At 39.4% G+C, this 72,089-nt stretch overlaps 2 protein-coding genes across 4 annotated transcripts in view; both read right to left on the bottom strand.

The window, feature by feature from the left end:
* The window catches only part of LOC134093669 (chromatin remodeling regulator CECR2), an 89,648-nt gene extending 59,502 nt beyond the window's left edge, over nt 1-30,146 (bottom strand). For all 3 annotated transcript variants that reach the window (XM_062546845.1, XM_062546846.1, XM_062546848.1), the window contains exons 1-2: nt 29,872-30,146; nt 18,659-18,753 (exon numbers count right to left, since the gene is read on the bottom strand). In XM_062546845.1, coding sequence (XP_062402829.1) covers nt 18,659-18,753; nt 29,872-29,991 — 215 coding nt within the window. In that variant the 5' untranslated portion in view covers nt 29,992-30,146. The remainder of the gene's footprint in view (nt 1-18,658; nt 18,754-29,871) is intronic.
* Nucleotides 30,147-45,382: 15,236 nt separating this feature from the next.
* Nucleotides 45,383-71,780, bottom strand: dyrk4 (dual-specificity tyrosine-(Y)-phosphorylation regulated kinase 4). The gene is made up of 12 exons (XM_062546768.1): nt 71,751-71,780; nt 71,501-71,645; nt 70,949-71,112; nt 70,716-70,852; nt 64,223-64,363; nt 62,462-62,600; nt 62,044-62,125; nt 61,742-61,914; nt 60,197-60,257; nt 55,100-55,229; nt 54,126-54,259; nt 45,383-46,275 (listed from the first exon to the last, which is right to left on the bottom strand). The coding sequence occupies exons 1-12, from the start codon at nt 71,775-71,777 to the stop codon at nt 46,250-46,252; spliced, it is 1,359 nt and encodes a 452-aa protein (XP_062402752.1). The 5' UTR covers nt 71,778-71,780; the 3' UTR covers nt 45,383-46,249.
* Between the last annotated feature and the right edge of the window lie 309 nt (nt 71,781-72,089).

Raw genomic sequence — 72,089 nt, 5'->3', positions numbered from 1 at the left:
GTCATTATTTTTCTGTTTTTCTTTTATGTGTGTTTTTTTTTTAATATATATATGTTGTCTTGTTGATTTCTTGTTTGTTATAGTGTGTAGACCCCAGGAAAAGTGTTTTCTTTTCCAGTTTTTATTTCTGTTGTGTTGTATGTTGATTTCTTAATTGTATGTTGATTTTCTTGTCTATTATATGTTGTGTGTGGACCCCAGGAAGAGTAGCTGGTGCTTTTGCATCATCTAATGGGGATCCAAATAAAATCAAATCAAATCAAACCTTCATACCCAGTTCGTATTGTCCGTGGGGTTGCACCATTGACTTTGGCAGAGGAAAGTTCAAGGAAAAGAATATCTAAAAGCAGGGCTGTACACTGCGAGCACCTCGTCGCAAATGCGAGGAAATATATATTTGTGCTACTTGAAAATACGAAATGGGAGCACAGGTGCGAGTACTGAATTCAACCCTTTTATTCGCATTTTGCTCCTAAAAATCCACACCAAGTGGATCAAAGTATATGCTAGTACAATTTTCGCGCATCTGTATACAAATTTCATAGTTGACAACTCTAACGCTCCTGGCTAGAAACTCACACTTTCAGCATCAACCTCGCTGTCTCTCACACACGCAAGAAATGTCACTCCAAAACCATTCTTCTTTTTCTTCAATCTGTTCGTTATCAGTTGGTGACTGACTTTGTAGCGATTAGCCTACCGTTGAAACGGCAAACCATGATAAGAATGTTGACTATATAGCCTACAATTACCGTGTTCATTTCAAATATTATTATTATCACAGTTGATGAACACGGTGTGGAAACAGTGTTAGCTTCACCCCAGCCTGCATTTGACATAGGCCTGGTTGACTTCTATGAGGAGCGTCTGTTATGTCGACAAACCATTCATGCTAGGTCAAACTGTAGATCCTATTCTTCAGTGGTTCCGTGTTGGTGGAATGAGTTGCCCAGTGCTCTCCGTTCCAGCAACAGTTTTGGATCTTTCAAGAGGGGTCTTAAGGCATATTTGTTTAATATGCACTTAGTCTTTTGAGCGTTTGTTATGTGTTATGGTTTGTATAATAGTATTGTTTTGTTATAATTTGTCCATTGTTAGAATTTGACATTTATTCTGCTATTGTCCTTAAATTTAGCCATACCATGCTATAGTTAGTGTTATTATATAATTAACTGAATGACTTATTTGATTGCTATTCTCATTTCATTGTTTTATTTCTCATTAGGTTAGTGCTTAATTGATTGTTTTATTGATAATATTGCTATTCTCCCTTTTTGTAATTGTTCACTGTTATTTAATTTGTATTGTGATTTATTTGTATGTCGCTTTGGACAAAGGCATCTGCTAAATAACCATAACCATAACCATAACCATAACCATAACCATAACCAAATCCGACTGATTCTGTTGTCTAAATGATGGATTTAACCACGATTTGGTGTAGGCTACACCTGCTTTAAAAAGGCGGAACATTTTCATTGCAAATGTGCGCATCATATAGCCACTCTGCGTCTTTGTATGGAGGTTACATTCACATTAATTCAATTCCACTAACGTTATCAGGAGAATACCGTAACGTTTTATTTTGAGCTCTGGTTGTCACTCATTGGATATAACAGATATAGCCTACCAAACTCCAAGACGAGTCATGGTAGAGTAAGTTAAGCACCCAGCCAATTAAACATGACCAAGGAAAAAGTGACAACTCATGATGCCATGCCATGGTAGGCTACCTAAATCATAGAAGTTAACGTTACTGGACAGTGGACACTCATCTTTTCTATTACACCAGAAGTATTTGTCTTTACCTTTGTTCGTTTTTTGAACATTTAAGTTATTTAATGAAAACATGATGTATCCAGTGCTTGAAGTGGGCCGGAACGCAGCGGAACGCAGTTCCGGAACTTCTGTATTTTCGTCTTTTGGGTTCCGCCACTTTTTTCAGCGTTCCGGTACTTACTGAAACTGATCCGACGCAGTGACAGTCACAGTGGCCCGAGAATAGACAATATCACAAGACCTATGAAAGACTACATTACCCACGAGCCACAACAGTGCCCTATCACAGTGTTTCTCAATCTACCGGGCCGCGAGAAGATTACCATCGGGCCGCCGGCAGACCCTCTCTGCCCTCTTCGAGAGACGCACTCACGCATTCATCTCGGTCTTATTGCTGCGCGAGAAAATCGCACAGAAATAACATGCATATCATATGACACTGCAGAACCTGACCTTTCCAATGGTACTAGCCGCTAGTTTCTGTGATGAACGGTTCGCGAGATAATTAGCGTTGAAAATTACAGTTACCTAAATGAATGGCACATTCAGTTCTGCGTCATACCCATTCGTCTCTGTGAAATATCTGACGATTTCGTTACTGCCCTATGGCAAACTACATATCACAATAAACAGGAGATCCTATGATTCCAACGGCGTATAGAATGCCTCTGTGTAATTAGCTATAATCACGAGAAATCCTTTTTGGAAATCACATCAAATTTCTGCATTTTTTCATACCTCTCCATATCCCCCACTTCATAATAATTTATTTTTCATATCAGAAGTTGTATTCAGACCCCCTGTTTGTCATATAGCCATGGCAGATGCTTGGAATGCCATTTCAGGACCCAAAATAGCAATAGAAAGAACACTTACACAGTCACACTTACCCACTTGTTCTGACTTTTGACCTAATCTCTGTTCTTGGCCATTGTTAATTAAATCAATGTACTGTAACAAGTAGACCTACAGCCTATTTCACAGTTTTCTTTATCTGGGCCTTTAGCCCAAAGGTTTCTGGTTCTAGGGCCCTTATTAGCCCAGTCTATTGTTAGGCCTACAAGTGGCTATACTGCACTGGTCTGGTTCGTGTTGTTTTAATGGTTTTCCATATTCCATTTGTTAATTAGAAAAAAGTACCCTAGGCCTATAGGTTAGTGCTTGAAAAAAATATTAAATAAAAAAGTTTTTCAACCAACACATCCTAAAGACTTGATTTTTTTCTTCACCGCACTTAATGTCAAATGTCAGAAAATTAGAGTTCCTGCACTTATTTTTTCCCACTTCAAGCACTGGATGTATCCTTGAACTATGCTTGACTCTTTTCCTAAAACCGAATGAAACCTAATTATGTTCACGTACATCTTAAAGTGACAGGCACTCAATTAGACCTACACACCACCCCTGTAATATCATTACAGTGTAATCAATATGAAGTATTCAGTTTACTGAATATTTTAAGCTATAAGTAATTATGCAGATCCTAAAATGCTATAAATTGATAACAAAATGTATACAAATTCTGAATTCAAAATATGAAATAGAAACAAGACAAGCCATTTTCTGTGTGTGTAGGGTTTGAGCAGAGACTATGATTGCCACTGCTGTGAATGATCTGTATCCTGCTTAAGGCAAGAAGGTTTTCAAGGACATTTCATAGTGCTCCTAAATTTCTTTCTGTGCTCCTAAACTTTTTCATTTAGGAGCACCTGTGCTCCTAGTGAAAAAGCTTAGCGTACAGCCCTGTCTAAAAGGGTATTCAACCAATGTTCATATGACAGATTGTGAGGTGGGACCCACACTTGTACAATAATCTTTTTGACTGCTGTTAGACCAGCAAGCCAAATTGTCCTAGACCTTTCAGTCATACAAATTTGAGTCATCATTGAGAAAATGTACTCGTTTTTTACTCATTTTGACACCTGTGACACCCCTGTCTTTCCAGCCATGCAAGGCTTTTTAAGACCTTTTCAATACCACTGTGAATGAAATTCAAAACCAACTTCATACCCATTCGCACCGATCCCCCCAGAATCTCGCTGTAGCCTATAGGCTACATTTGAACACAGTAGCCAACGTCTATTTGCTATAATAATACGTTGCTATGCTAATTTACTCTTTTTTTTTTACTCATTTTGACACCTGTGACACCCCTGTCTTTCCAGCCATTTCAGACACACCGGAGCTTGCACACACTTTCACTTTAGAATGACATGAATGACTGAGGGATGAGAACCGTGAACAAAAGTTTAAAAATATAAAAGCGATAGTTTGTTTATTTTTCTGAAGAGACGCATATTTTCCCCTCGGGATGAGCAATATCATGGTCTCTCCCGAAATTAATTGATGTTATGGTATCCATTAATTCTACCAAAGGAAAAAATAAGAACTTCAAGACTTCATAAACGAAATGTAGTGCTGTCAATCGATTAAAAAAATTTAACGTGATTAATCTCATAAATGTCCTATTTAACTTGCGATTAATCGCATATTAATCGCACATTTTTATCTGTTCAAAATGTCCCTTGATTTATCATTTTAATACTCATATCAAAGTAAAGTGGATAGGCTTGCTTTATGCAAAAAAATGTTTGCAATTGCAAACCACAGTATAGTGTTACAGCCATTCATGTCTGTAGTAATACTGTCAATAGGTAGGCTATTGGGACAGATGACACAATGCTGGCAGCACCACTGAGCAAGAAACAAACATCTCTCCTTCTAGAAGAAGACACACTCTCTCACTCTCGAATGCGAATGCACACACACACTCACACACCGAATGTGCATGAACGCGCACGCACACACACACACGCACTCAGGCACAAGGCAGATAACGTTAGCCTAAAGTTACTGTAGGAAGGGGAGAGAAGCGCTAGAGGGATGTCGCACACAGACACACACATACACTCACATTAACGTAACCCTGAGATAGTTATCATTACCGAGTCCAGTAGGCTAATCTCTTGTTAGCGCAACTGCGTCTGCCCCAACGCCTGCTCTACCTTAGATTTCTCCGTTTGTGGAAATTCAATGCGGCTAATTATAACTAGTCGTGCTACGATGGTAACGAAGTTCACATCGAAAGTACATGCAGATAACTTTGCTCTTATGAACTGATCCTGGCAATGTTTTAAAACTAAACTTTCCATTCATTAGTTTATTAGCAGCGTCCATTTTAACGTCTTCAGCTGGACATCTAAACAACAATGGCATCGTGGGGTGCGCTTACAGTTTTGCTTCTGGTTTACAGTCGGGTCCTGTAGTTTTTCTAACGTGGCCACAGCAGTTTATGAAAAAAAATGTCACAGGTCAGAAAGAGCGTTAATCTCGCGCAAAAAAAAAAATGCTGTTAAAATTGCTTTGAGTTAACGCGTTAATAACGCAATATTTTTCCCCTGTGCCGCTACTCCAGTGTCTATCAGTTAATCTCTCAAGAGAAGTCAAAACCCATCCAATAATTTCCAACATCAAAGGGATGTCGATTAAAGTTGCCAAGTTATTTAAACTGGATCCTTTTCTAAATGTGTCGTCCAGTATCTGGTTGAATCCAAAATTACGCATTAACAAAGCCCCTATATGGTGGAAGGATTGGCAGGAGAAGGGTATTGTAACCCTGGGCGATCTGTATCTCAACAATACTCTGAAATCTTTTGACGAGTTAGGGCGTCAATATGGAATCCCCAGGTCACATTTTTATAGATACCTGCAAATACATCACATGTTAAAGGGGATTTTTGGACAAAATACCCCAGCTCCAAAAACAGCTGAGCTTCTAGATGACATACTTAGGTATCATAGTTTAGGATTTAAGGCCTCTACGTATTATTCTATGCTGACTCAAACAGCAGGGGATGAGGCCCTACTAGTGCTCAAACACACATGGGAGAGGGACCTTAATTTGACATTGGAGGACGAGGTGTGGTTAAAGATTTGCAAAAATGTCAAAACCTTGTCAAGGGATGCAAGAGTGCGTCTAATGCAGTTTAAAATCATGAACCGCTTTTACTGGACCCCCTCTAGGCTGTTCAGATTAGGTTTGATTGAGAACCCAAACTGCTGGCGTTGCAAATCTACAGAGAGCTACCTTTTACATACATTATGGTCTTGTGACCAAGTACAAGAATTTTGGTCATGGATACACAGTTTTCTTAGTGAGATCTCAGAGAGTCCCACAGAGTTTTGCCCCAGACTCTTTGTCTTAGGGGATAACTCAGTCTTAGTTGAAGGGAGTAAACACATTAAAAGTTGGATCCAAACTAGTATTATGATAGGTAGGCAGATACTTCTCAGGGAATGGAAGACAGAAGGGGTGCCCTCAATTAAGGAATGGACTGCAGAAATGGCCAGAGTGGCGGCTTATGAAAGGATGTCATTTAAGTTATTTGGTAAATTAGAGGTTTATTATAAAAAATGGGGAAAATACCTGTCATTTCTGGAAGAGGACAATACACTAAATTAGTATGTAGGGAGACGCATGTGTCATGTTTTATTTTTTTTTATTTTTTTATTCCTGTTTGTGTATTTTATTTTGATTTATCCTAACTACAGTTAATACACATTCATGAACAATGTGTGTCTTATTGTGTATACATTTGCCATTATTATTTAATGGTTATTCTTATTTCTAAATATAGTAGATATTATTATGTCTTAAAGGGATATTCCGCCATTTTTGGAAATACGCTCATTTTCCACCTTCCCTCGAGCAAAACAATTGATATTTACCTTGTTCCCGTTCATCCAGCCATTCTGTGAGTCTGACGATACAACTTTTAGCTTCAGCCTAGCATAGATCATTGAATCGGATTAGACCATTAGCTTCGCGCCTGCTAGCTTCATGTTTAAAAGTGACTAAGATTTCTGGTAATTTTCCCATTTAAAACGTGTCTCCTCTCAAGTTAGAAAGTGCAATAAGACCAACTGAAAATGAAACCTGGCGTTTTTCTAGGCTGATTTGACATGGAACTACACTCTCATCTGGCGTAATAATCAAGGCAACTTGCAAACGTACCATAGGCGCAGTGATATCTTACGCAGCATCTGAAAATAGTCCCCATAGACAGCAAGCAGTAGTAGTGCCAGTAGCTGCAAGTTGCCTTGATTATTACGCCAGATGAGAGTGTAGTTCCATGTCAAATCAGCCTAGAAAAACGCCAGGTTTCATTTTCAGTTGGTCTTATTGCACTTTCTAACTTGAGAGGAGACACGTTTTAAATGGGAAAATTACCAGAAATCTTAGTCACTTTTAAACATGAAGCTAGCAGGCGAGAAGCTAATGGTCTAATCCGATTCAATGACCTATGCTAGGCTGAAGCTAAAAGTTGTATCGTCAGACTCACAGAATGGCTGGATGAACGGGAACAAGGTAAATATCGATTGTTTTGCTCGAGGGAAGGTGGAAAATTAGCTTATTTCCAAAAATGGCGGAATATCCCTTTAAGGATAAGGCATACAGTTATACATTTGATATGGAACACATTGAGGTACAGTCAAGACGAAATTATTTGAGGCGGTGACTTGGGGGTTTGTGTGTGTATGTGAGTTTGTTTTTATTTAAGGTTTTTCTATTTGTACTACTATTATTATTGTTAATAATATATAATTATTATTTTCTGTTATGGGGGGTGGGGGTGGGCATTTTATTTTACTCTTTTCTACTTATGTATATTTTTTGTTCTTGGTCATATAACTGTGTACATGATCTGCTGTGTACAATTTCAAATAAAAATTGTTAATTATAAAAAATAACGCAATATTTTTGTGACGGGGCGAGTATAGCCACCGTCACGGCAGTGAGTCACTGCCATCATTAAGTTTTATCTTTGTCGGGTCGCAAGTATGTGTTGGTTGAATGTGTATGTTTTCCGAAGTTCTGTACCGTTTATAATCATCAGTCATACATTTCATTCATCAGACCCTTTCCGTTTCTCCCGTAGCTGTTTATCTAGGCCTAGAGATAACCTCAAACACTACGGCGAGGCGTACGCCAAGCTACATCAACCATCACAACTCCAAACAGTTTAAAACATTCACCATTCAATCACATTACGTCCGCTAACATAATCACACGTCTTGTCAAATGTTCCGTTTATTGAGCTTCAAAGAAATATCAAGTCATCATCAATTCGTTACGTGTTTGTCTTAATGGTGTCCATTGTCGCGTCTTCATCTGTTTGTATGAGTGAATGCCGTGTCTTGCTTGTCTAATGTTACTTCCTGGGTTAGCCGGGAGTAGCCTAAGAACGTCATTCATAGCCTAATGTAGCCTATTTATATACAGTTTTGCCGGTTTGTTTAGTTTGGCTATGCCAACTTCCAGCAACTGTGTTTTGTATGTTCTAGTTGCGTAGAATTATATTGTGCTGATTTAAGCTATTTGTATTTGTTTGACTGTAGGCGCACCCTTGCTGAATAGTGTTGGATTGATCCAATTATAGGGGTGTGTTCTATTGTAGGCTATTTAAACCTGTGGATTCATTTAGACGAGAGAGTAGCTGATGAGTAGACGTAAGTCTCAGAATTCTCTCCAATGGTGATGCATTGACTAGCGTAATTGGTCTGTAGTCACCTGTTATTTGTGCATTTATAAGAATTATTGTTTGGGCTACTAAGTCTATTTATTTTCTTTGTCTAAAGTCTTTTTGTTATTTCTTATTTTTGTTAAACATTTTCATAATCTTTTATGCCCATTGGGCCTTATTTGGGGGAAATAAAAACCCATCGCTCCTACAATCCTTGCTATCTGAGTGCTGATTCCATCCAACCTCACACCGCTCCGATCCCTACCTTTAACAATTTTTGACAGCACTAACGAAATGCAATGCTTTTAAGGCCTTAATTTGACCATATCAAATGTAAGACTTTTTTGGCTATGTGGGCAACCTGGCATGTGTGACCTGAAAATTTGGAAAGCACAGATCAGGCTACCAATGCAGGCTATAAATGTGGGCAAAGGTATCTCACATAGGCCAGCTTGCACTTAGACAGATGGAGACGCTCTTCCAGGATGCTGCAACATAGCCCTTAAGGCGAGACACGGCAGGTGAAAATATTGTTTTTCCATGCATCAGCCAATTTTGAGCATTTGTGCTAGTTTGCTACCTTAGCATGTATTCTTTCACCCAACTACAACAACAAAGTCCGATTTGCACATTTAGGTGTTTATTTCGTGACATTTTGTCTACTCGCGCCTATATATTTTTCCTAATTTCACCAAAAGTTCCCATCTTCCCAGTTGTCATGTCCTACCGCGACCGTGATCCGAAGCATATCGTGTGTGACACCGTTGGAAAGCCCTGTTCCTGGTGAATGACGCTATGCATCCAAATATGGGCATTTCCTTTGTATTAGCAACCAATCGCTAAAGTTCATAGGCGGGTCTAGGCTTTAGAACGGTATCTCAATGGCTGTGTTTCTATGGTTTCAAGGCTGTTTTCTCCGGTTTCCTCTCCCACTCTAAGCTCAACAAATCCACTTCTGTATCACCTACATACACCAAACTTTCCAGTTTTATTCATAAGTATATTGTGAAGACTTCTTCAGAGGGGTTTGCTGATTTATTATTCTAATCCTGATCCAGCAATAACACACAAGCCCAACCATTTTCCGTGAATGTATATATGTCAACCACAAACCCCCACGTTTTCATTTGTTTCTTTTCTTCACAGGAAAAAGAAAGCGTGAAATTGAGGAGCTGCTGGAATACATGGAGAAGGCTGACGATAAGTTCTTGCAGCTCAACAAGGACATAACGGGAAAGATGGAGGCAGACACAAGCGCTCTGCTTGGGCTCATGGGGCGCATGGTGACTGTGATGAGGCGCAAGCCAAAAAATAGACTATTGTAATTTTTTTTATTTCATATTTTAATGTTATTCATTTATTAAAATATTTAACATGTTCTTTATTTCTGTATTGATTTGTTCTGTTAATAACCATTAAATATATTCTCATAACATGTATAAATAGTCTCACCTATCCCTTATTCCTCTCTACTGAAGTAGCTCATCAAGGCTGCTCTAATGTCTGCCCCTTCTGGCTCAACCTGCTCAGGTAATGCCTGAACTAGAGGCTGAATGTGTAAATGCCTGTCTATGTACTCCTCAATGAAATTGTCACCATGTTCCTCACAAATATTATGCAGCACACAGCAGGCCAGTGTCATTCTCTTGCTCAGCTCCAGCTTGCAGTCATTTCTTTTTAAGAGACACCTCCACCGTCCCTTTAATCTTCCAAAAGCCGTCTCCACAACAGACCGTGCACTGCTCAGTCTGTAATTGAAACTGTGCTGCTCAGGAGACAGTCTGCCCGTGTCCGAAAAGGGCTTCATGAGCCAGCTTTGTATTGGGTAAGCGGGGTCACCAATGAGGTAGTGGCCAATGTTGACCCCAAATATATTTATTTTGTTGTGCCCAAGCAATTGCCCATCACTGAGCAGTTCCCATAGGTGTGACTGTTTCAGCACTCTTGCGTCATGGACACTTCCCACAAAGCCCACACAGACATCCCAAAACATGCCTCTCCCATCTACAACACCTTGTAGCACAATTGAGTGCCACCCTTTCCTGTTAAAAAAATCCTGGGGGTACTCCTCAGGTGCAATAATGGGGATGTGGCTCCCATCTATTGCACCAACACACTGTGGTATTCTCCAGCGCCTGTTGAAGTAATCTGCCATTCCCTTCAGTGTGTGTGCATCAGGTGTAGTGTCTCGGCAGCAGCACACTGATGACCGCATTGCAAAAGTCTTCCACAGAGTTAAAAACAGTACTCAGACCGACCCCAAAAAGGTGGCTGATTGTTCTGTACTCCCTCCCTGTAGCCAGCTTCCACAGAGCGATTGCGACACGTTTTTCCAGGGGAACAGCCAGGCGATAATTCGTATCACTTTTAGCCATGAGATGCCGGAGTTCAACACAAATGTAGTGAAATGATTCTCGTGACACTCTGAAGTTCTGAATAAACTGAGAAGGGGTGAAATCCGGCACTACTATGTCCCACCAATGCTGGGATCGAGGATATGCCCAAACAATATGGCACCTCTTCCTTGCCTTCAGCCATAACACTACCTGTGAAGGTAAAATCAAAATGAAAAAAATAATTATTTTTGGTGTAAAGATAGCCAAGATCAATGTCCTACAATCCTATAATCCTAAAGCTACTGTCTGGGCCATACTGCATGATTCATCTACAGATCTGAGCTGAAAGCCTTTATAAATGTAGGCCTATCACATAACTGCCACCGATATCATTTAATACCCCGAGTTAAGGCTTTGTGTAGCCTCGATATGTCTAGATAGCCTAGATATGTAACTTGCTTCATAGGATACCTTACTGGAGGATGTGCGCAACTAGGCCTATGCTACCCTGTCATTATTGGAGGCTAGCATAGTCTACTTTTAAAATCGCCGGTAGCTGCCATTTGCAAGCGTATAGTGAGCCCAATGTCAACGATACTAGAAGGCAAGCAGAGTGATGAGTGGGTGAGTTTCTATGTAGCTTATAGGCTATTATTATTGCTTGTTGTGGTTAAATCGTCGCTGTGTTAGTGTCTTTATGCCGATGTTGTGCTGTTAGGGGAATATCGTGAAAGAAGAAAAAAAAAAAACATGCAAGATAATTACCTTTCTTCGGGAACGTAACCTTTGTAGATGGCCATCACGAAGCGCTGTATAGCGGCGTTTTTTAATAGAGGTGTACATTTGTAAAGCCAACAGTAGGATGGGTAAGTAGTCCTCCATTGTTGTCACTGTCAAACATCGGTCAAAGCTAAATGACAGCAGCTGTCGAGTTGCTAGGACAACGTAAGCGCATACAGTGACGTAGCGACGCAGCACTACACTGGCACTCACTTGGTGGAAAAACAAGCCGGTTCTTGGATAATCGGCAGGTAGCACCAGCACCGAACTGGCACTAGCACCAGCCCGGAACCAGCACCTGGTTCGTGGCGGTGGAAAAGTGGTAACAGTGGATTAATGAAATCAACCCCAACCTTCGATTCACAGCAGAATCGGACACCTATAGAGTGCATTTCATAGACATGTATAGTAGGTTTTCAAATGCGACACTTCTCTTACCACCAGCCTTTACACGAAGGACACAGACAGGAATACTTTTCTGTCCCTTTTCTGCTTTTCGAACCCACTGAACAATAAAATCAAGAATGTTATATCATGTTCCTCGACCCATCTTGTTTATGCGATCACTTGTCCATGTGGTTTAGTGTACCTGAGTAAAACCAGCCGAGGAATAGGACACAGACAGGAATACTTTTCTGTCCCTTTTCTGCTTTTCAAACCCACTGAACAATAAAATCAAGAATGTTATATCATGTTCCTCCACCCATCTTGTTTATGCGATCACTTGTCTATGTGGTTTAATGTACCTGGGTAAAACCAGCCGAGGAATAGGACAAGTGAAAATAAAAGTACCATTAAGCGCAATGATAAAATGTACTGCGACAGGTAGGGCTGGGCGATATGGCAAAAAAAATTGATCACGATTATTTTTCCCATATTGAACGATCTCGATTTTTAATCACAATTTTTTTTTTACTTATTGCGTTGGTTGCACCGGTGCGCCTAGCTTTTTTTTTAGGTGCACCAGCACAAAATTTAGGTGCACCCACATTTTTCTTTGCATCGCCTTTAACGCCAAAAGGACACCTTTTATCGCACTCCTTTCATATAATGTGAATGATTTTTTAACAATAAGGCGTAGAAAAAGCTTGAAACACAATATATAAGGAATATGCATATTCTTTATAAAGAATTATATATATACACATATATATATATATATATATATATATATATATATATACATATATATATATATATATATATATACGTATACATATATACACACATACACTGTATAATGCTTTCTACATAGGCCTACTGAAATTTCGGATATTCATGACATTCATGACTATTCATATTACAACTCCGCCTCTTTAATTCAGCTGTCGGCTTGAAGCCTCAAAATATTGTAAACAAAGTAGCATAGCATTAGTTGGCTAGCTTATTATAGTCTACATGGATTAAAGTGAAAAAAAATCATCTGACTGAAAATTTTTTGTCAAAAAAAAAAAACACACGCAACTGATGCAAATCAAAGGGCCTTAGCATAGACCTCCGTTTACAAGTAACACATTTTAAAGTAGGCCTAGCTATTCAATACTGCATACTGTTGCTTATTAGGAGTGTTCCCAGGGCCGGCCATAGCCCCCCAAAAAAGTTATAGGGGGTTGGGGGGTGTCACCCCCGAGAAAATGTATTAAATACTGCTATGTAAATGCATAAATTCTGCACACTTTCAGTCAGAGATTAGGGCCAGCATTATGCCTAAAATACATATATGTCTCCAAAACATTCCTCACCTGTTATCAGACATGCATGAAAAAAATTAAAACTCACAGCCATAGGCTATTTATCGTCAGATAGGCCTCTGTTATTGAAGATTTGGAATAATTGATTTGAAATGTAATGTGCAAAAGAATTGACATTTTCTGATGTCAGGATATAATTTGGTGTAACTTACATAGGCCCTAGGTGACATGTTGTTTAATTAGGTGCATGTCACTTTAAGAGGTTTTAGTTTTTGAGTAAGAACGTGATGCACAGCATGAATGTTATTAGAAGTTCCACGGTTTTTCTGACCGTGTTGGTCGTGTCAGTTATATGAGTATGAACTGTGCTGTTTGTTACAATAAACATTCAAGAATATTAACTTAAGACAATACATTTTTATAAGAACACGCGTCAGTCGTAGGACCCCTGTTTCGTTTATTGGAAACGGACCTACGACTTTCTCTTTGAAGAAGACAAATTAGTCACACTGTAGGCCTAGACAAAGCTACTGGATCCTTTTGAATTGTATAAGTTAACCTTGTTGGCTTTTCATAATTATTTTTAGAGAAATTAGCAGTTAAATATAAACAGTAGGATAGCCTAATAGTGGCGTGGCGCAGACACACACTTTCCCGTAGTCTCTGCGTTTCGAGCGCACCCGACTCTATTAATAATAATGACCGAAAGTAGGCTATAGCCATGTTCTTTTTGACTATTCATCTTTAAGCTCCCCAACACTGCCGACCTCTAAGTAGCCTAATTTGATGAGATCGGGGAACTAACCTACACAGCAAGTGCGGACAAGAAGTCATCGCAAACATCGCAGACCTTTGCACAGCTATGCGTGAATGTCTGTCCTGATGCTATTCTATAGCCTACTATTACAACTGGCGAAACAACTGTTTATTTTCATTTTACTTTTATGAAGAATATTTAGCCCAAATCATAGACTAATTAAACTGAAAAACAACAGCTTTCCTGAACTTCTGCAAAGCTTGTTAACAAAAGCCTAGGCTGCGGCTCCAATGCATGGCTATAAATCAGGACTGTTCTTTCGTCTATTATTGTATCATTAAGATGATGATGATGATGATTATTATTATTATTAGTAGTAGTAGTAGTAGCCTAGTAGTAGTAGTAGCAGCCTAATAGTGTTTATAGCCTCGCCGCAGCCTAATGTTCATCAACGCAGGTGCACCAACGCATTTATTTATTTATTTATTTTGCGCACAACGAAGATTTTAACATACCAGTAGGCTACAAAAGCACAGGCCTATCACAAAACAGGGTTCAAACTACCACTGCGGTAACCCACCCCCTCCCACACACACACACACACACACAATTCTTTTCTCCCCGGATCTGCATCAATCTCATGATTGACATCTAGCACCTCCGGTTGACGGAAATCCGTCGTAGCGACGGAGAACTTTAATCCATGAGTCTACTGGTTGGACTGTTCAGCTTCCCCACGTGTGTTTAAGTTTCAAGGTAGGCCAATACTTTTTCTCCTTGGGACAGGCACTTTTGAGTCTTGGAGCTGGAAAACATTGAGATGATCAGTCAACTTGAATGCAAGAGTTTTAATACAAATTGTGCAGTATGCTATGATGCTAACCGGATTTTAATTATGATTTCGCTAGTCGTCTTCTATAGGCCTACGTCATTGATTTCACGATTCTCAAAGTACATGTCGAGGGGGGATGTTCATTAAGCGCGCCGCGCACGAGAGAGAGAGAGAGAGAGGGAGAGCGAGAGAAAGCGGTCCTAGGAGAGAGGGTTTACTTGATACAGTTTGGTAAAGTTGCACGCATAGTCTAGCCACGTTTACATGGCAACTCGTGAAAGAAATATATGCTTTCACCCGAGCCGCGTCAGGCGCACCAGTGCGACCTAGAATTGTTTTCAGGCGCACTGTTGAAAATGTTGGGTGCATGCAGACAGTGCGGTGCCAGGAAAGCGGGTTGTGATGGTTGTCAACTTGTCGTGCACTTTGCTGCAGCATGTTATGCACGTGATCGAGAAAGTATACCCACAGCTGATCACCGTGATCGAACTTAATTTGATCGCTATCACAAATCGAGATTGTATAATCGCCCAGCCCTAGCGACAGGGTAGTCTAACAACCTCAAACATACTGTTCAGGGGTGTGATTGGCAAAGGACAAAAAAAAAGGAAAATATATCCGATATATTGTTCAAGTGCACACACTCAATGGAGAGCTAGGATTAAAATTCAGACTGTGCCTTTAAATAGGCAACTTTTTTCCATGTATCAGCACATTGCTACAATAAGCCATTTCCACTAAAAAAAAAACAGCTCAATATTACGTGCAAGAGTCAAGACTGATGTTTACCAAGAATGCCAAAGTGTCAATCTCTTAGCACTCATAATACGTTTTCTCTAGGGATGCAACGGTAAAGTTTTGCCACGGTTCGGTTTGTATCACGGTTTTTGGGCCACGGTAACGGTTCGGTTTCAATATATCAATATTATCTTGGCTCTAGCATACAGGAGGTTATATTTGCCTTTTCTATTTCAAATCAACAATGTGCTTCTACTTACACTTGCAGAGAAAATATTAAATGCATAGCCAGACACAGATGAAGCAGAATCACAAAAATGTATTATAAGAAAAGAACACCATCATTGCCTTCTGTCATAAACAGGCAATATTATCCATAGTGAAGTGCAGCATAAAGTAATGTGTAATTATTTATTTACTATACCACTGCTTGGTCAAATTTCCTATTGTGGTGCGCTATTTGAAACGTGCATTATTTTTCTATATACCGCACGGCTATGATGTAGTTCCCTTCTTTTGGGCTTATTACACTTGAATATTAATTCGCCAATGTGAATGTAACGGTAAAAACAGCAATGTTGCATCTAAGACAGCGGCAATATAAATGAAAATGATAGTAGCAGTGGTATAAGCGGGATAATCAACTCCGCGCCCTGTGCGTTTCTAGGAAAATAATGCACTTATCGAAGTGTCCGCCTGCGGCGTCGGGTCCTTATTACCACTTCGAACGTGCATTATTTATTTATATATTTATAACGCACGGCGCGTCGTTGATTATCCCTTACCTGTTGTCTTACAGAACATATAGCCCTTTTGTAATATTAAGTAGGTTGCATAAAATGTAAACTTTAAAAGTCACTTTCAACTGCTCTCTTACACACTTCGTACAGTTCAGGAATCTTACTGCTGAAATGCGTGCCGGAGGGGATATTGAAGCGATGATCGAGAACATTTATCATGTAGCGAAATCCCATACCCAAAACCACCGTATAGGCAGGGCATCATGTCTTTTCCTATGAACACGCCAATCGCATTCGTTATGTCTTTGTGATTTTGGGAATTATAGGAATATTGTTGCCGAAAGGCTGCAGCAATGGATGGTTGGGTTTTCGGTGGCAAACTAGCTCTCCGTGCTGCTCCACTTAAGGTTACAGCCGGGTGATGATGGCGCAAATGGGCCGACATGTTGGATGTGTTACCTTTATTAGGTGATCGTTGTGAAGCAGTGCTTGCACACTGTGCTTTGTTTACTGACGGTCTTTTTGACTTGTTCGTAGGCTACTTCGAATGTCGCCATGATCGTGCAGCCGCCGGTAAAGTTTGTTTCTTCTCACATGACTCCTTCATTTGCATTTCAACGTGCTTATTGGGTCTTGGGAAATTCAGTAAAATTCTGATTGGTTGTTGCAAGGTTGACGAGAGGCAAGCTGAACAGTCAGAGAAAACTCATCCCCCGGGTCCTAAGCACTCCTTGCTATCGCTCCCAGGCTACGCGCGTGCAATAACCTTGTATTAAATAAAAAGTTTAATGTCGCGTATACCGAAATATTGCGGTTTAGGTGAGTCTATTGAACCGAACAGGCCAAACCGAACGGTTCAATAAATTATTGAAAACCGTTGCATCCCTAGTTTTCTCATAGTGAGATGCCTATCCCGAAATATGTTTTGAATGACATGGGGCACACGGGAGGTGAACGGCTGGACAAACGCGGAATGACAAGGTGTTAACTAAACAATTTAGTAGACCTAAGCTAAGGTAGACGGGCTTTGTGGTGAAAACGATGAAAACCAGTAGGCTAGTCTGTCACAGCTAACTTCAAGTACAGTAGCCTAGACTAGTTTACACACGCAGAAATTAAAAGTCAATAGGCTATCAGGACCAGGAGATTGTCGTCATTATCGGAAAATCCAGACACGTCAAACTGGACGCGAACGCGAAGCAAAAACGTAATAAATACTACTTAACTTAATAATAATACCTAAACAAATAATTTGACCTTTACCGTTTCATGGCTTCTGCTAAGAAACAAATAGTTTACCACACACTCACACATCGAACTTGCATCAAACAGTCATCAACCCGTCTGCTTTCACTTTCAATAAATTCCACTAGTGAGAGAACGGACAAGGCTTGCGGAGTGATATGAATGAAAGAAGCGCCAAAACCGTCATCATTGTCAGCGGCCTATTATAAAGCAATGGTCTGTGTTTAGGCTACAGAAATAAACCTCTGAACCCCCCCCCCCCCCCCCCAAAAAAAAAAAACCTCAGCGGATCTATACGAATTGCGTGGGTCTCATTTTCAGGCCTGAAAAAACGGAATTCCGTTTAAAAACGGAAGAATCACACCCCTGACTGTTAATAGACTAAAAGTGTACGGGATTGAACAAATTAAAACATCTAAAAGGGGTGGTGACATACAGTATAATCTCTTGTTACAACAAAGGACTTCTATACTTTTTTAAGAATGGATTTAATAAAGAACTGTGTCTGAAGTTCTCGTTCTAGTTCTAAATATGTTAGATATGCAAATGTGTTGAGTGATGTGAAGATTTATTAACAATGCATTGTATTGCCATTATGTCCTATAGTCTTTTCATTGCAATGATTGAATTATTGTTTGGGACTTCCAACTGGGTGTTCCTTGATGTATGTCTCTATAAATGAAGCTCTCCATGTTTTGCCAAAGCTACTCTGATGAAGGCCTAGTGCCAAAACGTCAGCACATTATAGTCAAATAAAAGTGGTGATTCTAAAGCGCTTTTTCCCGTACCTCTTCAAGAAAGCAAAAAACCCTATCGAGGTGTGCATGTCCTTTTTTGATTTTGTAGGGTAGTGGAGAATGACATGAACTGAGAGAGAGCAGGTAAGGGGTTGGATCTAGAAAGGACCACGGGGCGGGAAGCAAACCTGGGTCGCCGGCGTACGGTACAGGTGCCTCAGCCAGTTGTGCCACAGCTGGAGCAACTTGTGCTAATTTCTGCCATTTTACGGGACAACCGTCATATCAGCCTCCCATTTATGCATCTAATTAACTTTCTCTTAAGTATGCAACATCCATTGTTCTGTTCAAAACTGGGTTCTGTTCAAAACTGGTGGACATGTGGGCTGGGCTGCTCCATTAGATAGCACAAACGTTCAAAAATGTTTTAACCAAACCGGTTCAAGAGTGCACTTGTCAGTCAAGAAATGCCCTGTGTGGTGCTTTGGTGTAAACTTACGTAATGTCTGTGCGTTGGTAACATCCCTGTAGAAGACAACAAACAAGATCTGCCAAGAAGTCTGCATCCTGCTTCAACACAGCCTGCTCCAACTCCTGGGAGAAAAGAAAAGGAAGGGCTAAAGTTATAATTATACTCGACGCACCCGACCTGTCGCGCAACAATGTAACGTAATTTCCTGTGTCGCAAGCCACATTTCAGCCGCGCGCCGACCTGTCGCGCACCGAACATTTGATATCAGCCGCGCGCGCCAACTTCGCACAACAACTAGGAAGAGATTGAAGCCAAGCTCATGGAGCCAGTGTCCTTCTACAGTCATCAACCACATAAACCACATTCAGGCATATCATATAGCCTATCCAACATCTTAAATAAGCCCATTCATTTTTAAAACGACTGTTAGTCATGAAGTTTGAATAATAGTAAGTTTGAGAAGTGGGAAGTTAACATGGCTAGGCTGCAGCGAGAGTTGCCGTTTGGATGACTGATTTGTTTACAGTCGTGAACTACGTTGGATAAGTTAACGAAGTTACCAGTGAGAGTTGCAACAGGAGGAATTAGGGGGAAATGACTAGGACCGAGGCACATAAGCATTCCAGCAAAAGGTAAGGAAGAGATTTATTTTCAACCAAAGGATATCTGCTAGACCTAAAAAAAAAAAAATCTCTTTCCATTTAGGGAAATTACACAAACTCATCTCATAAACGAGATGGTAGGCTAATCCTTCAGTTGTGCAAGCTACAGTACCCTCCAGAATTATTGGCACCCTTGGTAAAAGTTGACTAAAAATAGGTCTAAAAAATAATCTTTAGGTGATTTATTGTACTCCCACAATGAAAACAATGAGGAAAAATATACCCTGCAAGGCCAGCAAATTTATTTTGAGAAAAAAGGAAAATCTCAAAGAAATAAATATTTTTAACAAAAACACATTGCTCACAATTATTGGCACCCCTGAAACATATTATGTACAAACTTTAACAGGAGCATTTTCCTATGTAAATGCAACTTTTTAAAGTAAATCAGAGTGTCCGTGAACTTTCAGAAGTAGTTCATGACGTTCTTTTTCACTATGGTATGAAAATGACGTCACTCAGAGGCTAAATCCTCTAGTCATTTTTCATCATTGGAGAGACAAGAGAATACACTAAATAGAAATGAAAAGAAAGTGTGTTAACATTTGTAAGTAAGAGAATGTCAATGAAAACTAGGTATTTTGTTGAAAATGCCTATATTTCCAGTTAAAATGATGATTAAAAGGTTCTAACCATCTGGAAATGTGGCAAACATGCTTGGACAAAGACCCATGGCTATTTTGCCCCCACGTACAGTACAGAGGATGGTATGATAGGCAAAAAATTCCATAAGAACCACTGTTGCGAGTTACATACAAAGCTATCATCTTGGGGTCACCAAGTCCCCCACAAAAATCTTCAAAAGTGACCTCACTGCTAATAGATTATTTAGACAGCATGTCAGGTTAACGCCACTCCAGTCATTTAATGAACAATGTAAAGGGCAGGAGTTACTGAATGGTACCATGACATGTCTGGGAGTGTGGTCTATTGCCAGATGAAAGGAAAATTGTGCTCTTTTGCTAAACACACTTATGGTGTCTTTGGCATACATAGAAGAATGACTATACTAAAAAGAATCACATGCCTAATCAGAATTATGGTGGAGGGGCTGTGCTATTGTGGGGCTGTTTTAATTCCCAAAGGCTTTGGGAACCTAATTAAGGTGCATGGTATCATCAACACCAAGAAAAACCTGAACATTTTCAAAGGAAATCAAACGATCTCTGCCAAGGCCCTAAAAGTTGGTCATGATTGGATCATTCATCAGTGGGGTGTCCTACGAAGCTCGATTAGTGGCTTAGCGAGGTATGTCGCGCTCAAAACCAGGGTATGCTGTCATACGAAAGTGGATTTGTTTTAGCGTCGCTGTATCACCATGGTATCTTATGCTCGCAACCAAACCTGCTCGGGAGCGGGTTATGTGCTTAGTTATAGCTCAAATCGTGAAATATCACCGCCCTCTGACCAATTCTAACCAATCCATTATCTTGAACAACGAAGTTCTCACGTGTGCTAATCTGTCATACTTTGAACAGGTTCGGCCACGCCTCTGCAAACATTTGTGAATCTCGAAGGCGCTTTTAAGTATGTTGTGCGTGCAAATATGTCACTACTGTGGACATGCATGCCATACAATATCTGATGACCATCGACTTTTTGATGTTATAGGTTAGACACTAAAAAAGACCACCCTAGATTTCGCTACCGCTCATAAATGCGGAAGTAATCGTTTTTAAACCTAGGCTGTCTTGTGCGTCTCCACGTTTCCCGATTGGTCAAAATCACCCCAACCACGAGAACGCGCACAGATCTGAGCTGAAAGCCTAGTTTGACAAATTTATCACATACCTGCTGTCGTAGGATCACTTAACTTAATACCCGAGTTAAGGCTTTGTGCAGCCTCGATATGTCTAGATAACCTAGATTTGTCTAACTTGCTTCGTAGGACACCCCACAGGTCAATGAACCAAAACAAATGTCCAGATCAAAACAAATATGGTTTACTGAACACAAAATCAAGCTTCAGACATTGCCATTGCAGTCCCCTGATCTAAACTCCATAGAAAAACAGTGGGATGAGTCAAAGAGGAGAATGCACAAGTGTGGACCTAGCAATCTGGACGATCTGGGGAGGTTTTGTAAAGATGAATGGTCTTAAATCCCTTACTTTGTATTCTCAATCTTTATGGGGTGTCAGAGAAGAATATTACACGCTGTTTTATTGACAAAGGGAGGTTTAAGAAGGTATTACAAGTAGGGGTGCCAATAATTGTGAGTGACGTGTTTTTGTTAAAAATATTTATTTCTTCATGAGATTTTCCTTTTTCTCAGAATAAATTTGCTTCCCTTGCAGGGTGTATTTTTCCTCATTGTTTTCACTGTGGGAGTACAATAAATCACCTAAAGATAATTTTTTATACCTATTTTTAGTCAACTTTTACCAAGGGTGCCAATAATTCTGGAGGGTACTGTAAGTCTGAAATATCAGCAAAGAAGCTAGTTGCTACCATTTACTGCCATTAACGTCAATGGATACAGATACCGTGCCTCTGTTCAGGAGAATACTGCAAATTGTGTCGCGACTACCACGCGCAAGTATACATGGTTACAACGTTCCCCGTGACGTCAACATGTCGCACGACAAGTCGGGTGCGTGGACTGTACCGGGGCCTTAATTCTGTCACTCAGGCCAGACGAACCACACATGAATAAGATGCGTCTTATTGAGGTGATTAGACCAGACATTACTGAACTAGGACCAAAGGGTCACAATTTGCAAAATCTAACCAAACTGACAACAGTGCAAGTCGAGATGCAAGATATTTGGATGAATGAGTAAAAATCCAACCTTGAAGGAAACAAGCTTTCTTTGTGAATGAAGAATGTATCGTAAATGAATACATTTTCTTCCTTAAAATAAAGGGGCCGGATTCACGAAAACAATCTTAAGATAAATCTTAAACTGATTCCTAAGAAAATAAATAAGAACTCCTTAAAAGTGACAAGCACAATATGCAATAATGCTGGGAGCTTTTCTCTTGTAACATTTTAATGCATTTGTAATGGTGATGGTAAGCAGATACTACATTTTCTCATACATTAGTATTAACATGAACTTAAAAGCATGCAAGGTTTTTTTGTGTGAAGTGGTTAACTCAAATATTGGTATAATATACAGTAGATCAAGGTTATTAATGTTGATCACCTATGGTGCAAGTTCATCATTTTTTTCCCTCTGCATATAAACACAATGTGGAAGCAAAATATTGGAGATCAAACTGTTTTATATTTACACTTACATAAAGAGTTGCATGTTTTACGTTAATATGCATATTGATTAATGTAAGATGCTTTGATGTTTTGATATGAATGTGTTTTTAATATGAACATGTTAACTTTAATGTACCTGTATTCATGTGGAGTATTGTGTGTAATATCACACAATATTTTGTGATTTTTCTCTCAGAATAAACATTTTAATTTACTAATTGGTTGTGTGAATACATTTCAATTATACCACCTTAAATTTTCACTGGGGTTGTACCCTTAAAGTACAGATTAGTACCTTTTAAGGGTGCTGTGCTGTAATGATATACACAGGTACATTTCGGTCATTGCAGGTACACAAGTGTACCTTGATGGGTACAAATGGCTAGGGTACCAAACAGTACCTGCATTAGGGGTACATTATTGTACTTCAAAAGGGTACTGCCCCAGCGACAAGCATTTGTACCGACTTAGGTGCACACTGGTAGTTCCATTTCTGAGAGTGTATGTTTGCATTTGAAGAGTGATTTTTTTTTATTTAGATTGTTTTTTTCTTTGGAAACAACCTTTTTTGACTTTGAATAGTAAAGACACAAATGTCCTACCCATAATATGGCCCAAAGACAAAAAAGATTGCTTTGGTCAAAGGAAATATTTTCAATTAAAGAAATGAACTTCAATCAAAGAAAACATTTTCAATCAAAGAAAAAAAGGGTTCAAATGCAATTATTTGGGTCTCACATAGTTTTGGCATTCAAAAACTTTTCAATGTTGGGGTTTTTTATCACAAAAAACATTTTCAAATCAAAGAAAAACGGTGTTGAAAGGCATTTTGTTTTGTCTCAATTTTTTTTTTTGCATTCAAACACTTTTTTTTCTTTGATTGAATGTGTTTTCTTTGACAGAATTGAATGTTTTCTTGAATGAAGATATATTTTTTGATTGAAGCACACTTTTTTATGATTGAATAATAAAGAGACAGATCTAGCTCCATAAAGTTATAGCCTACTTTTGTCCAAGCTCAACTCGGCTCAGTTTTCGAGCGGGCAGAATCTAGACCTCTCGCATTTACTGCCACTGTGCAGAGCTGGCAGCCAGGAGATACAGAGAGCGTGGGCGATCACACACACAGCACAGCCGAACTCAAGGACGGTACATAGTAGGGCTGTCCACGACCAAGGATTTCGTTGGTCGACCAGAGGCTGTCATTTACTCCGACTAATCGATTAATGACCTGCCTCACTCAGGTTAGAGAGAGTTTGTGGTGGCTGCGGAGTCGGGAGAGGCGAATGTGCGCGTGCCATTCAGAACGCAAAACAAAGTAAGTGTTTTTGCAAAACAGAACATGCAAAATAATCGTTTTTTCTCGATTGTACTATTTTGGTGATCGTTAGGAGCCAAAATCGAAATCGAAATTGAAATTCAATTAATTGCACAACCCTACATAAAACACTATTTCTTTCTGTGTATTTTTCATGCAAGATTATGGCAACGGTAGGTAGACCTCTGTATGAGCTATGCTTGAATAGAAAGCAACTAGTGTTATGTTGTTAACGTGACCAACTTTCTCTATATCCTGATATGAGTTAAGAGGAGAGCCACATCTTGCTACAATAACACCTTTAAAAATCTTTTCTGCAATAATGCTGTTTGTTAAATCACTCATTGCCTAAATTCCTGAAGTCGGAATGAAATCATGGGAATTTACTGGAGTCGTGGCGCGCTCCCATAAATGAGTTAGTTTGTAAGGTGACGATCTAAGCTGTTATGAGTCCGAGTCAGGTTAGAGAGGTTAGATATAATCAGAAGTCTTTTAGTCGTGGTTCATACAGTGATGTGAACAATATAAAAACCAAGAATGACCTCTCTCCAGCACAGGAAGAGGCAGTTTCCTACTCAAAACTAGAAAGTTTCTAGGCTGGTAATTGCCTACAGAGGGCCACTCAGACAACGGCAGAAGTGTTGTTCGTCATGTTATGAGATTATGTGCCATCAAAATGATTTTGGCAACGTGATGTTATGGAACAAAAACTGTTAAGGGTGCCTTTAATAGCCTATGGCAGCAACGGAAACAGACAGTCACTGGTAATAATCCATGTCAAGGGTAGTTTCACAATCAGAGTGTGCTCTTGACAGTTCACACACTAGCCTGTATACCCGAAAAATATCATAATATTGAAATATTTTGTGTTATTATTAGACTTAAGAGCACTTTGACAACTGGCAAATACAATTTCTAGGCACAACTGCCCCTTTCAATTATTGTGATCCACAAATCTGTGTTTGATTTTAAATGTAAACCACTTTGACAACACATACAGTATTTGCAGCATACTATGAACAGAACATTTGACCACATCAAGCCTTTTTGTAACATCTCACAAATGTAATGGGGAAAAGGTTTAGTGAACATACAATGTTAAGACATAGTGGGTGTTGTAAGCAAAGAATTCCATCCAACAGAAATTTGACAAGAAAGAGCTCAACTGACTGACCTCATTTGGCAGAGGGCACTTCATACCAAGCAACAACTGCCCAAAAAATGCCCTAAACCAATTTGAACATCAAAAACGTATGCTTCTGGGAAACCACCCTAAATTTAACTACCAACGCATTAAGTCATACACCGTCCACTACGGCATATGAGAATATGCAATATGAATTCCTTATGTTGACAAATGCTCTTTTTATTACATTATATAGATGGTGATACCATAAAGAACAGCAATTAACCATACAAAGAGTTTCACCAATATTTAACCTCATATTTTGAAATTGCCTTTGTTTCCAATATCCACTCCAACATATTTCAAGTGTTTAGGGTTAAACCATACATTTTCAGAATGAAGTTATCTTATGTAATGCCATCATGTTTTAACGAGCATATTTTACCAGGTGGCCATGCCCACCTTTCTCCTTTCAGGGAGATACTAGTCTGGAACACACACACCTGAAGCACCATAGTTTAGTTTCCCTCAAACAAACAAAAAAGTCAGGCCAAACAACGAGCAGGAAAGACAAAATTGAAATGGACTGTTTCAATTCCTGCAAGACTGCAAACATCAAAAACTGTAGCAGTATCACAGCAAAAGTAGACTTACATACATTGTTTCCTGCCTATTCTGTTTATAGTTTGTAAAGTTTAGATGACTCTCTGATTAATTTGATTGACCAAATGATTGCAAAGTTAATTATATGTCTACGCCAGTCACCATGCTAGTGTTGTAAAGGATTCTCAATCGTGAATGAAATTCGCTTAGCAGGCAAGCTATATAGGCGATCCCTCAAAAGATTAAATAAAAAGTCATGTTTTCATATCATGAGACAATTATGTTGGTGCCACCTTATCGGTCCCTTTTAGTCATTTAGAGGGGGAATTCTCCCATGCGCGTAAGGGTGCGTTTAAGGGCGTACTCACACTGGGCAATTCGTACCGTACCCGAGTACACTTGGCCCCTAAAGTCCGGTTCGTTTGACCAGTGGGATCGCTTCATTCCGTATCGGGGTACGGTACGCTAGTACGCTTGGAGGAGGTGGACTCTGGTACGGTACGCATGGAAGCACAGGACGTCATTAATGATGAAATAAATAATAACGTTCCAATTACAATCACACGTTGCATAAAGATTCTAGAACACAGCAACTCAATCGTACCCAAGTACGGTTTGATTATATGCAGTGTGAGCGCAGACCAGGGACCAGAGGCAACCGTGCTCCAGTACGGTACGGGTGAAACGTACCTAGTGTGAGTGCGCCCTAAGTAAAAAAAAAAACGCATATTTCGCGCCATTACCTTCACTGGCTTCATAGGCTGTCCGTCTGTCAGTCTACATACAGTATGTCATGGGTCTTCAACCGGGGGTCCGCGACCCCTAGGGGGTCCGCGGAGGTACTGCAGGGGGTCCGCGAAAATATTTCGTCTGAAGCGTTTTTTTCTCTTCCAAAAAATAACATTTGTCAAAGTTAACATAATATTCAATGAAAATCGCTTCATATTCGTTTTTAAATAACACATTGTAGGCTATCCATGAATCATGCTTGTGATAATGTGATCCGTGTAACATTGTGTTACCCAATGGAACACTTTCCCCCCCGTGCGTTTTAGTTAAACAGCTTCGTTTTCAGCGGCATCTGACCATTTACAAACTCGTTCTTTTCATTCTGGGAGATACATTACGTTTCGACTGTTTGATTTGTTTGCTTAATGTCGGGACTGATGGACCCTGAACTTTGCAGGGTAGGCCTAGCCTATTTGTGTCATGTTTTGCTTTGTTTTTTTTTTTTTTTTTTTAAATGAGAGTCTGCGGTCTTTGCACGTCAAGGCGTTCTGCGTGAATTCATTAATCCAACGTTCTCCGCGATGTCATACCATCAAAATGAAACGATAACGATAATCTTGTGTGTTTGTGTTTCCTTGTGTAAGACAAGTTATATTTACACAAGATGAAGAGGCTCTCTGTCTGTATCAGGTTGAGCAAATGAAGCTTTGCCTGAATTTAGCTGAATTTATACCACCAGAGAGGGTTAAAGCGGAGCTTCTCACACTTGAATATTAATTCGCCAATGTGAATGTAACGGTAAACACAGCAACGTTATATCTAAGACAGCGGCAATATAAACGAAAAATGATAGTAGCAGTGGTATAAACGGGATAATCAACTCCGCGCCGTGCGTTTATAGGAAAATAATGCACGGCAATAATGCCTGCGGCGTCGGGAGCTTATTAACACTTCGAACGTGCATTATTTTCCTAGAAACGCACGGCGCGTCGTTGATTATCCCTTACATATCCACCTTCGTTGACCCTTGTGACATTCATTCTATTATAGGACGAGTTTATGCAACACATGTAAAGAATTATCAGAAACGAGTTGTATAAAGCAGTTATATACCCCCCTGTTAATAATAACTTATGTTTAGAATGTGTGCGTTCGTGTGTGTGCGTGCGCGTACGTGCATGCATGTAGGCACTAATGACTGACGGTTCAAATGATAGGCATGATTTGAGGTGTGCCAGGTGTGGGGGTCCGTGCTCAGTCTCTCTCACAGCCAAGGGGTCCTTGGGCTGAAAAAGGTTGAAGACCCCTGCAGTATGTCTTAGCATAGATAAATTGATATTATGCGTGGCAGCTGCCAGCAAAACCTTTTTGTAAACCATGAGTTTTTTAATTATAAATCTACACACCTCATGCAAGTCTTGACTCTTTGCAAACAAACGTCAAAGCAAAAGTGAAATTTCTTGAAGTATTGTCTTTGTTAAGCTATGTGATGACACACAATTTTACCAGTAGGCAGTTCTTTATTCAGTTCACCGTGCATTCATTTTCAAAATCAAAGACTGGTTGGTGTTCTTTCTGGATTTAAATGGCATTCAGTGGGTCAATGAGAAAGTCCACATTTTCATATCAACCTAAATAAAGGAGGTGGTAGATTAGTCTGGTTCTTTTTTTAAATAAATCACGCCTCTTTCATAAGCTCGCCTTGATTCCGAATTTGCGCGGTGTGGGTGTGACAGAAGCGGAGATGGGAGAATCCGCTTAACAGAGAGGCGCGCAAAAGAAATGCGTAAAATAAAAGCTTAAGCTTAAGCGTGTTCACCTTTACAAAGTCAATTTGATGCTTAACAAACTTGTAATAGGCAAATCATTCACCTCCCAGAGCTATACAGCATAGACGTAGCCAATCCCTACGAAGAAAACCAGCCATGCAACTTCCAAGAGCAGCACCCTGCCAAATTTTGCGAAAATTGGGAAACACTACCTTGTCAGAAGATATAGCTCTGTGGAGATAGTGCTTGCCTGTTATTAATCCTTCACCTCCACAACAAAAGCATATACATTGGGATAAGTAGCAAGAAGTTTGTTGAGAAGTTATATTCCTCTTTACAGTCAACTTTAGCATGTGTTCCAATAGTTATGGAGGGGACTGTACAGATAAAATCACTAACATGTCTTGCCTTAGACTGTGTATAGACCCATCAGTAAGATTCAAAATGCTTCAGATGAAATATTTGCTCATGTAGACAGTCTAATACTTCTTTAGAATTATCCATGCGCTGATGTCTTGAAACCACTTTTTTAAAATCCTTCTATATTGAATGTGTAAAACCCAAACAATGATATTTTCAGATAGTTCCATTTTTGACCCTTTTGAAACCTTTGTGTTTGTGAAATTACCCTCGTAAAAACTATTTCGATGTCAATGTTTAGATTTTGCACCAATTTGCTTGCGTAACCTGTAGGCCAACTTATTTCTCTGGCCAGTGGAGAGGGCATCCACAGTATGACAGTTGCCCATTTTCTGATTTATGGAATGACAAAAAAATATATATTTTAAAGTTATCTTTGTAAAATACTTCGATTTGTAAACAAAATGGAACCAATTTTGAACGTGGCTTAATTGATTGTCTGTATTTATGTTTTGGAAGTTCTTACAAATCTATATTTATCCTGATTGTCCCGTTCTTGTATATTGAAGCATAAACAAGCACAACTTGCGATTAAAAAAAAGTTTTGGTACAGAGCTAAGTAACCCGCGGAAAATGTTACATAGTATTGCATATTACCTTTAACACTTAAAATGTTACCCAATAGTTTCTTAGCTTCCAAGAAGATCGATAGAAGAAAATTAGGTGCTAATGTTTTTACTTCAATCGTTATTGTAATTGAACAAACTAGATTTGAGATAACAAATATAACAAAATAAGCCTCAAAGCAAGTACGCAGCCATCAGAGTTTGGCAAATGATATGTATGCGTTAGGACGGAGCATCGCTTTGTCCAAACAAAAACAAACTGGGCCAGCCACATGGCCTAGCTGCGACTAAAGGCAAAGGACAGTGGTTAGCCTCAAATCTCTTCATGGTTGATACTTTGCTAGCTGACTAAGCTAACGTTAGGCAATCTGAATACTGCTTCAACAAATTGAAGTTACCATTTCCCTAACTGGTAACTTAATTGTAGGTAGCCAGGAGAGTTAACTTACTCCATTAAACTTTAAACTGTTTCAAAACGTAAGCAATATCTATCGCGGAGTAAGTTAGGGTACTTCAGCACAGTCATACACGTTTGTTATTGTGTTCATTTTAATTATATAATCACAAACCAATGTTAACAAAGCCAGCCCACAACTTGCTAGCAAGCTAACATAGTTGCTAATTGGATAGTTGATTAGCTAGCTGACTGGTTAGCTAACAGCTAGCTCGATAATATAACGTTAGCCAACATTAGAAAGCATGCTGCCAGAGTTGACTGGCTAAAGGGATTTCACACACCATCTAACTGTGTCTTACAATGACATGTTCCCACAATTGTTACCTTTCATACAGGCCAGCAATAGACAGACATATTCATCCAACAATTATCGTTACCTCAATTTCAAAGTCTGGCAAGTTGAATGCTGTCCTAAAAAGCGAGCAGAAGTGAGCTATGGCGGGGACTTCCCACCAGGACTGGATCTCTTCCACAGATATTGTACATCCCTGGGACATTTTTTAAATGGAGTAACTTAAGTGTCTCACATTAGTAAGGCGTCATCAAAAATACATACTAACGGCACAGATTCTTCGTTTTGCTACACCGTTTTAACTTTAACCAACACAAGATGAAGCAGCAGGACTACTACTGCCATTGCAACCCTGGGAGGTCAGCTTGCTAATCTGTTTCACCACTCGCTCCTTCACAATAAGAGAACAGATGTGGTGGCGCTACCACTACCAAGAGGAGGGGTGTGCAATTACAAAGGAAACAAGATAACTGGACGTAATTTTCCCAACATTAGTCCAACATTCCTCTTACACATCAAAGGTGTTGATAATCAATTCTGTTACTTTTTTGTCTTACAGACTGACTGTATTTATTTAGTTTTTACTGCCTGAAAAAACTGTTTCCCATTGTTGACGTTGATATCGACTTGTCAGAGTGTATTTCAAGGCTCAGTGCAAGCTGCCAATGCCTTGATCTTGTTAAAAGCGTGCAAAACAGGAAGCTTCTGCTAATAGTCAGTTTACTTGTGTAATTTCGTTCAATTTTTGGGGGGATTATGAAAACTATATATTTTTGGAATCCTTAGAACCTGACGAATCAGGAAATCTTTGTTTGACAATTTTCAGAAGTCATTAAAGCAGTCATTTTGGGTCTTGAAAATGGTGTACTATTGCATTAAAAACGCCATGCTATACTGGTAGATAGGGTTACATTTTAAACTTTTATGTATCACCACAAAACTTCCCCAGTTATTCACTTACATTAAGACAAGATTTGTTTGTATTACAAGTTTTCTGAAATGTAATGTTTTTATGCAAATTAATATGCAAATGAGGCTTAATATACTGAAATAGGCGTTAATTTGCCAAACTTCCAAACCTGACATGTACATATAATAGTAGCTATCCTTTATGGAGGATTAAGGTTTTAGCCCTTTATTATTAAAATACTTAATAGTTCCTGGTAAAAAAGTAACTATTAAGTATTTAAAAACAATGGCAGAAAACACCTTAATTTATGTATTCCTCAATCAAGAACCTTTTCAATGCTGCTGGCTGTGGAATTGACTGTTTACCATGATACAAGTTTAAAAAAAAAAAAAAAAAAAAAACTGGTGGGTCTTATGAATAAGCAGGGCTGTTGTGTGGAAACAGCTCTTGCCAATGCTGTGGTAGAAAACACAAAACACTTTCAAGGCATGTATGCACACCCTTTCCTAAAGAAGGGTAACATTTGTCTGCATTGCTTCCGACAACTTTTTTGTGAGAGCATCTGTAGAGCACTGAGGACACAATCATCTGCTTTCAAGTAGATGTTGAACCATGTGGCCTTTTCTATTCCAAAAAAGCGCCTGGTGTTGGCTGCTGCTGTGAATGCATGACATGCTGGTAAAGACTTTGCATTATCTACACCTAGAGCTGTCCAAATTGGTTCCACTTGCAGAATCCCAGATGTCATTGAAATACAAGTATCTTTCAACCAAGTCTTCTAGTTTGCTATGACCAATAATAGAACATCAAAGTCAGGAGAGAAGAACATCAGCATTGCATCAGGGGGGGTTGCGATTTGATGCCAAAACTGTATGATGAATCAAGGTATCTGTTTCTATATGGTTGTTTCTTTCAAAGTGCAATTGGATGTTGCTATTTGAGTGTCCTGCAGCAGAGGATATGATGAGCTTGGGGGAGTTATCTGATTCTGTCAAATGCAAAGAAAAGCTTGCTAAGTCCTTCTGCAGCTTGAAGGTGGAGTGCAAGATCAGAAGTGCGAGAAGCTGCCACCTAGAAGAGAAGTGTCTCCACTCGATGTAATTCATGATGGATCTGAACATTGCATTTTTAGCTTTGTTTGCTTCCCATTCATTTAATGATTTCACAAATTCAGCATTAGTCAAAGATTCAAGGAATGTACTATTAGCCTGCATTGTACACTCAACCAAGGTAGATTTGTCCTTCTCAGAGCAGGCCGGTTCAACTTGCTCTGTTGCCTGCCAGCAAACATCTCTCAGCTGTGGGTTCTCCATGAAGAATTCCTCCAGAACCAATTCGTACAGAGCTACATATGAGTAAATAATGGCCACGCAAAGAACGCTTGTTGTGTGTACACTTCAGGATTTGCCTCGTTGTTGCTGCACCAAAGACATCAGGTTCTATCCAGGCATCATCTATACAGTACCTGAATTTTTAATAGAAATCCCAAGAGCTCTCAGAGCAGCCATTGTGGTGTGCAATTCCCCAAGCCTTGGAACAACAGAGTTTTTTCAGATCAGGTCTGGAATCCAACAGTTGAACAGCCTTCTCGTAGAGGGCCATGTCAAAAGAGATAACAGTTGGATGTTCTTCACCAACTGCCAGGCGACATAGTTGGTTTGCCTGCATAATCAGTCAGGAGGGTTGACCACTCATGTGCCACTTCGGGAAGTAGCGGTACAGCTAGCCCAGCCTAACATGGGACATTACTTGTGCTCTCTTCTGACTTCAACCTGGGTACTGCAGAGGCAACTACCCAACCTAGGTGATGCAGCTGATGGGTTCCAGAGATACCATCTTTGTTTACTGAAATCTGCTTCACTGGTTTATTTTGCTTTGGTTTGGGCTGATTGCAATGTAATATCTTTACATGGCATGGTGTGACTGACATAGCCTGACGAGCCAGACCCACATCAAGATTGAATAAACGGTTGTCTTTCAAATTCCCTCTCCACGCAATAGGATAGTGCTACATCCAATCATCTTCTTGTTTTCAAGTAGCAGGATGGGGAATTCACGCTTAAGTCGCAACTTATGGTCGCAGGTCAGTCATCATTATGTTAAGCCCACCCACCAACTCTATAAAAATGGGATTGGCCCAATATAAGTTTCATTTTCCAGCTTGCAAGCCAACGGAAAGTTGCTCAACTACCATGACCAACATTTGCTGCTGCTAGGGTGCATCTAGATTTCTAGGCTATGACTGACATACTCTTAGTGTCACTAATTGTGAGAGGGGGGGGGAACTACAGTAGCCTACTTCACAGGAGCATCAGTTCTTTCGTAAACTGCCACAAAAGGGCACCCTTGCCATCAACTGTGTCCTCAGCAAAATCAGTGTTGGCAGCAAAGCAGACAAATGTTTCCCTTCTTCAGGAGAAGGTGTGCATACATGCCTTGGAAGATTTTTGTGTTCCACAGCATTGGCAAGAGCTGTTTCCACACAATTGCCCTGCTCATTCATATGACCCATCAGGTTTTTCATTTGTATCATTGTTTTTAATAGTTACCGTACTGTTTTTTTATCAGGAACTATGATATTGTATTTTAATAATAAAGGGCTAAAACCTTAATCCTCCATAAGGAATAGCTACTATTATATGTACATGTCAGGTTTGGAAGTTTGTGCAAATGAAGGCCTATTTCAGTATATTAAGCCTCATTTGCATATTCATTTGCATATTTAAACATTACATTTCAGAAAACTTGTAATACAAAAAAATCTTGTCTTAATGTAAGTGAATAACTGAGAAAGTTTTGTGGTGATACATAAAAGTTTAAAATGTTACCCTATCTACCAGTATAGCATTATACATGGCGTTTTTAATGCAATAGTACACCATTTTCAAGACCCAAAATGACTGCTTTAATGACTTCTGAAAATTGTCAAACAAAGATTTCCTGATTCTTCAGGTTCTAAGGATTCCAAAAATATATAGTTTTCATAATCCCCAAAAAAATTGAACGAATGAATTGGTCTGAACATAGGGCCCTGGACTATAACGAAAGTAATGAGCAAGTCTACCTACCGAATTCACTACAGCGTAAGGCCTAGATCGAGTCCATTTCTGTCAGAAACAACTACAAAAAGTTTCCGGGCAAATTAATGGAAGTGCAGGATTATAGGAGCCTGTTTTGTTTACCTAAGACTATTCGCAACATACTTGTATTACTTGCAGGTTTTCAGAAATGTTACGTTGGCATCTGATTAAATAGGGTAATTAAGTAGGCTAAGCTACAGTTCAGTTCATGGGCCATTACACAGAAACATTTATTTTTCTGTCCCAACACTTGTAGTCTAGTCGTAATTTCTTGAACCCAGAAATGTTGAGTAGGCCTACCCTACCCTAAAGTTTTATTGCAGAAATGTCATATAGGCCTAATGGATGGAATTTAAGGTTGCCTGAAGTGGCACTTTGGGCAATTTGCATAATTATCATAAATATAGGCAATTAAGGCAATACAGTACAGGTGAATAGGGATATCACCATGAAACTTTCTCAGTTGATTACTTATGTTAAGATGAGAAAAAAATGTATTGCATGTTTTTTTTGTGTATTTTAATGCTTAAATATGCAAATGAGGCCATATAGGATACAACTATTCCTTTAAGAGATCAGGTTGTATGCTTCAAGCTTGAGACTGAGTAGATACAGTTGATGTAGATAAGGATGTTGATTGACCAAAAGTTGAATGGGTTTTGATAGACAGTTTAATGGGTGGATGAGTGAATGGTTTGAAGAAGATGGACAGATAGAAAGTTGGATGGAATGTGCCTTAAATCCTTGTAGAATGGAGACAAAGAGATTTGTCCTATTCATTTTTGTGGTACCTGACCAGACCACTGAACAGTCTAAACGTGGCAACACGAGGGTTTGCGGGACCTGTTTGGTCAGATGAGGTGTTAAAAAAGAAGAGCATCTTATGTTTCTCCCCATCTTTTGCGCCAGTAAATCTATGCCTTGACCATGACAATTTACAGTCTAAGTTTACCACCAGGGGCTTTGTTTCTTGTACTTGCTTAACAGCAACATTGTTCAGTACTAAATTCAGTTGGGGCTTATAGAGATTAAAGGTAGGGTATGGAATTAGCTTTTTTGGGCATTTTTGCAAAATCACTTGAAATCCTATTCCTAACCCACTTACAGCCACTGAGTTGGAAGCACTGAAATGGAAATTAAACACGTCAATCGCTGCACGTCCCCTATGTTCTCCTCTTGTTGTATGTGTCACTTTCCATACAAACCAAGACAGCGAATACCTACGGAAACTCAATCACCCACGCAATAAATAAGCTATGTAGCAAGAATTACATTTTACCGTCACGGCGTGACTCGAAGAGTGTTGTAAACATGAAACCGAAACGTAACCGCTTGGAGCTACAGTGGAATAGGCGAACCAACGGGCCAGCACTAAACTCGGATATTTCAGGAGATAAACTCAAAATATCGCTCGTGCATGAATGTGCGTCCATGGAGGGAGGGACTTGAGGTTGTCTATGTTCAAAATCTGCCGGCCGTTTTGCGAATTCCGTACCCAACCTTTAATGAGTGTTTTGTTCCAAATACAATGCTCTTGTTTTGATATGTTCAGGACAAGTTTTTTTTTTTTTTTTTAACAGAGATCCATTTTAATACCTCCTGCAACCCTTTGTTGAGGACTGAGGTGATTTCATCAACTGTTTGTGCAGACATATAGAGTTGAATCATCGGCATTCACACAGGCTTCTTTACAAACAAGTGGGAGATCATTTGAAATGGAGAAGAGCAGTGGTCCTATGCGGAATCCCACAATATGTTGTGCATTTGAGAGGCTTCTGTTAAAGAGAACTTTCTGTGTCCTATTGGTTACGTAACTTTCGATCCATGCTGCAGATGGAGTAAAGCCATAACACTTAAGTTTCTTCAATAGTTATGATCAATGACATCAAAGGCAGAACTAAGTCTACTGCTTCTACAATATTCTGTTGATCAATATATTTTAACCAATCATCTGTCAGCATGAGCGCTGTAGAGGTTGAGTGTCCTTCCCTGTAAACATGCTGGTAATTGCTTGTCAAGTTGTTAGTAACATTGTATCTGATTAAATACAATTTTTTCCAGCAGTTTGCTTAGAACAGGTAACAAGCTAATCGATCGGCTATTTGAGCCAGTAAAGGCATCACAAGTATTTTTAGATAGAGGGATTACCATAGCCTCTTTCCAAATTTGAGGACACTTATTACTGTCAAGACTAAGCCCTATTCGCACGGGATTAGTATTACCTGTGGACCTCTGGTCATTTTCAAATTATCACCCCACCTCTGTGTTACTTGCAGCGCATTCGCACGGGATAAGCAAAGTCTGTAAATAACTCTATTTTCACTGACATTACACCCGGATATGTCGTATGCTAACGTCCGAAAACAACGCAGAAAGTAGAAAAGATATGCAATTGCAATGGCAATCACTGAGATGCAGATTCGCACGGGATTAGTATTATCACCGGACGTCTGTGTTTGGCGAAATACAGTAGGTAATTTGCGGCGGAATTTTCACTTTACAAATTACAGACATGGCACATTCGCACGGGACTAAGATCTCAGGCATTCTCCGCAATTATCACAAATCACCAAAGGTCCACAGGTAATACTAATCCCGTGCGAATAGGGCTTTAAGAAGATGTACAGCGTCAATAGTCCGCTACAATCTTCAATAACTTCCCATCCAGGTTATCCAGTTGAGCAGAAAGCTGATACATGTGCAAATCAGTTTAATTAGCCCTTTATGATGTCATAGTCCCAATGCAAAGTCTATGGGGGGAAATGATGAACCCAAATGGAAGAACAATAGAAAAGTGAGTTTCGCATAATATGGCCCTTTTAAGAAGGTAACACCAGTGACTTTGAGAGCTTCAATACAACATCATGAAATGATATAACATTTCAGATAAATGGAAGGGGGCTGTGGATTTAACTTGTACCTTTCTTCATAGACCCTTATTAAGTAAAGGGTCGTTCCACCTCGATTCAACAGATTTTAGAGAAACTTTCTGCTTGACCATCTCAGATTTGCCTCAAACTATAGGCTACCACCTAAAGAGCAACCATTTCAACTAACCTAGCCAAAATATTAGCTTGATTTAACATGGTACCCCCCTTCTGATTTTTTGCGCCCTCATCTAAATCTGATGCCATCAAAAATACAATATAGACACCTCTTAATCACTTTTTCAAAAGACAGCTTAAACACATCTGTAGATAGACAGTCATTTGTCAAACATTTTGTTTAGAAATTGTGTGGGGAACCAAATGTCGGCGTTTGAACAAAAAAATCCACAATTTTTCTTCTGATTTCACTGTCAGTATCAACACATACGGCTTACAAATGTCTGTGTGAAATCTATAGCAATCTTCACAGAAAATGTGAAGTCTTTAGCTAAAAAAACTTTTTGAGATAATGTGACATCTGAACTTTGCTGCGGATTTAGATGAGGGTGTAAATGTGCCCAAAATCAGAAGGGGGGTACCATGTTCAATTGTTTTTTTCTCTGGATGTATTAGGTAGGCTATATCAAGCTAATATTTTGGCTAAGTTAGTGTAAATGGTTACTCTTTAGGTGGTAAGATTATGAAGCAAATCTGAGATGGTCAAGCAGAAGGCATTTGTTGAACTGAGGCGGAATTACCCTAAAAGGAAGTCCAGTGGCATCGTTAGTATGATTGCTTGTATTTCAAAATAAGAGTTTTGTTGTGCAGTAACACCAGTGATTTGACTCCCAGGTGCATTATAAAAATAAAATAATCATGTTATTTTGATATGTTGTAGTACAGTGCATGAAAGGTGGTAGGCCTGTTCGATTAATCGTTTTCAAATTTTCGGGATTACATGTATGTATTTAGAACGATGTTAAAAATGTGAAATCGTAAAATCGATTTTTCACTTTAACTAGGGTAATTGCAGTACTTATGTTTGCAAGTGTTGATTTTTGTCTCAGAGATAAAAATTATTTGTTTTAAAGCTTTATTTATTTACAAAAGGTTACAGTTTTGCACTTCATGAATTTTGTTTTTTGTTTAATCAAGGGGATGGACACACCCCAAGATAAATCTGAAGGTGAGGTTTTCCTCTTAACCCTCTATGGCATGGTGTTGCCCTCAGGCAACGCACTCCTTTTTTGGTCATTATACCGGCCTTTCAAATTGCATTTACATTTTTTTTAAATAAAATGATACAAGACATGTCTCTGACCAATGAAATGATGGGTAGAAGTGGTTGTGGCCTTTGACCAAGGGGCGGAGCAACCCTTTCAGGAAGCAACACTGCATGGATCAGAGCGCCAACAATAGGTAAGAATATATCATGTTTTAACATGTTTAAACTGAAATAAATGTATGAACAAAAATATATGTATGTGTAGACATATTTAAAGAAGTGTATTTTGTTGTTCAAATGCATACGGAAGCCCTGAACCGCAAGTGAAGAATTTTTTTTTTGAGATGCTATCTTGTTATTTCGAGATCATATCTCGTTATTTCAAGATAATATCTCATAATTTCGAGATAATACACATATGTAAAAAAAAATAAGATTTTCTTTTTTTTTTTCCTTCAGATATTATCTCGTTATTTCGAGATAATATCTCGTAATTACGAGATACTATCTCGTTATTTCGAGATAACACACTTAGGCAAAAAAAAAAATATATATAATTATTTTTTTTACTTTCAGATATTATCTCGTTATTTCGAGATACTGTCGTTATTTTGAGATATTATCTCGTTATTTCGAGATATTATCTCGTTATTTTGAGATGTTACTTTTATCTTGAAATAACGAGATATTATCTCGAAATAACGAGATAATATCTCGAAATAACGAGATAATATGTGATGTTCCACGGCGAAATCAGTCACATTGTCCAAATTTTCAAAATCATAGTTATTATGTTTTCAGGATATATATGCACGATTCTAATGAATTGAACATCATATTACTGAAATATAAACATTCAAAGGAGTTGAGTTCATCCTGTCATGCCAAGAGAAAAACGGAGAAATTTGCCTCTGAAGTTAACCGTCGGCTCAACACTCACGAACGCTTTGTAAGGTCGCCGCTATTAAAAGATTTACGGTACTTGTATCAACGACACAGCACGCGGATGGCTTGGTTGTTGTCAATGAGTGCATTTACCGTAAATATTGGAATAGAGGGGCAAAAACGAGACACCTCTAACTTCCTGCTTCCTCTAACTTTCTCACCTCAAGAAACTCACGTTTTTAGACTAGAAAAGGTCAGTTTTTCGGCAAAATGTATTCACGGTCGTACAGTGTAGACCCCCCACTGTTTCAAAACACACACACAAAAAAATCCACTATTTTAGCACAAGTGACATAAATGGTCATTTTTCTCAGAAACGCCTGTTGCGACAAGCGACTGGTTTTGCCGAAATAACGAGATAATATCTGAAAGTAAAAAATAAATATATATATATATATATATATATATTTCTTTTGTACCTAAGTGTGTTATCTCGAAATAACGAGATAATATCTGAAGGGGGAAGAAAAAAAAAAAGAAAATCTTTTTTTTTTTTTACATGTGTATTATCTCGAAATAATGAGATATTATCTTGAAATAACGAGATATTATCTCGAAATAACAAGATAGCATCTCAATTTTTTTTTTCTTCACTTGCGGTTCAGGGCTTCTGTAGATCATTTATTTACTAAAACAGGGTTTTTTGTCCGTTGCCTCAGGGCAACAGTATGCAGTTAGACCACTTTTGTTAAGGCATTATTTGAAAGCAGTGGCTCTCATCTCTGGTCTCTTGGACCCCCTATCCTGCATGTTTCAAATGTCCCCCTGCTCAAAAACACCTGATACAAATTATCAGCTTATTATTGGGAGCATTGAGTGATGATGGCTATAGTTGAGAAATACAATGAACTTGCCCATTTGTGTTCCCATTTGTGCGTGTCTAGAGGTTGAAGTAAGCGGTGTGTGTGTGTGTGTATGTGTGTGTGTGTGGGCGTGTGCGTGTGCGTGTGCGTGTGCGTGGTGGTTATAGTAAGCTATTTGTCACTTTGTAATTGAATACTTTCTATTGTCGTTTAAAGGAGATGGCCCTGTTGAAGGTGAAGACGCTGATGATATGACGAGGATGTTCCATACTTATCCTGTTGTTTGTTCAAATATACACAGGAGAGATGTTAATTTCAAACAAATCATCCTTTGTGGCCAGAAAACACTAATAAAACAGCCTTCAAGAACATTTCACTGGGGTTATCAAGCTCTGGCTTTATGATCTATCAGCAATATTACACGACAATCCTCAAGAACTTGATGCAGGCACCCACAAATACCAACAAATAGAGTACCTTGTTTTCTCAATACCTTGATGCAGGCACCCACAAATACCAACAATACATTTTTCAGTAATTCCTCTTTGTTTCTGTGGCCATTTATGATCCAATCATCAACATACCCAACCGACACGCAAGCCCTACTACTCCATATTCAGGTTACAAGAAGACCCCAAGTAGTCTTTGAGTTGGAGAACACCTCACAAAGACTAAAACTAAATTCAGACATAAAATATAGTGTAAATCAAGCACATATAGATTAAAAAACACATGCACATTCACACACAGACAGTCGATTGACGTTGATTGTTGAATTAAATGTTGAGTGTGAAAATGAACTTATCTTTTCTGTAAACTAATTAAATGTTGAGTGTGAGAATGAACTTGTCTTTTCTATAAACTAACATTAAATAAAAAAATTTGAAATTAACTTTTTGCATAACTTGCTTGTTTCGTCCCAATTTCAATGCAAAACTACATAGAGAAAACCTTGACGTTTTACTACCCTTATTGCACATTGTTGCCCTGAGGCAACGTACTGATTTCTGGTTTGGGGGGGTCGGGGTGTCCATTTTTTTTATATATATGTCATCGGGGACCCACAAGCTCTCCAAATGTGGGGCAAAACATTTTTTAAGACCAACTGAAAATGAAACCGGGCGATTTTTCTAGGCTGATTTGACATGGAACTACAGTGCAGGGGCGCAGATGGGGGGGGGGGGGGGGGGGGGGGGGGGGATGTGATTGGCCTCGATCTGTCCCCCCCACTTGCAGGGCAAAAAAATAAAAAATAAAATAAAATAACACACCCATTCTTCTTTGCTACATTGCTCCGCTATTATTAGTCACAGCGAGATGAGACATGTATTGCACGAAAGAGCAGAACCGGAGCTTTCCAATGATACCAGACACTTGTCTGTAATCAAGTAAGAACATTTAAAAAAAATCATGAAATTAACCGAGCCCGAGCCCGTCGGACGCAAAGTGCGTCAAAAAACACACCCATTCTTCTTTGTTACATTGCTCCGCTATTATTAGTCACAGCGAGATGAGACCTATATTGCACGAAAGAGCAGAACCGGGGCTTTCCAACGAGACAAAACTCTTGTCTGTACGATCAAGTATGAAAATAAAATAAAATCATGAAGTTAAATCAAAGTATGTCATATTTACAGTCTATATTGCTCTGCATTCACCCAAGCTTCCAGAACTCTTGCTTAAATTACACGCGAACCCGGCATCACACAGACATAACACGCATATCAAATGAAAGAGGAGAAACAGAGTTTTCCATTGATACCAAATACATCGATCCTTTTGTATTATAAAAACAGACGAAGTGACAAACAAATAACTAGAAATGCAATTCCAAGGAATTACCAGTGCATGAAAATGCAAAAATAGATAGATAATGTAGATATGGTTACTAAGGTGTAGCTAGGGTAAACATGGTGGTTGCATAGTTTACAGAGAGTTGATAGTGTGAAGGTAGACAGTTTAAAGCTGAAACATTCCAGTTCTAACTTAACTAATGATTTCTATTCATGTTAAAATGTTAACTATGGTAACAATGATAACCAGGTTGATTGGTTAACTTAGCTACTGATTTCATGCAGTTATGGTAAAAATGTTAACTATGCTAACTATGCTCACAGTTCTAACCAGGTTGATTAGCTAACTTAGCTAATGATTTCTAGCAGTTATGCTAAAAATGCTAACTATGCTAGCAATGCTAACTATGGTAACAATGCTAACTTAAACTAACATTGCTAACCAAGTTGATTAGCTAACTTAACTGATGATTTCTAGCAATAATGTTAAAAATGCTAACTATGCTAACAATGTTAAAAATGCTAACAATGCTAACCAGGTTGATTAGCTAACTTAGTTGATGATTTTTTGCAGTTATGCTAAAAATGCTAACTATGCTAAACATGCTAACCAGGTTGATTAGCTAACTTAGCCAATCATTTCTAGCAGTTATGCTAAAAATGCTAACTATGCTAACCATGCTAACTAGCTAGTGAGGACTTTTATTTTTAAACATTTGTTGCAAGGGTATCCATTGTGGCCACTATCAGGAAACAAGAAGTTACTGCAGTATAATCATGTTGGTTGCTATGGAAACGGTCATAAACACTTAATTTTAATGGTTGCTATGTTGGTTGCTAGGTACATGGAGGTTTCATGTAGTTGACTGGAGGCATAGTAGATGATAACTGACAGTTGGAATGGTTGAACAGTTCAATAGTTGAGTAGTTTCAATGGTTAAATGATTTAATAGTGTATTATTGCATTGAGGACTTTTATTTTGAAACAGTTGTGGACAGAGGAAACAGTTTAACAGGATATGTGTAGTCTTCTGAGAGACTGTATGCTTAAATCCAGAGAAACTGACAGTTGGTGCCCAGGTGGCCGGCCACCTGGCGTAAGATTCTAATTGCTGCCGTGATGTCATAATGAGCAATGTTAAGTCTATGGGGGAAATTGTAATAGTTTTTAACTAATAGTTTAAAAAGTATAAAAGTTACAAAGTTGAAAAATACAAAGCCCACATCGCATAAGTAAGACCTACGCGACAAAATTTGAATGGAGTTTCTACGTTAAGCGGTTGAAGCTGAATAGCGTGCGTTAGAAGAAGAATAATAACTAGAAATGCAATTCCAAGGAATTACCAGTGCATGAAAATGCAAAAAAAATGTATAAATAGATAATGTAGATATGGTTACTAAGGTGTAGCTAGGGTAAACATGGTGGTTGCATAGTTTAAAGAGAGTTGATAGTGTTAAGGTAGACATTTTAAAGCTTAAACATTCCTGTTCTAACTTAACTAATGATTTCTAATAGGTATTCTAAAAGTTAACTATGCTAACAATGATAACCAGGTTGATTGGTTTACTTGGCTAATGATTTCTAACAGTTATTGTAAAAATGTTAGCTATGTTAACAATGCTAACCAGGTTGATAAGCTAATTTAGGTGATGATTTCTAACAGTAATGCTAAAAATGCTAATTATGCTAACAATGCTAACCACTTTGATTAGCTAACTTAGCTAATCATTTTTAGCAGTTATGCTAAAAATGCTAACTATGCTAACAATACTAACTATGCTAACTAGCTAACTTGCTACTGGGGACTTTTATTTTGAAACATTTGTTGATAGGGTATCCATGGCTGCCACTATCAGGAATAAAGAAGTTACTGTAGTAAAATCATGTTGGTTGCTATGGAAACGGTCATAAACGCTTAATTTTGATGGTTGCTATGTTGGTTGCTAGGTACATGGAGGTCTCATGTAGTTGACTGGAGGCATAGTTGATGATAACTGACAGTTGGAATGGTTGAACAGTTAAATAGTTGAGTAGTTTCAATGTTTAAATGATTTAATAGTGTATTATTGCAGTGAAGACTTTTATTTTGAAACGGTTGTGGAAAGACGAAACAGGTTAACAGGATATGTAGTCTTCACAGAGAGATTGTATGCTTAAAGCTTGAGAGAGACAGAGCTGCTGCAGGTGAGGCTGGCCACCTGGCATAACATTCTAATTGCCCTACTATGATGTCATAATCCAATGTTAAGTCTATGGGGAAATTTTAATAGTTTTTATTTAATAGTTCAAAAAGTATAAAAGTTACCAAGTTGAAAAATACATAGCACGGGTGTCCTAAGCAAGACCTACGCAGCAAAGTTTGAATGAAGTTTCTACGTCAAACGGTTGAAGCTGCATTAAATACGTTAGAAGAAGAAGAATAAGAAGAAGAAGCCTAGGAAGAACAGTACAGTGCATTTTCATGCACTGTAATAATAATAAGAAGAAGAAGACCGAGGAAGAACAGTACAGTGCATTTTCATGCACTGTAATAATGTCATATAGCTTCATATAGCTTCGGCTACCATTACTCTCGTTTGATTTACTCGTAAAACTGCCATCAGAGAGATATGGCACGCATATCAGATGAAAGAGGAGAGCTAGAGCTCCACAGATACCAAATACAATATTCTAGGCCATAAAACAGACGAAGTGACAGCAAAATAATAAGTTCATTTAGCTCCACTTACCCCATGTTTTTGTGTGGCATAATAGCCTATGTTCATAATCCAACGTTATCATGTGTTTCTCTATGGCAAGTCACGTTCATAATACGGTTTTGAGATCCTAGCAAACTCCTGTATGGTATCCAATTCAAGACTCATATTGCATCCAAATTTGTTTGACAAATAAACACTTTTTTGCCTTTACTTTGTTCATTTCAATGCAGTAAAAAATATTATAGAGAATCATCATCTGTGCACATCATGTGTGCTACCACGCAAACAAGTCAGGTCAGATCAGCTAGTGTCACAAATATGGAGCGCAAAAAGTGTCAAAAAGTCATTTTTCATCACTAAATAAAAATTGCCAATTATTTCTGTAAGGCACACACCACATATTTTTGCAAATTGCTTATCCCCAAAGAATCCCTCCACCATGGTTCTTATATTGCCATTTCCAGGGCAGTCAGGCCTACACAAACATGAAAGCCATGCCAAGCTGCCAGCTTGCTGTGGTGAGATACACATCAAAATGTAAGAATTTGTATAGTATGCTTTTTGAATTTTTCAAAATCAAATCAATGCAAGTATTAATGCATGTTGTATATGTGTATTGTGTATTGTATATTGTATATTGTATATGTGTAGGCCTATATTGTATTGTGCATGTGCACTTACAATGTGGAATAAGTGGAAGTGAATTCTTTTCATTTTAAAATGTAATGTAATATATATATAAATATATATTTTTATTTAATTTTAATGTTATTATTGCGGCGTGCCGGGGTGTGTGTGTGTGTGTGTGGGGGGGGGGGGGTTGTGTAACAGCTGTCCCCCCCAGTTCAAAAATACTATCTGCGCCCCTGCTACAGTGATATCACGCACTACTACTGCTTGCTGCTTATGGGGACTATTTTCAGATATCACTGCGACCATGGTACGTTTGCAACTTCCCTTGATTATTACGCCAGATGAGAGTGTAGAATTGTAGATAAAGTGTTCCTCCCAGAGTCCCATCACTAAGCATATTCGAGGGTGCAAAACAACTTAATCCATATTGACAACTACCACACCTCTGCTGTGTATGTAAGCCCACCTGTGTATGTGTGTCAATGTGTGTTTATGTGTCTGTGTGTGAGTGTGTACCTGTATGTTTGTGTGTGGTCAACAATCTCCAGGCACACTCAGGTGTGAGAAAACACTGCAGATTTATTCATGATACCGGAGGCAGGTTACCAGCAACAGCCCATTCCAGTAACACTAAGTTCTCAAGGGCAAGTCCCCATCTTAGTTACATAGTAATACAAATCACATGAGTACTTACATACAAGTCTTTTCCAAAGTCCTCATACTGTACATGCACAATTATACATAAATGGATACTTCTTGGACATAGCATGTGATCCACACAGCATGTGGCTACTCTAAGGAAGTAAAAAGTCAATGCAGTACAGTACAGTACATATATATTCTTCAGCATTTTCCTGCCTCGGGCAGATTAACTTTAAAGTGTAACTTCGGCAAAAATTGACCAAAATGTGTTTTTCTGTATGAAAATACATCAAATAAGCCATGGCGACAGTATTTTTTGTTGATCAAACACAACAGCACTGGCAAAGCTAGAGCCGATTTAACCAGTAGTATTGCTCAGAACAGCACCAAACCTTGTCAGCAGCTTGCTCTCTACACATAAAACGAAGCACCAACAATGTAGTTTGTGAACCCAGAGTTTATGACAGGCTAGCTTTATTGCTAACAATATTCTATCAACATAGACGTTTAAATCGATAGTCTGGAATGTGTGAAAATGAACAAAAATCATCTAATGACACACACATAGAGAAAACAATTAATAGACTACTGATTTTATGTGCCACAGTGCAGGCCTGTAAATGTATGACAACAATGTTTTATTGAAACAACATCATAGGTAATTTATTTTGTCAGTCATCACGTTCATTTTAATGAATAGGAAGGGAATTTAAACTGTATGCAATGCAAACAAAATTCTGCATTATTTCCCACGATGTTTCCCATGAGTCACATCAGGTAGACTTCAGCCGGTGTGTCCGGGGCAGTCTGCTGTCTTTTCTAGCTTCTCCCGGCCGACACTGGCAGGTATTGTTGACGTATGAAGTCAGCCGTAGTTCATCCTGAATGAGCCTATTGACAGCAATGGAGAGGAGTTGACATAAGCTAGGCGTCAGTGCAGCTGGGGATTTTGCTAGTACTAATTTTGTCCTCACTCCTGCAAATAAAATATGATACAATGAAGCATTTTTTATGTGTTAATTGCCATGTAGCCTGATGATTAAAATAATTTGGGTTAGGCTATGTTAATAGGAATAGGTCTATGGTTATGGTCAGATAGGGTCTGCAGAAAGGTTCCCCTGGTTGCACTGTATGTTACTGCGTTACCACAACCTGATACTAAATAGAGTAGCTGCGTCTTGACATTGTTTGGCAACAATTCTGATTGAGGAAATGGTAGCTTTAGCGAAGTTCTACAGGGAACTCATTGTCACATATTCTGCTCATAACCAATCACAGCTCAGGAGAAGCACTACTAGTAAATTAACTCGCCATGTCATCATTTCAATCACAGTCAATTCAGTTTCATTGTCTACAAACCAAGAGGAAGTGCAAACGCTTAAAACTTCTGTGTCTAACACACCTTCTTCTACTTTCAGTAGGCCGACTTCAAGATCTCCACCACCACCACCCCACTGCCACCAGTTGGTCTCTGTCTCAAGCTTATGCAGGGGGGTGCTGCTCCTAGCCCAGGCCTCTATTGGCAGGAACCAACATCCCCACACTGCATGGACAGGGGCCTACACGATAAGACTGTTTAAATATTCAGCTGTTATGTATCTCATGTAGCTACATGTATATTGTTTCTATCCTAACTCCAGATAGGAAAGGTGTATTACATAAATGTTTCAAGTCACCAAAATCCTAAGAAAACATTCCGAACTTTAGGATGACCCATGCATATGATACCAGTCATTTCAATAGAATGCTCCTATCTCAATGTTAGTACTGATGAACTGACTGATGTGTCGTCTAAAACTTGGAAGCAGAAAAGTGGTTGAGTAGTCTTCACTTGGTCAGTGCCTCCTGTTCCCACTTGCCCATGTAGATGTTTGCATATGACGGAGCAAATCTCTGTCCCATGGCAAATCATATGAATTTATAAGGAGGTTTTATTGTCAAATTGGAAGATACATTTCAATAATTCAGTGATTTCTATATTAGCGCATAGGTTGTCCACTATTGGGTATTATTGGGGACTGCCATAGGTCAATTTTTCTCCAGGATATGAGAGGTGTCCTTTATGTTCCTGGGAGGGTGGATGGAAAGTGGTTGCAGAATGCTGTCAATATACATGGATACAGTATGTTATATGATGCACGGCTGCAGTATGAGACAATGGGACGGCCGGGAAAGGGAACCATTCATCTCTGGGATCCATAGTCTAGATTTCTAGGCTAGTTGTGTTGAGCAGGAAACCTGAAAATTGGCCAAAAATTGCTTATTAAAGTCACAAAAATAATTTTTCAACTTGACAACCACCCTAGAAGAGTCTTCTCTAACAAAGAAAAATAGGTTGTCGACTTGTACCCAAACATGTCAACAAAAGTCTTAATGGAAGCCCTTTAAAAAAAAAAAAAAAAAAAAAACATTAACCATACTGCTCAGCCAGAAGTTTGAACACAAAAAACAAACAAAGATGCAAAACAACCTGTAGCCTTGTTTGGTTTACTATGACTGAATAAAGCGTATACGGCTGGACAGACGGTGAACGTGAATAACGTTCTGATCGTGGGCTGAGCTCAGCGATGAGCTCCGCCCCGCAATTACTGCAATTTCCCGACTATTAGCCGTGGCTTTAACATTGATTTTGCAAAAATTCTTCAGCTATGAGGTTGATACATGGGGGACAGATAATATGGTATTAATATGGGTTTGTGTCTTTTAACTGCCCTGAGGCTCATACACAATGCGGCTTATACACAGGAAATTACTGTAGCCCAGTCCTGATCTGCAAGCTGCAGCCAGAGGTACCTGGATTCACCCATTCCGACTTGACCCTTTTACAAATGACTTCCCACATTGGTGGTGAAATTGGGCGGCCACGTGAACCCCCGCTTTCTAACTCCACCTATGAGGAAGGACAGACATTCCACGATAAAAGTACAATGCGTTTGTTGGAAATCCCGTTGTGTATAAGGGGCTTATGAGTGCACGTGCCTGATAGGCTAAGCTACATTCAACCAATGAATCAGAAACTTTCACTCTTAAAGGTACACTACAGTATGCAAGATTTTCACCTTTACGAAACTTATAATAGGTGAATCGTTCACCTAGCATAGCTACATAGTATAGATCAGTGTTCCTCAACCTTTCTTCAGTCGCGGCACCCTTTACATGATTGAAAAATCTCAAGGCACCCCAAACTTTTTTTTAAATGTAAGTTATAATTAGAATACACACCAACAAATGCAAAACGCATAGCAAACTACAACTCATGTAGGCCTACGCGCGCACACACACACACACACAGTGTTTTTTTTTGTTGTGCTGTGTCACACCCGGCTATGCCGTGCTGGGTGTGTCTCTCCCTGGCCTGCATTATCGGCTGCTATTCTGTTCTGTGTCGCCTCTAGGTGGAGCTGTTCTAGTGGGCCGTGCCGGACTAATTGGTGTGCTGATGGGAGGGTGCTTAAAACCATGGCCTTCTAGTCCGCTCGCCCTCTCTCTCTCATTCTGCTCTGGCCTGACGATGCGAGGCTGGCCACGATCGTTTAGGGCCCGAGCACCGAGGTGTGGCCACTGAAGTGGCTGCACCATAGGTGCAAGGCCCTATTGTTTTTTGCTCAGATTAAATTTCTTTTGGGCCACGTTTTGCCTTTATTCACCAACTTGGCATGCTCTAAAACTCTTGAAATTTGGTAGCTATGTGTGGAATTGGTAATGCTACTCAGTGACAGAGCTCTGGCCTTGGGCGTGGCTCAGGGACTCTATAGTGCCACCTAGAGCATTGTCTGTTGTGGTTGACATATACATGCATGGAAATGAACCATATTTGGTAGGCATGTGTGTTGTATTAATCTGAACAAGTTTCACATTTAAACTACAGTACAGACCAAAAGTTTGGACACACCTTCTCATTCAATGAGTTTCCTTTATTTTCATGACTATTGACATTGTAGACTCACACTGAAGGCATCAAACTATGAATTAACACATGTGGAAATATGTACTTAACAAAAAAGTGTAAAACAACTGAAAATATGCCTTATATTCTAGTTTCTTCAAAGTAGCCACCTTTTGCTCTGATTACTGCTTTGCACACACTCTGCATTCTCTTGATGAGCTTCAAGAGGTAGTCATCTGAAATGGTTTTCACTTCACATGTGTGTCCTGTCAGGTTTAATAAGTGTGATTTCTTGCCTTATAAATGGGGTTGGGAATGAGTTGTGTTGTGCAGAAGTCAGGGGTGATACACAGCTGATAGTCCTACTGAATAGATTGTTAGAATTTTTATTATCGCAAGACAAAAGCAGCTAAGTAAAGAAAAACGAGTGACCATCATTACTGTAAGAAATGAAGGCCAGTCAGTCCAAAAAAATTGGGAAAACTTTGAAAGTGTCCCCAAGTGCAGTCGCAAAAACCATCAAGCGCTACAAAGAAACTGGCCGTCCCAGGAGAGGAAGACCAAGAGTCACCTCTGCTGCGGAGGATAAGTTCATCCAAGTCACCAGCCTCAGAAATCGCACGTTAACCAGCAGCTCAGATTAGAGATCAGGTCAATGCCACACAGTTCTAGCAGCAGACACATCTCTAGAACAACTGTTAAGACGAGACTGCCTGAATCAGGCCTTCATGGTAGAATAGCTGCTAGGAAACCACTGCTAAGGACAGGCAACAAGCAGAAGAGACTTGTTTGGGCTAAAGCAAAGCCATTGATATCTCAAAGTTGCGACAGCCGTTGACTTCCATGTTAAAGCCAGATTAGAGTCACATGGTTAGTGGGGAGCCTCAATAGTTCCCTTGGTCCCTGGTTTACTACGGGATTGACAGCAGCGATCGCATTAATATTTACGGTAAATACTCGATGAAAATTACTATAAACTGCATTTCCACATACTACTCAATGAAAATGCATTATTATGCACACGACCATAAGTCATGTAGAAAAGTCTTATTATAACACCTGAGATATCCATTCATTCTCAATGGAATAGTTCCTTTGAACGACCATGACATACCGGATGTGCCGCCATTGTTTGTACACGGGAGTCAATGGAAGTGTTGCAACTTTGTTATATCGAAGACTTTGGGCTAAAGAACGCAAGGAATGGACATTAGACCAGTGGAAATCTGTGCTTTGGTCTGATGAGTCAAAATCTGAGATCTTTGGTTCCAACCACCGTGTGGACTGCAGAGTGAAGGCAAAAGGGCCAACAAGTGCTAAGCATCTCTGGGAACTCCTTCAAGACTGTTGGAAGACCATTTCTGGTGACCTCTTGATGCTCATCAAGAGAATGCCAAGAGTGTGCAAAGCAGTAATCAAAGCAAAAGGTGGCTACTTTGAAGAACCTAGAATATAAGACATATTTTCAGTTGTTTCACACTTTTATTGTTAAGTATATAATTCCACATGTGTTAATTCATAGTTTTGATGCCTTTGGTATGAATCTGCAATTTTCATAGTCATAGTCATGAAAATGAAGAAAACTATTTGAATGAGAATGTGTGTCCAAACTTTTGGCCTGTACTGTACATAGTGAATCTTAGAGGAATTTGAGTTATGATTATGATTATGATTTTTGCACATCATGTATTTTGAAACATTTCTCCCAGACGGTTTATTGAAATCATGTCATACAAGTACTAAAATGATCTTGAAGGGTTGCTCAAGAGGAATTGCGACCAGATTTGTGAATTTTCGAAGTATATTGAAATGGCGAAGGTTTGAATTATGATGTCTTATTAAGAAATAGGAAGTTGGTGTTATAGGCAGAAAAAAAGGTTTTAAATTGGATGTAATTTGGCAGCTACATGTGGAATTGCTTCTGCTAGTCAGAGACAAAGCTCTGGCCTAAGGTGTGGCTTTGGGACTCTATAGCGCCACCTTGCAGCACGTTATCTGTTGTGATTGACACAAACATTCACGAAAATGAACCAAATTTGGTGGACTTGTGTGTTATTGCTATCAATAGTCAGAGACAGAGCTTTGGCCTAGGGTGTGGCTTAGGGACTCTATAGCGCCACCCAGTGCGTTGTCTGTTGTGGTTGACACATACATTCACGAAAATCAATCAAATGTGGTGGGCTTGTGTGTTATTGCTACCGCTAGTCAAAGACAGAGCTCTGACCTAGGGTGTGGCTTAGAGACTCTATAGTGCCACCTAGCCCATTGTCTGTTGTGGTTGACACGTACATTCACCAAAATGAAACAAATTTGGTGGGCATGTGTGTTATTGCTATAGTTATTCAGAGACAGAGCTCTGGCCTCGGGTGTGGTTTAGGGACTCCATAGCGCCACCTAGCGCATTGTCTGTTGTGGTTGACACATACATTCACGAAAATGAACCAAATTTGGTGGGCATGTGTGTTATTGCTATAGCTATTCAGAGACAGCGCTCTGGCCAAGGGTGTCTTAGGGACTGTATAGTGCCACCTAGCGCATTGTCTGTTGTGGTTGACACATACATTCAGGAAAATGTAACAAATTTGGTGGGCATGTGTGTTGCTCATGCATATGCCCAACAACACGCACATGTTGCTTTGTTAGACTCCGAAATGTCACAGCCCTCCGCACCACAGGTGCTCAGGCCCGCCATCGCCGCTTGCGGCTATATTTTACTTTAAACCTTAGTTTCAGTGTGGTCTCCCCTATGTCAGCTCTGCTGTGAGCCAAGTGGTCCTGACATGCTGTCTGAATTCATATGTCCGTATATCTACTACCGGAACTTTTCCTGCTGCTTACCTAGTAATTTTGCCGTAATGTTGCCACCACAGCATGTGAATGCAATTGCGGAAAAATTCCGCACTTGTCAGTGATGATCGAGGGAAGTATTTTGTGTATAAACCCCCCTAATGCCACTTAACAGTTTTGCATCTGCTGCTGCACGCTGCTGGTCATGCAGCAAGGTTAGAGCCTCCTCCATAACCTACTCCCGGTGTAAAAACTACAGTACACTTCTGCATGCAAAGCAGACAGCGCGGCCGCATTTGTTAGGCATCAATATCTGCCCAGCGATCCAAAGCCCAATTTACGGAAATTCTAAATTAGATGTGAACAACATGTGGCCGTATACATTCCGCATATATGCTTCATGTCTGAATGTACGTATACTGTCAGAAAAGAAGAATGTGCGGAAAACCTGTCTGAAAACGACTTTAGTCTTGCTGAAGGTCTCTACCTCCTTCACTGAATGACCACACGATGAAGAGGATGATGTTAAGGGCACAGGTTCAGATGTAGTATCATACTCTTTTCTTTTCAAAAACCTGTTCATTTTGCTAATTAACCGCTACACAATAACGCTATGACTTGACAACTCATCCGATATCGCACGCTGTAAACAAAAGCAACCAATTTGTAGACGTCATACAGGCTACGTTCAAAACACGGATTGCAGCTTCTGGATTAGAAAAAAATATCTATTTTCTCTGATGTGTGGCCGCAATTTACTTATCTGCGTGATAAAGCTAGAGGAAAGATTCCAAAATTATGTTGCTTTTTAAAAAAAAAAAATGTATTAGCCTAGTGTCAGACACGTTTCTGCGGCACCCCTGAGGAGGCCACACGGCACCCCGGTTGAGAAACACTGGTATAGACATAGCGAGTTCCTACCGAGAAAACCATCCGTGCAACTTCCAAGAGTGGTGTCCCACCAAATCTTGCCAGAATCGGGAAACATACCTTGTCAATAGATAGAGCTCTTTAGTTATTGCCTGTTGTTAATGCTTCACCGCCACAACCAAACCATTTTGCATTGTGCACAGGGGGGACAAGTTGTGAGAAGTTTGCTATTTACAATAGCAGAGTAATGAATACATCACAACTCTAAAGGGAGCTCTATAGTCGCCAAAAATACCCAAACCTGCATAGTGTTGCTTTAACTGACATTTTTTGTCACATACAGCAAACCTCACCTCACCATCCACTAGCTGCCTTTGCCATGAATACACTGTTAAGGAAAAACGCAGCCTCTGTGAACTAACCTGACTTTCGCCAGATCCTGTAGTTCGCTGTCTGCCTCACACAAGGATCTGGGACTTCTCGATAGGAGATGTATTTATGAAGGCGGGTCCTTGTAAAACATCCTTGCATGTGGTTTGATAAACCACTTGCCTGTTATCTTGAATGACGTGCTTGGCTTCTTCAAGCTCTTGCCAAACCCGGTCGGAAGAAGAGTAAAAACATCCTTGCCACCAATAAATGTCTTCAAAACTATTCTCTGTTAATCTTTTAAAGAATGAATACTCAATATATTCGACAAAACGGTTGAAATAGCAGAATCAATGTCAGCACAAGACTCCTCGCTGCGTGCAGCCATTGTTGTTTGAATCAAACACTCGCTTCGGCGCTCCTGATTGGTTCATCGTTTTTTGCTCCCTGGAAGGAGTTTGGATTGCCCTCGAGTCCAGACCCTTGTGTGGAGCTCAGCGAAACGCCTCTGGTGGAGCATGGCGGAACTACAAGGGTCTGGCAAGAGTCAGGCTATCTGTGAACAGCCTAGGCTCCAAAAACAGTAATAAAAAAAACCCAACCTCATCCATCCTAAGTCAATCACCGACAAAATGTGCGTTTAGAATAGCGAGCTAGCTCTCTGTAGTGTTTGAGCATTAACAAAAGTGACATTACCCAACATCTTTTAGAGCACCTTTAAGGAAGGTGTTTACACTTGAGATCAGCTTTTCTGTAGCAGCACTTTTCATTATGTACATTCACATGCAATGTGTACAAATACGGGCCAATTGAATACATTTCATGCTACCTTTCTTGATCTGGTCTGGTATGTCGGCAGTTTTTCTGTCTGGGTGAATTTTCATGCCAGTCTGATGAAAACACTCCTGAATCCACTCATGTTGCATGGCCTCATCAGGTGTCATGCGCTTACTCGGGTCCCACCTAGATGGTTTTTGGAAGATAATTAAATTATGATCAAACAATTCCTTATTTAATGCTTTTTTGTGGTATTAATGGAACCGTATGTAGGATTTTGGCCAAAACGAGTACTGCATTTACTTTCAAAATACTGTAGAGCGGTGTATCGCCTCCCCCTCCCCTCAGAGTCGCGGTTGCCAGCTAGCTGCAGGATCCAGCAGGAACGTAGGCTGATTTAGCTTTCAATGGCAAGTGCTAATGTTGTTTTCCTCAGCATAATGTCCGTTTACATTAAGTACAAGTAAGTTAGCCAAACTGATGAATCTTACCTGTCCAGGAGCAAATTAACACCATTGACTTCGAATTCTTCTCCGTTTTCAGCGTCTCAATCTCATATACAAATCCTTATTATATTTCAGACGTATTTTGGATTCATAACAAGGTCTTTTAGGTTTCATAACTTAGAATTTTTTTATCCCACACGTTTGTAGCTGCAGCTGTGGTAACTAGCAGAGCTGGCAACCCAGATGCCGAAACACTACTGACTTTGTGATTAGTAGATACAGTATGTGTAGGGCGGCGCATCAGATCAAAACACAACATAACAACATCAACATCAGTTGAGGGCTGCAACTTTACTTTTAAATGACAATATCTTGGCCGGGCTACTGTCAGTGATATAAGTATTTGAAATGAACATGATTTCTTAATGTCTAGTGACATATCAGGGCCATTTTATGATTAATTGAAATACATTTCTTACATACGGTTCCTTTAATGGTATGAAGTGTTTTTTTTTCCATTCCAGACACACCTAGCATACTGTACAGTAGCAGGGATGGGGAGATGAATCACTATACCTACTTAAGACAGCCCTTAAGGAAGTCCAAGAAAAAAGTATCATCTGTCCTCAAAACACTAGCCAGGTCTTTTGAGTTAGGATGGTGTTCTTTTCCCTTGCTGTTAGTAACATTCTTGAGGTTTCCCTTGGAATCTGAATAAAGATGACATACAAAGACGACATACAGGTAAAAAAATGTAACATTGTGGAAAAGTTTTTTTCCCCCCGTAATATATTTTATGCATTTTATATTTTATATATTCTAGATTCATTACACAAAAGGTGAACTATTTCAAGCCATTTTTGTTTTAATCTTGATGATTACGGCTCGTGAAAATCAAAAATCAGTATCACAATCTAACACCATTACCACACCAAATCTGCAAAACCATACACTAAATTTCAGTGTTTGACCCAGTTTTCAACCTCCTAAACACAATTTGCAAAAGACCACACAATTTTCTACTTAACACACATAAATCTAACAGGAAGTATAACTTAACAGGAAGAACATTAGGGGTCCGTGTAACGCTTTGCAGTGCTTTGTTATATTTGCAGATTTCACATGAAAATAATGAAAACATGTTTTAAAATTTCAATTATTCATTTTTCAGACTACTCTGTAAATTGATGACTGTTGCATGTTTTGTTTTTTGCATTGAGTACACTTGGGATTTTCTCCTCAGAAGTTCGAAAGTCAAACATTGACTCAATATTTTAACTTTGTGTTTTTGCGCTTGGGGTTGGACTGAACCATGAACGGTGGGGGTTACCGAGGAGAGTTGCGTTGTGGCCCAGAGGTTTCACTTCACCCAATGTCTGCTTGGATTAAGAATCGGATGTTATTAATGGGCTTACTCTTGTCAACTTGTTGTTTAACAGCTTCTGTAGGCATGTTGGTGGAGAGGTTTTTGTTCATGGGTAGGGTTGCTCACATTTATTGAAACCATCAACAACCGTGAATAAAATGCTATCGTATAGCCTAGGCTTACATAGGCGGCATGAAAGCGTCACCGACCCCGCACCATAGACCCCCCCCCCCCCCCCCCCCCCCCCAGAGGTTTCACTTCACCCAATGTCTGCTTGGATTAAGAATCGGATGTTATTAATGGGCTTACTCTTGTCAACTTGTTGTTTAACAGCTTCTGTAGGCATGTTGGTGGAGAGGTTTTTGTTCATGGGTAGGGTTGCTCACATTTATTGAAACCATCAACAACCGTGAATAAAATGCTATCGTATAGCCTAGGCTTACATAGGCGGCATGAAAGCGTCACCGACCCCGCACCATAGACCCCCCCCCCCAACACACACACACACACACACACACACCAGCAGCACCATCAGCAGAGATGGCAACAAGTGCATGTGACAAGTTACTGTAGGCTATCTGAAGGTCTGTGAAGTCTAACCATCGAGGGCGCATGTGAGGGATTTAGGAGTTGAGCGGTCCTCATTCGCCTCCAGTCGGTCTGGTAGATAAGCCTACGTCTCGAGCTCACTTGGCATGAATTTGACTTGATAACTCGATCTGTATCATTTATAGCCTATCTCTACAACTGGCTAGAGGGCGCCACCCGTACATCTCTTGGCGCATTTGGTTCAGTCCAACCACGACGCAGGAATGGAAAATTGGAAAATGGACTCAATTTTTGTTTTGTTTCAAATTCATTATTTACCGTTTTAAAAACCACACTCGAAAGTTAAAAATAGCATCAATTGTCCATTTGCTGAGTAGTCTGACAAATGGATAATGAACGTTTTGAACCCATTTTTCATTTTCTCATGTGAATTCTGCAAATAGACCAAAGCACTGCAAAGCGTTACACGGATCATAAGGCTACTTTACCGAACACCATCCAATCATAGACTTAGTATAAGTCAACTTTATGTAAAACTTGTCTTTATTGCTGTATTTTTGTTTGCCTCCAAATTACCATAGCTCAATGATTTGTTCTGTGTCTACAAGGTCCAGTAACAGACCAGACAGAAGAAGGCTTATGTACACACTCCCCCGACCCAACACACACACACACACACACACACTTTTCTGGGGAAAAGGCAAAGTAGGTTCTTTCTCTGGAGAACCAGTCATTTTTGCAAAAATGTGCAAAATTTGCCTTTTCAAAACTCCATGTATATCTGGTGGTCGCAACAGCAAATTATTTGGGGAAAAATCACTATTTTTAATTTCAGTATTTAGAGGGGATGCATCCCCTCTATTGAAATCCGGTCGCTTCTTATTATTATAATTACAGTGCATGCAAATGCACTGTACTGTTCTTCCTAGACTTCTTCTTATTATTATTATTCCGCTGATCGATTTTTCTAACAGCAATTTCTCTTCAACCGTTTAACTTAGAAACTTCATTCAAACTCTGTAACGTAGGTCTTCTAATAGATCGGGTTGGTATGACTTTTCAACTTTGTAACTGTTATACTTTTTGAACTATTAAATGAAAACTATTAAAATTTCCCCATAGACTTAACATTGGCCTCTATGACATCACAATCGGGTCGTTGAGCAATTAGAATCTTATGCCAGGTGGCCAGCCCCACCTGCAGCAGCCCTCTCTCTCTCAGGCTTTAAGCATACAATCTCTCTGTGAAGACTACATATCCTGTTTACTGTTTCCTCTGTCCACAACTGTTTCAAAATAAAAGTCCTCACTGCAATAATACACTATTAAATCATTTAACCACTGAAACTACTCAACTATTTAACTGTTCAACCATTCCAACTGTCAGTTATCATCAACTATGCCTCCAGTCAACTAAATGAAACCTCCATGTACCTAGCAACCAACATAGCAACCATTAAAATTAAGCGTTTTTGACAGTTTCCATAGCAACCAACATGATTATACTACAGTAACTTCTTTATTCCTGATAGTGGGCACCATGGATAACCTAGCAACTACTGTTTCAAAATAAAAGTCCTCACTAGCAAGTTAGCATTGTTAGCATGGTTAGCATAGTTAGCATTGTTAGCATAGTTAGCATTTTAGCATAACTGCTAAAAATGATTGGCTAAGTTAGCTAATCAACCTGGTTAGCATTGTTAGCATAGTTAGCATTGTTAGCATAGTTAGCATTTTTAGCACAACTGCTAAAATGATTAGCTAAGTTAGCTAATCAATGTGGTTAGCATTGTTAACATAGTTAGCAATGTTAGCATTTTTAGCATTACTGCTAGAAATCATCAGCTAAGTTAACTTATCAACCTGGTTAGCATTGTTAGCATAGTTAACATTTTAGAATACCTGTTAGAAAGTATTAGTTAAGTTAGAACAGGAATGTTTAAGCTTTAAAATGTCTACCTTAACACTATCAACTCTCTTTAAACTATGCAACCACCATGTTTACCCTAGCTACACCTTAGTAGCCATATCTACATTTTTTTGCATTTTCATGCACTGGTAATTCCTTGGAATTGCATTTCTAGTTAGAGGGGATGCATCCCCTCTATTGAAATCCGGTCGCTTCTTATTATTATTATTATTCTTTTTACCTTTTTGTGCGCGCTATTCAGCCCGAACCGCTTAACGTACAAACTTGGTTGAAACACCGTTCAGTAGATCTTCCAAATATCTACTAGACAATCTATTTGACATTTTTGAGAAGTTTATACTTTTTGAGATATTTGTAATTAAAAGTGTATTTTTCCCCCATAGACTTTAATGGAGAATGTGATGTCATAATGGGCCAGAACTCTCAGTTCCCAGTCTAGTTAGAACACTGCCCTGTGAATCCAACTGTCACTTTTAATCAAAGATTCTAGAACAGAGTTCCACTTTAGAATGTTTGCCATAAAATCTGCATACAAAGCATACAATCTGGCTCTCTCTGAACTACACATCCTATTGAAGTGTTTCCTGTGTGTCAAAATAAAAGTCTACCCAACAGATTGCATCCCCTCGTGTAATTCCTCGGGAATTGCATTTCTAGTTATTATTATTATTCTTTTTACCTTTTTGTGCGCGCTATACAGCCCGAACCGCTTAACATACAAACTTGGTTGAAACACCGTTCCGTAGATCTTCCAAATATTTACTAGACAATCTATTTGACATTTTTGAGAAGTTTATACTTTTTGAGATATTTGTAATTAAAAGTGTATTTTTCCCCCATAGACTTTAATGGAGAATGTGATGTCATAATGGGCCAGAACTCTCAGTTCCCAGTCTAGTTAGAACACTGCCCTGTGAATCCAACTGTCACTTTTAAGCAAAGATTCTAGAACAGAGCTCCACTATAGAATCTTTGCCTTTAAGCATACAATCTGGCTCTCCCTGAACTACACATAGTATAGAAGTGTTTCCTGTGTGTCAAAATAAAAGTCTACCCAACAGATTGCATTCCCTCGTGTAATTCCTCGGGAATTGCATTTCTAGTTCAGTATTGATTTCACTCTTGTATGTAAATATAGCCTACATATAAAGCCCATGTAAGACAAAAGAGCTTTAGGTTTTGAGCAACAGTGTGTACAGTACATGAATTATGACACAAGTGTTAATAATGTGAATATGACATTTTGAATGTTGTATGTCATTTTTCTCATTTGAGGCATTTTGCATTTTGTGTGAGCAAAGTTGGGTTTCGTGTGTGGAGTTTTGAAAATGTGTATAAACAGTTGTAAAAATGGTAATACAGAAATGTTGACTTTTTGAAAACTACAGTAGATATACCACAAAGTGGGCAAAAACATGACCACTGCTCAGTCCTGGACATTCTCTCCGCAAATATAAATCACGCTGGTAATTTGTCTCCAACTCCTACTCCATCCTCTACTCTTGCAACTTATTTGTGTGTGTGTGTGTGTGTGTGTGTGTGTGTGTGTGTGTGTGGATCTACATTCACTAAATGTATTGTAGCCTACACATACACTGTAATCATCTATTGTATTGTCCCCCATGAACAGAATTCAATGAAACTTGGCATAAATTCATGATGTGAAGTTTTGAACATGTCGACCAAAGATACTGTACCTGTGATTACAATGCCTTGTTTTTCCTTTTCATTTTTGACCTACAGTAGGTGGTGCTACACTTCAAATGACTAGATATGGGATGGGTTAATAAGGCCAAAAAATATATATGGGATACTGGGTCATAGAATCTTACCAAAGAATACTCTCCGTCTGGATGCAGTCTGTATAAAGTAATCAGGAGGCATTCCCACCACCTAAGACCAAACAGAAGAAGATTAAAAAATATATATATTTTGTTGTGTATTTTGCTTTTTTGGTCAAACTTGTAGCTACTGTTCTCATTCTGAAAATACTGTTCAGAAGTTTTAGGACACTTTTAGCCTTTTCCCACTGACAGAGAACCCATTTGCGAACCGTTTGGAGTATTTCGACCAAACAAAAGCCGGTTCCAAGCGTGGCACCTGAGTTCGAAACATGAACCAGAAAATAGTTGTTTTTTCCTGTGAACCGGAGTGGGTGTGTCATTCTGCACGTCAAAGGGAAGAAGGATAAGCATGAGGTTTCCATCCACATCAACTGTTACCATTAACAAGCATTTTAAACAGCTAATTTCAGCCGTTTTCACGGGATGACTGTTCATATCATTCTCCTATTTATGCATCACATTAACTTTTGTTTTGCAGGCAACACCCTTTTTGGATGACTCATCCTTAGTTCAGTTCAAAACTGGTGGAAATACGGGCTGGTTCACTAGATAGCACCACGGTTCAAAGAATTCTGAACGGCACCAGTTCAAGAACGGGTTCGCTGTCGGTGGAAAAACACCTTTGAGAGACTTTGAGAGACACTGTTTTCGAGGGAAAAGCTCCTTATTGACTGGATATACAATGTAGTAACTTACTGTTCAAGTTGCATATCGACATAAGTGTATAGAGGTCCATTATCAGAAACCATCTGTCCTGTCCATGCCATGGACAATATAATTTGACTTTTTTATACAATAATTTCCAAAAAAACTCTTTAAAGTGAAAGCAGATTTCTACTAAACAGTGTTAATTAATTTTAAGAAATAAATGTAGAATAAGTGGTTGCATAAATATTTATACAATAATACAAGTTAACTTCACTGCAAGTTATAGCTATTAACCAGTCTCGAGACGGCCACGTCATCATACACTTGAAAAAATTTAATGTTTTCGGCAGATTTGCAACAAATTAATTCACTAGAAAATATTGCCAGAAGTTAGAGGCAAACATCCAGCAAAGTTCTGGCAACAATGAGAAGTTTGCCACTAGTGGCAAATGTGTTCGCCGGTGATTTGCCACCACACTTAGCCAAAAGTAAACCTCAACTGTTGTATGTGATACTATGACGCACCTGCATGTGAAAATATGACTTTGCCATAAATTTGCTAAATTGCTTTCTTAACTTATTGTGCTGTAGGTTATATGTAGCTATAATTATAGCCCACCTGCAACTGATATCTATGTACACCCCACCAGAGCCACCGCTTGTTTATTTGACAAAAGATAGAGCTCAGAAAAGCTTTAAGAAAATCGGACAATCTGATTGGTTTGGCCAGTTTCTTCCAACAGTGGAAGCAGAGGAAGGGGAATTTGTAAGTAACCCTATACCTATACCTTTGAATGGCATTGTAAAATGAAAGACTGATGCATAATGATTTTTATGTAAACATACAGATATAAACTCATATACATACTTTATTATCAATATTACCTCAGCAATGCATGCAATTTGCTCCATTTCACTCTCTCCTGGAAAAAGAGGGTAACCAGTATATAGCTCTGCAAGGATACAGCCCAGACTCCACATATCAATAGCCATGCTGTAAGGGTGCCCAAGGATCACTTCCGGGGAGCGGTAAAAGCGGCTTTGGATGTAGGTGTACACTATGGGGAATGAAAAAAAAACAAAACATATTTACACGTTCACAATATATAAACAAGATAAGGAAACCTTACACTTGAATTCAACCATAAATGTGCTGATATAGCCTATACTGTATTAGTGTATTCTACCTCTTTGCTTTTCATAGCAACTGGATCCAAAGTCAACCACTTTAATATTCCCCTGGCTCTTTGGACACAAAAGGATGTTCTCCTTTTTTGCATGAAAAGGGGAAACATCATTACAAAGATATACATTCAAGCTTGTTTTGCAAGTGTTTATTGTCACAATACATCATCGTGCATACAGTCATTCAATTCAAATTGTCATTCATTAAAAAGTCAAAAGATCTGAGAATATCTATATTTTCATGCTGATTCATTTATGTATTATTTTCATGCTGAATAATGCTGTAATAATTTAGCTGCAGTGTTATGTTGCTTAATACATAGCATTTCTACAACAAATAAAATATATATTTACATCTTAATGTACATTACATCAATATTCTATATGCAAATATTTATATCTCATGAAGTCATAGCATACCGGTTTAAGGTCACAGTGGATGATTTTCTCTCTTTGTAACATCTGCAGACACTTAAGTAAGGAGTGAGCTATGCGACGGATCAGTGCCAAACTGAAGCCATGAAAATGGTTCTTCTTAATTAGTTCATACAGGTTCAACCTGTTCAAAACACATCAAGAGAAATCACAGTAATTCAGCCAAAAACGTTGTAAACTGTATCATATAGCGGTACAACATACAGTGGGGAGAACATGTATTTTATACCATGCTAAAGTTGCCTAAAAAAGAGGAATATAAAATCATCATTTGAGAATTGATCTTAATGACTTACTTTAAAAAAAGAGTAAAATCAAACCGCTAAGGACACCAATTTTCTTTGTTATTGAAGAATGTATCGTAAATAAATAAATGTTCTTCCTTAAATGCTATGGAGATGGAAGTATTTGATCCCTATGTTAAATTCCCATAGGAGCAGGAGGATTTTTTATGTTTTTATTTTTAAAGGCCAGCTATTTCATGGATTCAGGATATTGTGCATCCTGATAAAGTTCCCTTGGCCTTTGGAATTAAATAGCCCCACATCATCACATACCCTTCACCATAGCTAGAAATTGGCATGGTGCTTTTTGTGTGTGTGTGTGTGTGTGTGTGTGTGTGCACATGCTTGCCTGTGTGTGTGAATGTGTGTGCATGCGTACTGTGTGTTTTTATGTGTGTGTGTGTGTGTGTGTGTGTGTGTGTGCATGTATGTTAATGTGTGTGTGTACGTGAGTGTGTCTGCCGGTGTGTCTTTATGTGTGTGTGTGTGTGTTTATGTGTTTGTTTGCGTGCATCGTTATTGTGTGTCTGTGTGTGTGTGTCTTTATGTCTTTTAATGGCCATTAATTCACCCTTGTTACTATTATTGTTTACTATTCTTATTTTTTGTCACATATATTTTTGTTTTTATTACTGTGTCTATTTTATTTCTGTGAGAAACTTGGGTGAATTCTATTGTGTTTACGTATGCTATATAAATAAATCTGACTTGACAGGCTATCTCTTTGAGGAATCAGATAGAACAACAGAGATGATAAATCCCTCAATCACAGCAAAAACATTTTGGAAATACAAAGATAGGTTCCTATGAGGCTCAATTTAATGCAGATTCCTGTTAGCACAAAATAGATATGAATCTGATCTGACAGACCTCCCTTCCAATGTGTTAAGAGATTAGTGGGTGAGCTCCCTGGGGTTTTAGCTTTGCTCACACGCTCGACTCCCAACCTGAGGTGCTGCAGTTTGTGTGTTTGAGCCTGGGTGAGTGCAGGGCTGAGCCATACACTCAACACAGTGCAGGTTACGTAATTGTTGAATTAATGCATAATGCCTATTTGTAGTGTTTACATGCTACCTTACTCATATTCATGTGTTGCATATGTTAAAGAGGAACTATGCAGATTTGGCGATTTCTTCGCTGTTTTCTCGTTTTACGCTTGCAGGTTTCTCTGCAGAGCTTCCCCTACAGCTTTGGCATGTATATTTTACAACACTCCTTAATTGGTCAGTCTGCCTTTTCATGAGCATGACACTGCGAGACTTTCTGTTTGTCAGTGCACTGGCCCGGTGTACAGTGTGTTTTTTCCGCTCACAAGCAATAGGGGGAAGCAAGACAGCCATCATTCAACGAAATAAGTCAAATAACCATTCCAATGACTTCGAAGCTGATCAGTAAAGGACCATTAAGCTAAAAAACTTGCATAGTTCACCTTTAACCAAACAAATATAAAAACCTCACTCACCCCAGCAGCTCAAATGAAATGCAGAGGTGGTTGCGAAAGTAGAAGTATTCCTTCATGTGGATGACGTTGTGGCTGTTGTCATCATCTCCTCTTCTCAAAGCATCAAGGATCTTCAACTCTACTAAGGCCTGATGGTGGAATCTACAAACAAGACATATAAACAGTACAATAGCTAGATATGAATGACTAATCCTTCTAATGTAATATGACTTTAATTGATGCTAGAAATCTAGTAAAACTAGATGTATTGCATATCAGCCCAAAATACTCCATCCCCTGCAACACATGTGCGCATGTGTGTTTGCTATTGTGTACACTGTATGTGTGCTTCTGTGAAAGATGCTGCCCAGCATGCCTGGAAACAAGACAGCTCTCCCATAAAACAGCTGCATTTCATGAGACTTTTGCAATGGATGAATGAATGAATGAATAAGTTAAATTGCACTCAAACAATTGTCTTGCTGTGTTGTAATTACTGCATTTACTGATGTTATGCAATGTAACACTGGATAGACTAACACTGGATAGACTATCCCATTGTTGAGACTGCCACCTTGTGACGAACCCACAAAATTACAAAATGACCTTGTACTGACTTGACGTGCCTGATTCACACAATTCATGCAGCAATAGCAATCAAATGCCCCGTAGTGAAATAATGTCCAGATTGTGAGATTTCATGAGTTTTCGATCGTCATCTACTTCAGTTCTCTTCATGATAGACTTCCAAAAATCACACATAAGGTGAGTTAGAGTGTCTAGTTTCGTAATAAAAAAAAGCGAAAATGGCACTCTACGCATGGGAGCTAAAAACGCAATGTTACGTTGTTGGCACTCAATGAGTTAAGAGCGCTCCAAAGAAGATTTTAGCGTTAAGAGCTTCTTAACGAATCTGGGAAACGCGGCCATTGAAGAGGAGTGGACCAACATTCCACAGGCCACAATCAACAACCTGATCAACTCTATGCGAAGGAGATATTGACATGCCTAAAAGAATGTCGGTGTCAAAAGGCAGAATCACTGTATGCTAAGTGAAGACAATACAGTGAAACTGCACATTTTAGGCTTAGTTCACACTGGCAGTTGAAATCGGATGTCTTGCATATCCGATCAGAACCTGATCTTTCTGACTGACTGTTCTCATTGCATATTGCAAGTGATCACATCCGATCACATCCGATCTTGGCGTGCAATGCTCAGATCCGATATAAATTACACACACCTGGATTTATTAGGTAGAGTTGTACACAACCAAGTCGTCATGGATGAAAGTGGATTTATTTTTGATATTTTCCAATTTCCAACTTATTATGCGTAGCCGCGGCGCAAATACTTAACGTTACAGTTTTCCATGTTTCACCAAATGATGACTTGAGTCTGACGTTGGTTTTTGTTTTGCTGGTAGCCCTGGCGCATGCGCTGAATCAGTCAATCAATCAATCAATCACTTCCGTCACTCAGAATTACGTTGCAATTGTTTGTCGCAGTGCAAATGACAAAAGGGGCACGTTGAAATCCTATTCAAGTGGTTCGACTGTTCAGATTGAGTCATATCCAATAGTAAGTGATATTGAAACCACCTCCGTATGTCAGCATTGGAAATCAGCATTGGAAAAATCGCATTTCATGCGGTTTTGTGCCGTTCAGACTACCCAAAATTCAAGCTAGATACAATCCAGATAAGCAAAAAATCGGATTTTGAATGCCAGTGTGAACTAAGCCTTAGAGTGGCCCTTTATTGTAGCCAGCTTAAGGCACACCTGTGCAATAATCATGCTGTCTAATCAATCTTGATATGCCACACCTGTGAGGTGGATGGATTATATTGGCAAAGGAGAAGTGTTCATTAAAGGCTGGCTTGCTTACATTGTACGATTTTGGTCTATTTTAACAGTCGGCGACTAAATTTCCAAAATCGGTAAGGTGCCAATCTTAGCGGTTTTAAGTCCGTCGGAGTCAGTCTTTTTCTAGTTTTGCCGTTACGACAATATCAAACATGTTTGATATTATCGGAAGTCTTTTCAGTCGTGGCTCATGCAAATAGTGACGTGAACATTAAAAACCAATAGTGACCTCGCTCCAACACGAAACAGGAAGGGGCAAAACAGGCAACAGCCCAGTAAGCACAAGAACGTCTGCAAGGCGTCTTGAAGATGTGTTCGAAAGGTCTGCTGGACGGCTGTGAGATGTAGGCCTATTCTAGAGAGCGTTTGCTCATCTGGCAGACGTATCTGATACGTCTTGCTAAGATCTTCAAACAGCGTTTAGCAGCCGTATTCCAAGATGCTCATCAATACGTCATAATAGGACATCCATCTCCCTAACGTCTTACAAAGATCTTATAAAGGTATTAAATATGATAAAGATCTAGAACTACGACACGCATTCTCAGTGAGATGCCGCCGCTGTTTGTAAGATCAAAATAAGACGTTCTAAATGGAACGCGATGTAATTAAGCTGTTCAGATCTTTTCCAGGCATCTTGGAGACGTATTTGTCTCTATTTGTGCTGACTGGGAGCTGTAGCTTATATGATTATTTGGTGTTTCATTTCTTATAAATTATTAGTCTAATTAGTCTACGTGACAGAACAGCTCTATATCTGTTAGGAATGTCACACATGAAACAATGCTGCAGAAATGCGAAAAAATTACTTTGATATGAGTAGCCTAGGCTATCATATGAGTTCCTGTTGATGATGACGTGTAGCCAGTGCACGATGGAAATAATTTGAAGGAATCTAGTAGCAGTCTTGTAAATAGTGACCCACAGTCTTTGCAAAATCCTAATCTGAGACTGGCCTGTGACTAGAAACTCGATGAATTGTCTTTAGATGTGAGAGGGTCTGAGACAAAAACTTGAGCCGCTTTAGCTCGTGTGCAGCTGGTATGCCTTCTTCCCAGGGGACGGTCAACTCGATGATGAGGACCCGCTTGGCGGCTGTGGACCACATCACAATGTCTGGCCTCAGTGTTGATTGCGTGATTGCACTTGGGAAAACCAGTTGCCTGTCCAGATCGACACGCATCTCCCATGCCTCTCCAGGGGTCAGCGAAGACCTTGTCTGGCCCCCTTGTGGCTTCTGCTGGGTCTCTCCCGGTCGGACGAACAAGACGCTTGATGCGAGGCTGCTTAGCGAGGTGTTTGCGCTCACTCTGCTCCTCTCCAGGGGCCTCATGTACAAAGCTTGCGTACGAACAAAGATGCTGCGTACGCTAACTCTCACGCTCACGTCCGGATACAAACACTGACTTGAACGTAAGAATGTGCGGTCCTCCACGCAAGCTTCATGCCTGGTGTACACACATTTCCAGTGTGTCTCGTCAGTTGGCGACACATAGAGGCAATGCAGCGCAACAACATTAGTTGATCACAAATCAAGGCCTTTATTTGCACAGCATATTGTGAAATGTGGGCTATTAAAATAGCACTTTGAAATAGGCATATGTTTCCAGATAATTGGCCATGCAACATGCGTTAATAGTACCAAACTATGCAACAGCCTATATCTGCAATTAAAACTGTAGTCTTATCAGAGGATATCAAGAATTAGGTAGCCTAAAGTGAAACGTATAGAGATAGTGCCTATATTTAGTTCCATACATGATTATTCACTTGCTTATCAAACATTTCAGATTTTGAAGAGCTTTCCTTCCTCGAAATCTGCGATGAATGTGGTCGGCTTCACGCATATGTCCATGTCTAAAACATTTTCCGGGTGTTTTTACATATTTCCGACAGTTTTCAGTAAATCTGCCACGGTCTCTGACCCTTGTAGCCACTGCCACGCTCTGCCACTACTGTTTTTTGTTTTGTTATTAATTACAGATGATAAAGCCGTAGGCTACTGTATCTTTACCATTTTGTCTGATAAGAGCACTTCTACCTCGCAATCGCTGGTAATAAACTTTTAAAACTTTTTTGATTTGATGATTTCAATTATTACATTTTGTAGCAGGTTCGAGAACGGATGGATCCTCAAATGAGTTTTAACTCTTGTTAATATTGTGGGATAAGCCATTTTGCCTTCGCGGAGGTCTGAGTTTTCGAGTGGCCTTCTAGTTAGCATATTAAAACTAGAAAATGTGATTCCATGGAAGGAATTACCATTGCATGTCGCTTAATGAGCACTACGTAACAATCCATTTCTGCCGCCAAAGCGTCTCAACGTTAAGTCTATGGGATTTTTTAACTCTTTTATCGTAAATATCTCAAAAAGTATAAAGTTCACAAATGTGAAAAATAATAGAACAAATCTCCGTTTCAAGACCTTTGTAGGAGTGCTTGAATGACGTCAAACGGTTGAGTGATTTTAGAGCCTTTGATCGTTGATTTTGGTCGGAAGCAGAATAATTATAACGATAATAAGAAGAACAGGGATAACATGCAATGTAATGAGTGTGATTGAGGGAGGAGAGAGGGTGGAGTATAATGCTCGTGCATGTGCGCTTAATTTCACGTTATTTGGGATGTACAAAGGAAAGCTGCGTGGATTGCTGCGTACGCATGGTTTCATACATCTGCGTACGCTTCTTTCCAGATTTTCGCGTACGCAATGTTTTAGTAAGAATTGCTCTGCTAGCTTCCTCAGAACTTGGTTATGCCGCCATCTGACCCGTCCCTGAGCCAGTGCCACTCCGCATGAGGATAAAATATGCTGGAGGCCTGCGTTGCTTCTTTCACACAGTGGGCATTTGTCCTTGCTCCCGAACCATGTTGAGAGGTTTTGTGGGCAAGGGAGGGTGTCATGCCCTGACCATGAAGCTGAGCCGTGCCTGTGGAGCTAGCTAGATGTCCTTCCAGGCAATGACCCTGTGGACGGTGTCCTCCCACCGGGTCCACGCCCCCTGTTTGCCCTGGGACACAGCCTTCACGAGGTAGTGCTCCTGCTCCACCTGAGCAACTTCCTCCACAATCATGCCCTTCCTCTCTTCTCTAGAGGCTTCTCTAAAATAACATTTGATAAATGAACCTTACATTTTTTAGTAGCCATAGGTGTGTAGATTTGAACAAAATCTGGTTTATTCTAACCGGGGCTTTTACTGTACCTCCTGAAATATCCCACTTTGTTTACCACTCTCGGAGTTTAGTGCTGGCCTGGTGGGTCGCCTATTATCGTCCTTTCACACTGTACAGCAAGATGAATCACAGGCCAGATAATATGATACGTTGAAGTACTGATCCTAAAATATTAACTGATCCATCTTGCTCCACTCTAGAATTTTACTGTACATCAACGATTAGCTCGTCGCTACCGTAATTTCCTGACTATTAGCCGCGGCTTATACATTGATTTTGCAATATTTCTTCAGCTATTAATATGGGGACAGTTAATATGGTATTAATATGGTTTTGTTTCTTTTAATTTGCATAAAACACTGTCCTGCGGCTTATACACAATGCGGCTTATATGCGGGAAATTACTGTAATCAAAATCCCACTGGAGCTCCAAGCGGTTTTGTACATGAATCCTTGCAAAAGTGTTTTACAGCTCTTCAAGTCATGGTACAATGCCATTGTTGGTACTGTATATAGCTCATTTAGGTACACTTATGGTGTGGGTGCTTGCGTTTCTTTACGAATCCTCCGTCTTAGCTTGTATAGAAATGAATATTACAGCACTAGTTCGCCGCCTAATTTTGCAGTTTTAATGTTTCAAAATAACTTTTAATAATGTGTTCGAATTAAGCAAATTAATGCCCTTAAAATCTGCCCTTAAAAGGAGATCGGGGAGTTAATTGAAGCTAACTGCCTATGGCAAGTTGCATTGTAAGTTAGCTCTGGGGAAGCAAAGATCAAAGTGTGCTGTCTTCACCTATACCGAAGATCACAGTATCCACTAGACGCAGTGGACAAAACTGTGTAGCGAAAAACGTCTGCATTTCCAATGTCATCATTCCCACGAGAGTTGAACAGGTGCGATAATTGAAAATCCCCATGTTATCTTCCCATTGAAAAAATCTCAAGATACCGGATCTCTTTATTTGGGCAAAGATGGTAGCTTCTTTGTAGGCGAACTACAGAGGTCTATTGTCTTGTTGGTTTCGTCCTGTCATTCTGTTAATTAGTCTGTGTATTTTCACCCCCTGTTCCTCTGTCCTTTCGGTTTGTCTCTTTGTTTGTCCATAGTAAGTAACGCTGTTAAGTCTGTAAGTCTGTTTAAGTAAATAAACGAGTTTGTCCTGGGAAAGAGTCTTGCACTTGGGTCCATCCCCGTAATCCCTGACAAATAAGGCAATATGTAAGAAAATACTGTAATAATTCTTCCACTTATCCTAAAATATACTGCCCAGTAATTCTACAACACTTCACCTGGTTAATTAATGTAATTAATGGAGGTAAATTAATGTAATTAATTAACGTAAAATCAAATAATACCAAATGTGCGCCAATGTGTGAATGGTTGTAATTATCAGTTCAAACAAAAGACACTGCCCAGACATCCTCAACATGTTCTTTACATACATCATCACAAACTGTTCAAAGCCCATTACCTTTTCTTGTTGCGGATAACCTTAATTGCAACTACTTCATTTGTTTTATGATCAAGACATCTCAAGACTTGGCCAAAGCATCCTTTCCCAATCATCTCCAGAACTTCAAAGCGGAATGCAATATGATCATGTGGAACCTGTGACAATACAAATGTATGGTACTTATAGGGGCAACTGCTTCCATTAACATTGAAAGAGTAAGGGATTGCAAGAGTCAGTGGAACATGTCTTACCACAATGTAATTGCCATGCTCATCATCATAGCCAGAATTCGGTGATGTCCCATGCGAGCCCTCAATCTTTTTTGTTCCCAGACCCAAGTACCATATCTCAGAGTAGTCCATGATTTCCTCCAGCTCAAACTTTGTGAGGTGACAGTGGAAATGCTTCAGTGTTTCTGAAAGTTAGAAAGAGGATATATAAGAATAATATAAATGCAAATAAGGTTTCTAGGCCAAGTATACTTACAAAGAATTTTGGTCTCTGTATTTATCCCATCCGTGAATTAGTTCCTGTATGTTTATTTTACATACCGAACTGCCGCTATTCAACTATGCAAAGGTAAAATCGGTTTGGCATTTCAGCGCCCCTTTAGTCAGTTTGCCACTCTAATGACTTAACGTTGTGTTGCTCTGGATTTAAGTTTCCTTTAGTCTGTGCCTAGTGGTTAAAGTGTCAGTTTGTCACTTTCTCTGTCTGGGTCCAAGGTCTTAGTCTGATCCATATTTATAAATGCTTATTTATGAGTACATGACAATAAACTTTGAACTTGAACTTAAGTGTACCTGTGGGTGACATTAGTTGACTTTGTTTTTCACATGTCCTCTCTTTTTTGGTCTTCTTCAAAACACGTCCATTGGTTACAGAATCTGAAGGATTCTCTATGGATGAACTCAAAGTTTCAGTTTGTGAAGCCTTTTGGTTCTCCTCCTGTCAATCATACAAGGATAAATAATATGGGTTAAAAATATTTTTTTTCAGTCCCCTCCCATTGAGGAGTCTGTCCATTTCTTTTACGGTCTATGGTCAAATCACCTCATTTGTAAAAAAGCTCTTCTGCATTTCTTGACTGATGATGTACGGTAAGATGGCATCAGAGTGATGGTGGGGCTTCCCATCATCCACCACCATCTCCTTCACTGCGGCCTGCACTTGAGGTAGGATCCCAATCACTGTGTCCATTTGCTGTACAGCACATAAATGATGAATAAGAAAAGAAAAAAAGATAAAAACATCAGCTAAGTTAGCTTAGCAACCTCATTAGCATGTTAGCATTATTCAAATAACTGCTAGCAAAAATGATCTAAACATTAAACATCCATTAAACTGCATTTAACATTCATTTAATTGTCAAGTGAAGTCAAGTTTATTTAT

This window comes from Sardina pilchardus, chromosome 10 (assembly GCF_963854185.1).
Source record: "Sardina pilchardus chromosome 10, fSarPil1.1, whole genome shotgun sequence".
NCBI classification, from domain to species: Eukaryota; Metazoa; Chordata; class Actinopteri; order Clupeiformes; family Clupeidae; genus Sardina; species Sardina pilchardus.
The sequence above is the reverse complement of the archived record's forward strand: the minus strand, read 5'-3'. Positions and strand labels throughout refer to the sequence as shown.

Excerpts from the sequence above, each read along its gene's own strand:
- dyrk4 (XM_062546768.1), bottom strand. The coding sequence starts at position 71,777 with ATGCAGAAGAGCTTTTTTACAAATGAG. Across the intron at positions 71,646-71,750 it reads AGAGCTTTTTTACAAATGAG|GAGGAGAACCAAAAGGCTTC; the intron begins GTGATTTGACCA and ends TATGATTGACAG. Across the intron at positions 61,915-62,043 it reads TTGCTATGAAAAGCAAAGAG|TGTACACCTACATCCAAAGC; the intron begins GTAGAATACACT and ends CATTCCCCATAG.